The 67,340-nt window shown below is 54.0% G+C and overlaps 4 protein-coding genes and 1 long non-coding RNA gene across 11 annotated transcripts in view; 3 read left to right on the forward strand and 2 right to left on the reverse strand.

Annotated features, from left to right (window-relative positions):
* The window catches only part of MCM3 (minichromosome maintenance complex component 3), a 10,739-nt gene extending 3,401 nt beyond the window's left edge, over positions 1 to 7,338 (reverse strand). Inside the window, exons 1-13 of the mRNA XM_066995073.1 lie at positions 7,044 to 7,338; positions 6,737 to 6,849; positions 5,998 to 6,206; positions 5,518 to 5,648; positions 4,649 to 4,887; positions 4,176 to 4,284; positions 3,396 to 3,549; positions 3,181 to 3,312; positions 2,238 to 2,446; positions 1,647 to 1,821; positions 1,014 to 1,140; positions 548 to 698; positions 190 to 330 (exon numbers count right to left, since the gene is read on the reverse strand). Of these exons, the coding sequence (XP_066851174.1) occupies positions 190 to 330; positions 548 to 698; positions 1,014 to 1,140; positions 1,647 to 1,821; positions 2,238 to 2,446; positions 3,181 to 3,312; positions 3,396 to 3,549; positions 4,176 to 4,284; positions 4,649 to 4,887; positions 5,518 to 5,648; positions 5,998 to 6,206; positions 6,737 to 6,849; positions 7,044 to 7,124 (1,971 nt within the window). The 5' untranslated portion in view covers positions 7,125 to 7,338. The remainder of the gene's footprint in view (positions 1 to 189; positions 331 to 547; positions 699 to 1,013; positions 1,141 to 1,646; positions 1,822 to 2,237; positions 2,447 to 3,180; positions 3,313 to 3,395; positions 3,550 to 4,175; positions 4,285 to 4,648; positions 4,888 to 5,517; positions 5,649 to 5,997; positions 6,207 to 6,736; positions 6,850 to 7,043) is intronic.
* A 919-nt stretch (positions 7,339 to 8,257) lies between these two features.
* LOC106038142 (uncharacterized) lies at positions 8,258 to 10,822 on the forward strand. Of its 3 annotated transcripts, none has more exons than XR_010830692.1 (3): positions 8,258 to 9,044; positions 9,440 to 9,646; positions 10,493 to 10,822. It is a non-coding gene; the product is annotated as an uncharacterized lncRNA (long non-coding RNA). The 3 variants fall into 3 exon arrangements; XR_010830693.1 differs by lacking the exon at positions 10,493 to 10,822 and adding an exon at positions 9,923 to 10,084; XR_010830691.1 differs by lacking the exon at positions 10,493 to 10,822 and having other exon boundaries at positions 8,267 to 8,596; positions 8,718 to 9,044; positions 9,440 to 10,084.
* A 3,492-nt stretch (positions 10,823 to 14,314) lies between these two features.
* Positions 14,315 to 24,471, forward strand: PAQR8 (progestin and adipoQ receptor family member 8). Of its 4 annotated transcripts, none has more exons than XM_066995076.1 (3): positions 14,403 to 14,462; positions 21,188 to 21,682; positions 22,862 to 24,471. In XM_066995076.1, the coding sequence occupies exon 3, from the start codon at positions 22,939 to 22,941 to the stop codon at positions 23,995 to 23,997; it is 1,059 nt and encodes a 352-aa protein (XP_066851177.1). In that variant the 5' UTR covers positions 14,403 to 14,462; positions 21,188 to 21,682; positions 22,862 to 22,938; the 3' UTR covers positions 23,998 to 24,471. The 4 variants fall into 4 exon arrangements, with proteins under 4 accessions (XP_066851175.1, XP_066851177.1, XP_066851176.1 ...); XM_066995075.1 differs by lacking the exon at positions 21,188 to 21,682 and adding an exon at positions 14,989 to 15,085 and having other exon boundaries at positions 14,419 to 14,462; XM_066995074.1 differs by lacking the exon at positions 21,188 to 21,682 and having other exon boundaries at positions 14,315 to 14,462.
* An 8,242-nt stretch (positions 24,472 to 32,713) lies between these two features.
* Positions 32,714 to 52,497, forward strand: EFHC1 (EF-hand domain containing 1). Of its 2 annotated transcripts, XM_048079347.2 has the most exons (11): positions 32,714 to 32,860; positions 37,213 to 37,434; positions 38,933 to 39,220; positions 40,929 to 41,078; positions 42,207 to 42,399; positions 42,709 to 42,929; positions 43,735 to 43,875; positions 45,094 to 45,307; positions 45,919 to 46,066; positions 46,906 to 47,122; positions 49,146 to 52,497. In XM_048079347.2, exons 1-11 carry the CDS (start codon positions 32,753 to 32,755, stop codon positions 49,215 to 49,217), a joined length of 1,974 nt encoding a protein of 657 aa, XP_047935304.2. In that variant the 5' UTR covers positions 32,714 to 32,752; the 3' UTR covers positions 49,218 to 52,497. The 2 variants fall into 2 exon arrangements, with proteins under 2 accessions (XP_047935304.2, XP_047935305.2); XM_048079348.2 differs by lacking the exon at positions 37,213 to 37,434 and having other exon boundaries at positions 32,738 to 32,860.
* Positions 52,498 to 55,235: 2,738 nt separating this feature from the next.
* Positions 55,236 to 67,340, reverse strand: part of TRAM2 (translocation associated membrane protein 2) — a 13,502-nt gene continuing 1,397 nt past the window's right edge. Inside the window, exons 2-11 of the mRNA XM_066995078.1 lie at positions 62,589 to 62,652; positions 60,999 to 61,108; positions 60,652 to 60,768; positions 58,442 to 58,500; positions 57,892 to 57,976; positions 57,703 to 57,773; positions 57,261 to 57,365; positions 56,734 to 56,892; positions 55,731 to 55,903; positions 55,236 to 55,505 (exon numbers count right to left, since the gene is read on the reverse strand). Coding sequence (XP_066851179.1) covers positions 55,432 to 55,505; positions 55,731 to 55,903; positions 56,734 to 56,892; positions 57,261 to 57,365; positions 57,703 to 57,773; positions 57,892 to 57,976; positions 58,442 to 58,500; positions 60,652 to 60,768; positions 60,999 to 61,108; positions 62,589 to 62,652 — 1,017 coding nt within the window. The 3' untranslated portion in view covers positions 55,236 to 55,431. The remainder of the gene's footprint in view (positions 55,506 to 55,730; positions 55,904 to 56,733; positions 56,893 to 57,260; positions 57,366 to 57,702; positions 57,774 to 57,891; positions 57,977 to 58,441; positions 58,501 to 60,651; positions 60,769 to 60,998; positions 61,109 to 62,588; positions 62,653 to 67,340) is intronic.

The following is a 67,340-nucleotide window of genomic DNA, read 5'->3' on the forward strand; positions in this document are numbered from 1 at the left end:
GCCTCCTGGAGGTATTTTTGGGGTCTCTCAGCAGTGCATGCCAAGATGCATCCCTTCCAACCGGGCAGAAGGACACCAGACCCCACCAGCAGCCCCATTTGCTCAGCCTGCACTTGTTCACCACCCAAATCTGCCCCTTTTGATGACCCCTGCGGGATCCCACAGCCACTGAGGGACGCTTTCCCCCACCTTTTTGAAGTAGGCGAACTGCACCAGCTCCAGAGCTGCCTCCGCATCCTGCAGATCGACCGTCTTGTTCATCCTGGCCTTGGCGTGGGCCGTGGAGAGGCGGATCAGGGTCTCCAAGGTACGGGCCGTGACCGGGGAGGTCTGGGGTGAAAAAAGAGGCGGTGGTGAGACAGCAGAGCCCATGAGGCTGTGACCCCCTAACGCAGCATCTGGCTCACCCCTTTTACAACCCCAAAACGGTCGCATCCAGATGACCTTCACCAGCCTCTTCCAACCTCAACCACTCTGTGGTTCGAGGTGGAAAACACCCGTAAGGGGAGAGGTTTCCCTCCTCCCAGCACGAGTAGAAGGAGCTCACCCTGGCGATGTCCGAGCCCATCTGGTTCTGGCTGCGCAGGCGGGAGTACTCCTCCGCTATGTAGTTCGCCGACTCCTGGGTCAAGACGGGCTTAATCATCTTGGCTACATGGATGTACTTCCTCATGAACTCCATGCTGACGATCTTCTCCCTGCGGGACACACACACACACACCATGTTCTTCAGGGGAGCAGAGGGGACGAGCAAAGGGTGCCTGCAGAAGCAAGGCTGCACCCAAGGAGGGCACTGCCCTTCGTGGGCATCCAGGCACGTGGAGAATTCAGCTCCAGATGTTCCCCGTCACCCGCCTCACCATCATTCTGACCACACGCCTTGCTGTGGACCACCTCCAGCACCCCTGTCCCCAGCAGGGAGCCACCAGCCGGGTGCTCCAGCCAAACCCGCAGCGTTCTGGCATCAACTCGTCACCCCCAGAGAGCTACGGGGGCACGGGACAGGGACTCACTTGCGGCGATTGGGGCCATGCAGGAGGTCATCGTGCTTCTCGTACACTTGGAGCTCCTGTTCCTCCTCCTGCGCGAAGTCGGGGTCATCCGTAGCCAGGATCTCCACGGCGCTGCCCAGGGGCATGGCTGGAGAGGGGAGGGTTCCCAACAACAGGGTTTTAGCTTCCCGTAGCCAGAAGCCACCTAACTGGTAGCACTCAGCAAAACCACAGACACTGAACCCAAAGAGCTGCCAACAGGTGACAACGCAGAAAGGACAGATACAAGTCTGGGGAAGAAAAGTTCGCCAAGGACTTCCAGCAATGTGTGGCTGCTCTTCCGATCTCCACCTCAAGACAGACTCAACCCAACAGCTCTTCTGGTGATCCCACCCAGAGAAGCTTGGGTTGTGCCACAACACAAGGATTCCGACCATCTGCTCCCCCATCACCTGAGCCACACCGCCCAGGACAGAGATGGGCACCAGCTAGAGGAACGATGGACATTCTTTACCTCAAGGTCACAGCAAAGAAATGACCAACATCCCACTCAGAACAAGGGTCTGGTCTCTTGTCACCCCAAGCAAAAGAGAAGCAACCACAGGCAGAGAAACCCCCTAACTCCTGGGCTCGCAGACACCAAGGGTAACTCACCGTCCCCGTCCTGCTCGTTGGGGTTGCGGTAGCGGTGCATCCGCAGGACGTGGTCCGAGATCTCCCTGTCCTGCTCGGGGTCCATCTGGTCCAGCACGATGAAGAGCAGGTCAAAGCGGGAGAGCAAGGAGTCCTGCAGGCCGATGTTCTCCATGGGCGTCTTGTACTGGTCGTACTGCAGGAGGTTGAAATAAGGAGATGAAATAAGGAGATATGCGAGACTCTCACAATCCAGACAGTTGAACACTGAAGATATCACGCTAACCCCAGCCTGCTGCAGCACTAAGGCCGCTTTTCCCCATCCAGGAAGATGGGTGTAGCTCTCACTTGCAAGGAAATCCCCTATTTTTTGTGGTCCTAGGTCAAACACCAAGCCTGGAGGTGACGCACGACACCCAGGCAGTGCTAAGCTTCGGCGAGAAACCCCACAAGCCCCAGGAGATCCAAGCAAACAAGTTCTCTGCCCCAAGCATCCCAGTCCCACTCAGAACCACATCACCATTTCTGGGGGACCTTTGGGGTTTCACCAGCTGCCTCTTCCCCAAAGAGGGCCCCCAGCAGCCTTCCCCACGGCGGGGGCCCAGCACTCACCCGGCCGTAGACGGGGTTGGCTGCCGCCAGGACGCTGCAGCGGGAGTTGAGGCGAGCGTGCATGCCGGCCTTGGCGATGGTGACGCGGCCCTGCTCCATCACCTCGTGTATGGCCGTGCGGTCGATGTCGGACATCTTGTCGAACTCGTCGATGCACACCACGCCCCGGTCTGCCAGCACCATGGCCCCCGCTTCCAGGCGCCGCTCACCTTGGGGTGGGGGGAGAAAAAAGGGGTCAGGACGCCGCGGATGAGAAGCAAGCCCCCAAGGAAGAAGAAAAGCCCCAGGCTCCTGGCTGTCAGCCAGGCCCCGCAGGGGGTACACCTGGTAGAATGGGAGACCACCATCTATCAGTGGAGAAGACACCCCTAAAAACACCATTATCCTTGCCCTCAATCATCCGGACAAAGCAGGTCCTGCAAATGCCACCGCAGAGAGGACAAGTCTTACGAGGAGCGGCTGAGGGAGCTGGGGTTGTTCAGCCTGGAGAAGAGGAGGCTCAGGGGCGACCTTATCGCTCTCTACAGTTACCTTAAAGGAGGCTGTAGCGAGGTGGGGGTTGGTCTGTTCTCCTACGTGCCTGGTGACAGGACGAGGGGGAATGGGAGAAAGTTGCGCCAGGGGAGGTTTAGGTTGGATATTAGGAAGAACTTCTTTACTGAAAGGGTTGTTAGGCATTGGAATGGGCTGCCCAGGGAAGTGGTCGAGTCACCGTCCCTGGAGGTCTTTAAAAGCCGTTTAGATGTAGAGCTCAGTGATCTGGTTTAGTGGAGGACTGGTTAGTGTTAGGTCAGAGGTTGGACTCGGTGATCTTGGAGGTCTCTTCCAACCTAGATGATTCTGAGATTCTGTGAAACAGCAGGCCTGGACCTTGTAGAATCCCTCCCGGGTATTAACCAGCATCCCGCCACCAGTTCCCATTGGGAACCAGCCCGCTCCTCACCGGTTTCTTGGTCGGTGGTGATGGCAGCAGTCAGGCCAACGCCGGAGGAGCCCCTGCCGGTGGTGGCAATGGCGCGGGGCGCGGTGCTCAGCACGTAGCGCAGCAGCTGAGACTTGGCGACAGAAGGGTCTCCTGAAACGGAGAAGAAGATTTGTTAATAACCACCACCTCGATCCCATGAAACCAAGCTCAGCCTCTCCGCTGCCCAGCCAGACCTATCAGCAAGATGTTGATGTCCCCTCGGATGCGGCTCCCGTTCTCCAGGATTTTCTCCACCCCTCCCAGCAGCATGCAGAGGATGGCCTTCTTGATGAACTCGTGCCCATGGATGCTGGGCGCCAGGGACCTCGCCAGCTGGTCAAAGATATCCTACGGCAGAAGAGGCAAAGCACAGCCCGTAAGACAGACTGTAGCAAATAAAAACGAGGAGCAATTCTTCACAAGCGCATTTCAGCACAAAAAGAGGTATTATTCCTATCACAGAGCCACACCGAAAGAATATTCCAACATTATTCTGTTAAATAATGCTTATCAGTGCGGTTCTGAAGCCCTAGACCATCCAGCAAGCATCAGAAGCAGCAAACCCCATGAGAGTAAGGTTTTATCCTTTCCACACTATAAAGCAAAGAGCTAAACAGAGGACCAGGCTGGGGCTGACCCCCATTCCCTCCTTAGCCCAAGGACTGGAATTTTGCTGCGTTTCCTTTCAGATATCCATGTTGTCATCTCATTCTGTTCTTGGATTTAAGGAGGGAAGATGGAATTCTTCTTTAGGAGAACTTTTCTGGCAGCCAGCTAGCAGAGTCAGGGCGCACACAACACCGCCAGATCTCCATCTTGACAGCTACGCACAGCAGAGCTGCCAGCAAGCTCTGCTACCACATTGGAAGCAGCAACAAAAATCTAACAGGAATTGGCAAAAGTCTAAGCAGCAACGCAAAGAAAGCAAGTGGAAAATCCTAGAAGGCAGGCTCTGAAATAAGACAAATAAATACCTTGGATCGACTCTTGCTGAACCTCTTGATCTTGGCCACATCAGTAGCGGAGTAGAGAGGCCGAGCGTCTTTGCTCATCTGCTTCACGTGGCAGGCAATGAGGATAGTCCTGGGAAAGTGACACAGCCCTGATCACACACCTGCAAACCTCACCGAGCCCATGGGGGCCACAGCAATGACACAGCAGAAACTTGCGGGGGATCATCTTTGGCTCTAGGAAGTCACGGAGAGGGATGGGAAGCTCCAAGAGCCGTAATCCCTCTGTCTGACTGCACTGCTCCATCCGTGGAGCATCTTTAAGAGCACCCAGCCCACCCTGCGGGCAGCTGGAGCTCAAAACTCAACACTGATCCCAAGGAGCAAACCATTTCCAAGTGATTTCAACCAATATTTCACCCGGCTCTGGGGTGGCTGCCCGCCTGCCCTGGATCTCCTCCTCCAGAGGTGTGACCCTACTAAAAAGGGATGCTCACCTGAACGTCCCCGAGGTGTAACCGCCTTTCTTTCCCGGCAGGCAGCGGTACGTGCCGACCACCTGGATGCGGTCCCCAGGCTTCACCTTGTCCACCAGGTCATCGTCCAGAATGACATCCACCGAGCGTGGCAGCTGCCCGGCTGGTGCCTTCTCAGGCATCTCCTGGATGGTGATGGTCTGGTGGTCCTTGTAGACCGAGAGGCCAAACTCCGTCTCCAGGGGGTTATTCTCTTCATCCTTAAGGAGGAAGTAAAAAGATTTGTGATGTTTTTTTTGGGAGCACAGGGAAAAGGGACTGCATCACTCAGCACACAGAAGACTACTGCAAGGGGCTGCTTTACCAGGACTGCCAGAGCCCGGGGTTCACCGGCTCCCCCGATCTAACGCTGCCAGCACTGCTGGTCCATTAAAAGTCCCTCCAAACCCTGTCCCTAGCGCAGGCGGTGGTAACACATCACCCGTGCAGAAGGTGTGGGCAACGCGGACAATACTCAGGTCATCCTTTTCCTTCCTCCATTCCCCCTCTGCCCGAGGGTCCGTGTACCCTCTCCAGGGCAGCACAGACATGCTCGCAGGTCCCAGAAGACACAAAACCGGCTGACACCCCACCGAGAAACCAGCTGAGCATCCTACAGCAGAACTAAGATCATAACTGACATTTGCGAGTGAGTCCGGTGACCAACGAAAACCTTTGTCATCTGTTCCTAGGAGTTTTCTCAGACCACCACACTTCACGTGCGATGTGTCCTCTCTGTACTCCGAGGCCACGTTAGATGAAGAAGCCCAAAGGCATCTGAGACCCTCGGCTCAGAGCAGGCATGTTCTCCCCAGAGGAACCTGCTGACACCTCCCACGAGGCCACCTCACCTTTGTAGGGTAGACAGAGCTGGACGGGAAAGCATCCAGGGACGTCAGGTCTGTGTACCGGCGCTCGATGGTCTTCTTGGTCGCGGGGCAATAGTGGACGCTGCGGACGACCTTGGGACGGACCAGAGAGCCTGGGTTGGGAAGGAAGAAGAGTTGGGGGCAGGAAAATCCCAATCCACCTGGTTGTCAGCAGGCAATGCCCGACGGGGTTGCCACCGCTTGGGACACGACCTCTGGCAACCAGGGTCTGTTTTGTGACAGGATTTGCCGAGTTCCTTCCACAAAGACCACCCCAACATCCAGATCTTCTGCAAATTCCCTGTCCCCCTTGCTCAGGTTGTCCACCACTGGTGGATTCCCCATGGACAACCCTCCCAAACCTGATGGTAGAACCCCTCCAAGCCCCTCCACAGCAAACACCTTGACCTCCTCAGCCTGCACAGCTACACCACGTGCACCCGGACAAGTCCCCCCGCTCACATTTCGTCACGATGCCCTCCACGCAGACAATGCAGCTCAGGAAGCAGGCGGTCAGCGTCCGCGGCGAGACGTGCTTGGAGCCGAAGCTGCCCTCCAGCCCGATGTAGAAGTCCTCGTACTGCTTGGCATAGGTGGCGTCGACGGAGGCCACGAAATCCTTCAGAGCACGCTGGAAGGCGACGAGCTCCTCAAAGGCGTTGTTCAAAAGCCTGCAACAGAGGGAAGGGATGAATGACCGGGAGCTGCAGGTATGCTGGCAGCCCCTTTCTGCCCTCCTCCACAAGCAGCTCTGGCAAAGCATTCAAAGCTCTTCCAGGTGCCTCAATGCACTCAAAGTTTACCGAGAATGTGAGGCAAAAATAATCTAAGTTCCTAGTCACCAACAGCCAAGAGCTGAAAATGAATCAATCCTATCTGAAAGACTTCTGAAAAAGTATCAGTCGTATCCGAAAGACTTCACGTGTACTTAAACAGACCTACAAGCTCACTCAAGAACGCCCCAAAGTTGTAGAAACAGGACGATTGGCATCACGCAACTGCTGCTCACTGCAAACACTCAAAGTCTTTCTGCCAAATGAACAAGCAGCAAGCTTGGAAGGGATAGATGTGACGGGGAAGGAGAAGGCCCTTCCAAATTTCCAGGGGCCCCCAGCTGCCCGTGGAGCACGGGACGGGGTCTGGCCCTTCTTGGCCAAACCTCAGGGACCCGCAAAGCGGCGGTGTGCCCGGCCCCACGCACCGGCTGGCTCTCTTCTCGTTCTTCCGCCGCAGGTCGTTGATGCTGACCAGGAGGCGGTACTGGTTGTCGCTGATCATGTCGCGCACCTTGCTGTGGTAAACCCCTTGATCCTCCTGCGGGAGAAAAAAAAAAAAAAAACACCAAACCCCCCCCAAAATACAGGTTTGCATCAGCTGTGCTGAGCAGAAGATGCGGGGGGGGGGGGGTGGAGGGGGGGGGGAAAGGAGGGGAAGGGGGTAATCCCCACCACCGGGACGAAAGGATGCACCACCCCTTCCCCCCCATCCCAAAGCACCCCGCTCCTCACCTCATCGTCCAAAAAATCGAGGTAATCGCGCTGCGCCTCCCGCAGCTCCGCGTCCTCCAGCCCTCCCGCCGGCGCCGCCATGCTGCTGCTGCTGCTGCTGCTGGGAAAGGCCGGGCGGGCGCCGGGGCCCCCGCCTCCGGTGTCGCAAAGGGAAGAAGAAGCCGGGGAAACCGGTAAAAATGGGGAGAAATCGGTAAAAAGCGGGGGGCACCGGCTAGGACCCGGCCCGGACCCAAAGCGCAGCGCAGCCTCCGCGCTCCCCGCTTGGCGCCAAAGCCGGGAGGTTTCCCGCCAGCTGCCGGGCGCCAGCCAATGGGAGCGCAGAGGGAGGGCGCGGGAGATGACGCGCCAAAGCGCCAGCCAATCGGCGGCGAGCAGGGGGCGCGGGCGGGGGCGCGCTTTGGGCTGCTGGCGGGGGCTGCGGGGACCGGGATCGGGGATGGGGGGGCCGGGATCTGGGACTGGGGATTTGGGATCAGGGATCCAGGATCCGGCCCTGGGGTCCCGTCCCACACAAATTCATATTTTGGGGGGAAAATACCGATTTCTTTTTTTATTACTTTATTTTTTAGGTTTGTTTCTCCGGAAAGCCCCGTTTCCGGGTTTTTTCGCCCCAAAAGGTGCCGGCTGGGCGCATCTATCCCCTAATTTTAGTTGTAGGTGACGTTTTCCTGGGATGGCTGCGTCTTTTGGGAAGTGTCAGAGGCAGGGAGAAACACCGAGACCTCTCCGTGCGCAGGAACACACTGACACCCCTTCAAAAGGAACATATTACATATAAGATATATATTACCCTCTAAGATACACTATAATATCACCCCTTAAAAATAATTAGTCCAAACCGTGATCAAAAAATAAGAAAAAAAAATGGAAAAGCTGGGAAATGTCAGCAGGTCACAACAGGCGCCCCACATGGGCTGTGTCCCCAGGTGGTGTTTTAGCCAGAACCAGCTTTTGGGGGTCTGCTGATAAATACTGACCTGGGACAGAGGCGTTCTCCGCAATTCTGTGACCTGCAGGAGATGCTGGAAACGGTTACTCCCCCGTTTCTCCTTTTCCTTTCACTTATCTGCACCAGATCCCTCTGAAATGACTGGAACTATTATTACTAACTGATGTGGCTGGTTTAGGACACGCATAGCACAAGTCCTCCTGGAGATGTGTCCTGCTTTTGCAAGATTTTTTTTTTTTTTCATGTTGTTTTGCATCGGAGTGGAAGCTCAGATTTTCCTTCGCAAGTTTTTGGGCCCTCCTCTGGAGTAACTTGACGGAGTGTTATTGCATTTGGCAGGGTGGCAGGAATGAAGGATCTCGTGCTCTGTTGCTGTTTTCTCTATTTTTTTCTCCACTCTCTCTCGCTGTTCTAGCTCCAGAGTTGCTCTCCGCAGCAGGAGCAGCCTCCCTGCCGCCTCTCCTCAAAGCCAGCCCTTCCCATGATTTTCCGGAGATTTCTCCTTTGCATTGCAGGTGACGTGAGACAGGGCAGCAGGAGAGGAGTGACAGCGACCAGAGAAAGCCTTCGGTGTGCCCCTGTGTTAGCAAGGAAAGTCAAAGTACGTAAACTGGGGAGGAATCAGTCCCAGTGTAATTCCCAAAAGGAAGCATAATGCATCCTACAGATGTCAGAACCCTGCATGAAATTGCAGCTCTGAGATGTTTTCTCTCTCCCTGCAGTAGGTGATGCATTAAATCCAGCAATGGGTGCAGCCTGCTGGCTTTGCTGCAGCTAAGAGCTGGACGGAGGGGCAGAAACCTTGCTCGGAGGGCAGTTCCTCGTGCCCCTCTGGCCACAAAACACCCGAGGAGTTCAGCTGCCAGCCAGCGCGTTCCAAGCCAGAGCAACCAGGGTCGGATTCAGACCCGTAGGTCTACATCACAAATAAATCTCACCCACGTTTTGGTTCCTTGCTCTCCAAACAAGTCCCGGCCCGAAGATGCCGAGCAGGTGGAGAAGGGAAGAGCGGAGGGGAGCTGCCAGGAACTGTCGCTCCTGGCTGCAAGGTAATGAGAATTAGGGCTAAAAATAGCTGCCCGTTGTTATTCATGACCGTGCCCTATAGCAACTGCTGCGGTGTGTGGCTCTTGTGTGAATAATTAATTGCGACAGGGCGAAGACAATGGGATGGAGAGGTGGAGGTGGCTGCAGGCGGGTTGGGACCTGGGCGCAGCCACAGAACCACGGTGGGCGGGGAGGGATCGCATATTCGAAGCCCTTGTCAGGCAGGAGCCAGGCAGGACCTCGCAATTCTGATTTAACTGTACCTGCGGTTACCAAGAAGTTCCAGGTTTACGATGAAAAATATTAAAAATAAGCATTCTGAGGGGAAGAATTAAAATAACAAAACTGAGTGCAGAAATAACAAAACTTGTGCACACCTCTGCCTTTCGGGGTTCAGCTGGGTTCTGTCCCACATCTCCAGGGAATCACCGCCCCGATGTCGTGCCGCATCTCAGCTGGTTCTGAGCAGACGCAGCAGACTCACAGAGATATTTAGGCTCCTCGCACCCACTGAAAAATAAACAGGAATTAGGCACCTGAATGCGTGGAGAGCCTGGGCTGCAGAGCTCGCAGAGAAATCAGTGAAAGCCCCAAAGAATCCCAGGTGAGTATAGGAATAATTTCCAGGGGTGCGTTGCACCCAAGGGGTGCTGAGCAGAATACCCCAGCTATGCCTGTTTACAGGATGCATTTTCCTTACATCTCTGCACGTGCACAAGGTTTCTGAGATCCCTTTATGGGCTCTCCATGGTCCCTCCCATGCTTTGTTTTTCCCTTGGTTTAACTAAAAATCAGTTCCCACACCAGAAGTCGCTTTTCAAGTTGCCACCTATTAGCTTTCCCTCATGCTGAGCAATGTTATCTCCCCTATTGGGGAGAGGCTTGTGGTTCATTCACAGCTCCAAAAACGAGGAGTCAGCACCCCAAATCCAGCGGAGTGTCACCTCATCACCAAGCAACGCTTTGGAGTGGAGATTTTTAATATATTTGTAATAAAGCACAAGTGTAGTGACGTGGAATGAAAGGGAAAAAATGCTTTTTATAATTGTAACAGTATGGGAAAATTAAAACTACCTGTGACATGGTTGTGTCGGTGTAAATTTTAAGTTTTCCAGGGGATGTAAGGGGTTTGTCCGCTCTGGCTGCCCTCCAGCTGCGCTTGCAGCAGCTGAACCCAAATCAGGGAATTTGCCCTTGCAAGAGGAGAGCCATCGTGACTCTCTCCCCTGCAGGACCGAATGTGGAAGACTTAACTCGGTGCTGGAGGAATCCTTCTTAATCCTCTGATCTGACCTTCCACATAACACAGGTCGAGGAATTTCACCCGCTCGCATCTGCACCGAGGCATTTCCAACGTCATTTTCTTGAAGTATTTGCTATTCCCACGCGCTCTGGTAAATCTTTAAACTGATCTGCCTCTTTTTTTTTTTTTTCCCTGATGTCTGGGCAGAAAAACACTGAAAACAACTATCGGTGTAGCTGAATGGGATATCTTTACTTAAACACACCGGGAACTCCTCGTATCTCCCCAGGAGAGCACAGCAAGTAGGTAAAAAGCTAAGGCTCTGACCTTCAGCATATTGGCACGCATCATGGCCACCTCCTTGCTTCCAGGAGCAGGAAGCCTGGCGTGCCCAGCTCTGCTTTCCCTGCTGGGAGCAGCTAGCACAGTGTCAGCACAGCCTGCGAAATCTCGTGGTCCTGCGTCCGATGCTCAGCTACCCCAGCGCCTCCCGGATCCCGTGGGTGAATCGCTCTCTCCTGTTGTGCAGGAGGGAAATACAGCAATTAAATAAAAATGAATAATAAATAAATAAGTTTTTTTAAAAAAAGCTATGCCTCTAGGCATGATGGAAAATGAATCCCCGGGGAAACAAAGCCGGAGGAGAGGCTGAAGCAGCGGCCAGGAGAGCGTCTGCAGAATGTGGCAACCCCGCCGCCTTTCCAGGGAAGTCCGGGTGGCCCAAATATAGATCCCCGCAGGTTGTGCCTTGCTATTTCTGTCCGCTCATCTGCTGTCATGAGTTCTGCCCGTTCCTACAGACAGTGACAGCTGGCTCTTTTTATTCCTCATTTTCTTTCCTCCCCCCCAAGCCTGGAATTCACTGATCTGTATGGAAAGCCACAAAGCAAGGATGCTCCCATTTATTGCTGGGGATCTCAGGACCCGTTTCTGGCCACGAGGCAGGATCCAGGGGTCACCTCTCCAAGTGATGCCCGGTTCTGGGAGACAGGGAGCTGCAGCAGCACATGCGGCAATGGGGTTAGACCCCGTTAGCAATCCTCATCTGACTGTCACGACTTATGCTCAGCCCCATCAGGCAGAAACGGCCTGACCCCGCTGGTTGTGCAATGAGGTCTGTGGCGGGGGGAACGAGGGAAGGGGGCAAAATGAACCGTACTCAGTGCTTCCCTCTGACTGCGTGGGCTGGGTTTGGTAACCCGGGGCTTTTAGGGCTGTTTTTCTGAATTATTAGTTACAGAAAGCACGGAAACAGGATTCAAAACTATTGCGAAGGATTCATGTAGCGCAGCACCCTGAGACTTGCACATGTTCGTACAGGGGAAGAAGAAAAAGAAAAAGAAAACCCTCTGTAAGTTATGGACTCCTATATCCACAAAGAAATTTCCTTCCTGAGACCCATAAACTGGAGGTTTTTTTTTGAATCAAAATTTATAGCCTTTCCAAAATTGTCATTTTTTGCCATCTTTAATAATATCCATCTTGCCTAAATCCTGCCAAACGACGAGCAAAAATTCTGTGCAGAGGAAAGGCGTTTGACAAAGCAAAGCCTGGTGTGTAGAAGTCTCTTTTACCCAGTTATGATTCCACACCTTGATATTATTCATTACAACCTCATACAGGGAAAAGGTGGCTCCTTCTGCTTTCTGCATCCCATTTGGGGTGAAGATCTCAGTTGTCTCCTGTGCAAAGTTGCGGCGTTCTCCCTGATCAGCACAGTGCGGACACAGGGGGTTTGGATGCATTCTGGCGAAAAGCCCTCCCTAAAATATAAGAGGAGGGGTTCACACCCATTTTACTCAGGGTTTACACCCTGGAGAGATGGCTGGTGCAGTTCTACGTGCTCTGGGGCATTGCTGCTGTGCCATCAGGTCCTAGCTTTGGGGGGATAATTCACAGCAGCCAAAATAATGGCAGGACCGCTTTGCACCCTGCAAAAATAGGGTTCGTATTGCACGGCAGTGAGGGTGTATGTATGTTGGGGCAGGGAACGGAGGTGTACAGGGGCTGTTTGAGGGCACCGAGCCTGCTTGGATCGTATCAGACGAGTGCCAAGGACAGGGAGAGCGCACGCTGGCACAGCTCAGTCTAAACCTGCTGGGAACAGTCTGCTGGGCAAACACAGCCACACCTGGGCTTTGCCTTGGAGTGAACCGGGTGATTCATTGCAGGGTGTGAGATACCAAAAGCAGGGGGAGCGCTGAGCAGCACCGCTGGGCAGGTCCCTGCCGCCTGGGAGCAGGTCACGCGGCAAGCAAATAAAATGCCCTGAAAGGTCTCTCTGCAAGCACCTGCCAAGCCTGGAAGATAAGTGGGGGAGAAGTCTGTTGTCGGAGCACAAACCTGGCAGCGTCGCAATGCAGGCGCTGCAGCAGGGATGTCCTGTCCTGCTGCCCGCTTCACCCTGCCCTGCTTGGTCCTGACCACCATCTCTACCTGGACTTGCGCGAGGCATTTGGCACTGTCCCACGCGACATCCTGGTCTCTAAATTGGAGAGACACGGATTTAACAGGTGGGTAAGGCATTGTCCGGATGGTTGCACTCAAAGAGTTGTGGGCAATGGCTCAATGTCCAGGTGGAGATCAGTGATGAGTGGTGTTCCTCAGGGGTCGGTATTGGGACCGACGCTGTTTAATGTCTTTTTCAGTGACGTGGGCAGTGGGATTGAGTGCACCCTCAGCGTATTTGCCAACGACACCATGCTGTGTGATGTGGTCGTCACACTGGAGGGACGGGATGTGATCCAGAGGGACCTCGGCAGGCCTGCGAGGTGGGCCTCTGTAACCTCATGAGGTTCCACAAGGCCAAGGGCAAGGTCCTGCGTCTGGGCTGGGGCGATCCCAGGCACAAACACGGGCTGGGTGGAGAATGGATGGAGAGCAGCCTTGAGGAGAAGGACCTGGGGGTGCTGGTTGATGAGGGACGGGATTCTCCCCCTCTGCTCCGCTCTCGTGAGACCCCCCCTGCAGCCCTGCGCTCAGCTCCGGGCCCGGCACCAGGAGGACGTGGAGCTGCTGGAGCGGGCCCAGAGGAGGCCCCGAGGATGAGCAGAGGCTGGAGCCCCTCTGCTCTGGAGCCAGGCTGAGGGAGCTGGGGGTGTTGGGCCTGGGGAGGAGAAGGCTCCGGGGAGACCTCCCAGCGGCCTGCCCGGGCCTGAGGGGCTGCAGGAGGGCTGGGGAGGGACTCTGTGTCAGGGGTAGGGACAGGGCAAGGGGGGCGGCTTTAAACTCAAAGAGGAGAGGGTTAGATCAGACATTAAGGAGAAATTTGTCACGATAAGGGCGGCGAGGCCCTGGCGCAGGCTGCCCCGAGGAGCTGTGGGTGCCCCATCCCTGGCAGTGCCCAAGGCCAGGCTGGATGGGGCTGGGGGCAGCCTGGGCTGGGGGCAGGGGTCGTGCCTATGGCAGGGGCTGGAACCAGGCGGGCTTTAAGGTCCCTGCCAGCCCAAACCGTCCTGTGATCGTATGGTTCTGTGCGGCAAATGTAAAAATGGGTGAAAGAGGAAGAGCAGTGCCGTGACCACCACCTCCCACCCTGCTGCTTTAAAGAACAGACGGAGAGGAAGGAAGCAGCAGTAGGGGCTTTACAGTGGGAGATGTCTTAAAAAAGACAGAAAACAAGCACGAGGCGTCACCAAAGAAGCCAGGAGCCGCCGATCACATCCCAGGCACACCACCGAGCGAGGTGACGAGGACAGGAGGCCACCTGCCCCGCTCCTTCCCCCCACCCGCACGCCCACAGGTCCCTGCCGATGGAGCAGAGCCGCCCAGCCCCGAGCGCTGTTATCAGAGCCGGGAAGCCCCATTCCGGGGCTGCCTCCCTGCCATCCTCTCCCCATCTCCTCAGCAGAACAACCGCTCCCCCCCCCCCCCCCCCCATGGCCGTCAGGACCCGCGGGGAGGTGCGGAGAGGCCGGAGCCGGGCTCTGCTCGGCGGTGCCCAGGGCCGGGCCCAGAGGCCCCGGGCCCAGCCTGGAGCCCCGGCGGCTCCCCCTGCCCCGTCCCCACCCGGGGACCCCCGGCCCTCTCGCTGTCCCCCCCCCCCGAGCCGTGTCCCCTCCTCCCCTCGCTGTCCCCGCCCGCTGGGGACACCCCGGGGCGGAGCCGGACGCAGGCGCTCGGGGCCCGGCGGTGGCCGCGGTGGCCCCGGGGACGCGGAGCCGGAGGTGGCGGCGCGGTGAGTGCGGGCGGTGGCACCGCGGGGACACCTCGGGGACACCTCGGGGACAGCCCGGGGACAGCCCGGGGCTCGCAGGGGTGGGGACGGGGAGCGGGGTTTTGCCCCGGTCCGGGCTCGCCGAGGGGCCGGGGCGCTGAGCATCCCCCCCGCGGGTCACCCGCTGAGGGCGGGGGGGGGGGGGGGATTCGCCGCCGGGTCCCCCCAGGTTCGTCTGGTCCGAAAGGGCGCTGAGAGCCGGTGCTGCTGCTCCGCCGGCGGCTTCGGAGAGCCGCGGGTGGGTTTTGCGCGTCGGGGCTTCGGGACACCGAGTCCCGCGGGGACAGCCAGCTTTAGGCTTGTCGCCAAGCTGCCACCCACCCGTTTCCACCGAAATGCCCCCAAAAGTGCCAGCGAAGGGCTTGCTCCCTTCTCACACTCCCCAGCGCTCTCCTGGCCTCATCGGTCACCTTCCTTTTATTGCACACCTGGATTTTTTTCCCCGGAGGAAAACACCGAGAGCATCTCGCCTCCTTTTTTTTTGCAGACCCCTTTCCCCTGCCCCTTTGGAGACCCCGCTTTGTGGGACTGCAGTTCCCAAATCCCTTGATCCAGCGAAATTCCCCTCCGTGCTACGGCTGCAGGTAGTGGGGGGAGTGCTGACCCCGGGGGGGGGGTGAGGATGAGAATGTGGGCGCCGCCGCCCCGGCAGCGGTAGTTGAAAACGAGTGAAATCAGGAAAAGGTCACGAAAAAGGGTGAAGGACGCAGGCGATGCTCAGCGGGAGCGAAAACCAAGCTGCTGGGTCTGGTTTTGCTCCCTTCCAGGGCAGGGAGGGGACGCTGAGCTGTGAATCGCTGCAGCACCCGCTCCCATCCCGAATCGGAGGGGGGACCGTGCACCGCAAGCAGTTCCTAGAAAGGCGCAGCCTGGCCAGGCCAAACCGCACGCTGCTGCGCGTTTCCTCCCGCGAAGGCGTCGTTCAGCACCCGCAGGAACCTCCTTTCTGCTTTGCTCGGCTTTATTTCCCTTCAAGCTGTGCCTGGAGGGGGGCTGCATCCCTCTGGCAGGGGGAGATGGGCGACCACGGGCTGAGCGAGCAGCCCCGAGCGCAAAACGGGACAGCGGCTGAGGACCCCTCACCTGCTTGTGCTCGCAGCTATTTATCCGCCTTCACTGACTCATGCGCCGGCTTAATATTTAGCTGCCGATGTACTTCATACGCTCTGCTCCAAGGGTCGGCCCGGTATTTAATCGCGGTGCTGTAAGAAAGTCCCCGAAGCAGTAAATTGCCCCAGGAGGCTGCGGTTTGCGGGGCTGCGAGCTGTGCGTGTGTGGCCATGCCGTACGTCCCCTGCCCTGCAGGCACAACGGCGCTTTGATTTTTTCCCTGTAAGCCTTTGGGACCGAGCGGGGATTTAAGCATGCGGATGCCACTCAGCATCCCGCATTTACGGGGTGAAATCCGCCCTCTGATCCTTGCTTGCCATCGCTGGGGGCTTTGTACCCCACCCTGAGGGGCAGCGCTGCTCGTCCTGAGGCTCGCTCGGCCAAACAGGAGGATGGGGACAAGGACAAGGACGAGAGCTCGCAGCTCCAGGGGGCTGGCATGGAGCTGCAGGCTCTCCCCGGCAGCCCGCATGATTTATATACATTTTTTTCTCGTGACCGAAGCTCTAAAACGCGCAGCCTTCAAAATGTGTGCGGGCAGCAGGCATTGGTGGATGACAGCGTGTTTGCAGCAAAGCCAGGCAGCCTCAGCCCGGAGGCTTTGGGACATCCCGGCAATGCTCCGGATCCCCAAAAATGCACAGTCGGTTTGGTTTGGGTTTCTCTGCCTCCAGGCAGAGTGGTTGCGGGGTTGTCCCACGAGCAGATGGATCTGAGCGAGGAGGGATTTGGTGGCTTGTCGAGGTTGGCACTGAAAGGTTTGTCCCGTCACTGGTGCTGGGGCTGTTACCTGGGCTCCTGGGGCTTTAGGGATCAGGGCAGTGACCCCATATGCGGGCAAACTGGCCCCAGAGATGCTGTGTGCACAGAGCTGCGCAGGGATGGAAGGGAAGCGCCCCGTATCCCACGGACATCACAGGAGGAAATTCAGGATGTGAAAGCAGGATGCAGCTGAAACAAACCCAGGTCCCTTTTCAGTCCGCGGGGAGAGAAACGGGCGCTTCTGTGGCAGCATTCATCTCCTTCCAGCGCTGGCATCCGAAGCAGGGCAGGTCACTCACCCCGCTCCATCAGTGGTCCCGGCACGACCGAATGCGGCAGGCAGGGACGGATCTGGTGCTCACTGGCAGGGGACAGCTCGCAGCCGCATACCTAAACCATCTTTGCCCCAAAACAGGACGGATTTACCCCAATCCCATTCACAAAGCTGGACCAAAGCCATGCTGGGAGCGTGCTAACGCTTCGGCAACCCGACAGACCAGGTCCTTGATGGGGAATGTGCCCTGGTCTTCACAAAACCACAGAATTTTAGGGATTGGGAGGGACCTTGAAAGGTCATCTAGTCCAATCCCCCTGCTGGAGCAGTCTTGTTTGCCTGCCGATGATCACCAAGCCGGTAGGGCTGGGTGCTCCACCCGGCCGCGCGCCGCACCCCGGCATCGCACACCTACCCAGAAGCACCCAGCATCACTGGGCAGGCACTTCTCAGGGCCTGCGGTTGTTAATTGGGTATTAATACCAAATATTAACACTTTTAAATACCAAATATTAACACTTCTGCATCTACTGAGTGCCACAGTTGGGTTTCTTTCTCTTCTATTTTTTTTTTTACTCCACGCGTCGCATGCATCAGCTGCATTATCAACACAATCAATGCAATCCAATAATTATCAATACCAATGAAGCAGAGACTCGGTGCTGCAAAAATCAGAGCCCTGCACGCAATATCTGGCTCCGGGTTCAGTCCGCAGCCCCACAGCCTCTGCAGGTCTTTGCTTTCCTAACCGTGGGTGCCCAAAACGCCGCAGGACCTCGAGGTCCGTGGCAGGATGCTGCGCCCCCGTTGCCTTTGCTGCGGGGGCGCGGGTTTTTGCCCGCAGCTGTGGTTTTGCTCTGTTCCCTGCGAGCTCATGGTGCCGGCTCCGCTGCTCTCATCCCCTGGACGCAGCCCAACGCGCAGGCAACGCCGAGCTCATGTCAAGAGGCACCCGCGGCTCGGCTGGCGGCTGGCCCGGCCGCTTGCCTGGCCACAAATCGCGGGGGAATGGCCACCACCACGGCTTCAGCAGCACGGGGATCTGCCATCTCCTGGGGCTGGTGTCCTGGCCTCGTCAGGCGTTAATTTCCTGATTAACACACGCTCGGACAAAGCCTGCTCCAGCTCCATGCTGCGAGTGTGTATGGAGAGGTAGAATTGGGGCTGTGATTTGTTATTTGATAATTTTCACAAGGTTGCTTTGATCCTTAGCAGAATTGAGGTTATTGGTAGGCTTCCCCTTCAAGGACTTCAGCAAATCACATCCCTAAGGGACGTGGTTTGGTGATGGGACTCAGAAGGTCAGGTTGTGTAGGGTCTTGATGGTGGGGTTTTGTGAGACCCCCCCTGCATCCCTGCGCTCAGCTCCGGGCCCGGCACCAGGAGGACGTGGAGCTGCTGGAGAGGGCCCAGAGGAGGCCCCGAGGATGGGCAGAGGCTGGAGCCCCTCTGCTCTGGAGCCAGGCTGAGGGAGCTGGGGGTGTTGGGCCTGGGGAGGAGAAGGCTCCGGGGAGACCTCCCAGCGGCCTGCCCGGGCCTGAGGGGCTGCAGGAGGGCTGGGGAGGGACTCTGCGTCAGGGGTAGGGACAGGACAAGGGGGGCGGCTTTAAACTTGGAGTGGGGAGGTTTAGATCAGACATTAGGAAGGAATCCTTCCCTCAGAGGCTGCCCCGAGGAGCTGTGGGTGCCCCATCCCTGGCAGTGCCCAAGGCCAGGCTGGATGGGGCTGGGGGCAGCCTGGGCTGGGGGCAGGGGGCTGGAACCAGGTTCCCATTCTGTGGTGCTGTAATTCTTGACAGAACTTGCTGATTTTAAAGGTCTTTTCCAGCCTAGGTGGTGCTATGGTTCTACATCAGCTGTTTCCTTCCAGACCCGGGCAGTCCGTGTTGGGTGAGCGCTTGTAACACAACTGTTGGGCTGATGTAGGTGTAACGGGGCACACAAAGCATGTCAAGAAAAATGAAATATTCCGTGCCGTGTTCTGTTATGTAGTCCCAGCACTGCCTGGTGCATCAGAGCAGTGCGTTCAGAGCACAATATCTCGTTCTCATTAGGCAGGTGGAGATTTGTATCCTCATTTGATAGACTGGGAGGTGGAAGAGCAACTGAGAGGAGTCCCGAGCACCCGAGGGATTTCCACCTCTCCGAAGCTGGAGCATCGGTCAATTCTTCTTCTCCCTAGCACAAACCATCGGATGTCACCTCTCCCAGCGTGTGGCTGTGGTGACACCCGCCTAAATCCCAGTAACTCCCTCTGGGGATGGCATCAGGAGGAAGGTTAGCACGGGCAGATTTATTTGCCACGGAGGTAGGAAGCAGATAGCGCCAAGAGGACACAGGAATTACTGCTGCGAGCCAGTCTAGGGTCTCCTCTTTATGTCTTGTCTCTGCTGGAGCCTCTCTAAAACACCAGGGACTCAGCGTGGGACTGAGGATCTGGCATCCTGGTCCCAAACTGGTCTTCCAAGCAAGGGGGAGATGCCCCAAGTTGCTGGAGGAGATGTGGGTGCTCGGGGAGGACCAGGAGGGCTTCGGGGCTTGGACCTGGGCTGGGTGCAGTTTGCAGCCTCTCCCTGACCCCCTGCCAGCCCTGGGGAGGCGAGCAGAGCTGCTTTCTGCCGTCCTGCTGCTGTACAGGCTGCGATGCCAGACTTAATCCCGTGTAGGAAGTGGTCAGAAGAAAAGCCCGGGGTCCAAAATGACCCGTAGTCCTTCTGAGGAGCCTCTGCTCGGCTCCCAGAAGAAAGGAATTCAGGAATTAATCACGTGCAGCTCTCCAAACTGGCCTGTCGTCCGCTGCTGCGAGATCCCTGCGGTTATTTTCATGCCGTCCACAACCACTTTTCTTCTAAAATGTGTTGCATTTATTAAAGACTTCCCCGCAGCTAGGTTCCCCGGGCCCGCCTGCTTTGTTTACCAGGAGCTGCTGCCTTTCTGGAAGCAGATACCCGCCCGGTGCCTGCGTGCTATTCCGCAAGTAAATATTATCATCACGCTGCTACAGCCTCACTTGCAGAGAGTTAACGCTGGGGCCAGGCTGGTGGGAAAATCAGCTGTACCCCGCAGGAATACTTCTCATTCAAACCCTTCCATTAGCCTGTGACGAAAAGCAAAAGAGCTGGGAAAAGCTCGGGTTTCCAATTACTTCAGAAGAAAGGGAGAGAAAAAACTGGAAGGGGATCGTTCCTCCTCTGTGCCGCGGTTCTTATTGTGGCTGCGATGATACAGCCTGGCCACCGTCCACTCTCCTCCTTCCCTCCTGGCAGCTCCGGCCCCGAACAAACGATACTTGGTTGCTGTGAATTGGGAGCAGCCAAAAGAACTGAATCCCCCGGAGATGGGGGCGAGGACGGAATCGCAACGAGACGCCCCGGCGATGAATGTGGCTTTCAGCCGCTGCGACGCCCCCGCCAAAGGGAAAGAATAGGGGCTCTGTGAAAGCAAAACAGCCAGTCCCGACCTTGGGGGTTCTTTTTTTTTTTTTTTAATTTGTATTATTATTATTCCCCTTCTTTCTCCCTTCTCTAACGTTAAACGCTCGTCGCTTTGTGCATCACATGATTGCTGGAAACTGCCAGCTTGCTCCTTCGTGTCACAAGCTTGGTTTAAAATAAGCGGCCTGCTGGATTCCTGCTTTACTCGCTCTTTGAGTATCAGATGTGTTTTCGTGGGATTTCGGGCTGCTGTTTTGAAAATCTCTGCGCCTCCCTCCTCCTGTTAAAAACTGGCGTTTTCCAGCTCCGTGAGCCTGCCTGGAAGAATCCCTGCGGTGTCAGGGGGATGAGCAGCATCCAGCCTCGCTGAGCTTCAGGGCGATGCTCACTATATCTGAGAGGAGAGATTGGGGCAAAATCCTGGCGCGAGCAAAATCCTGGCTCTGTACGAGCCAGAGCCAGCCTGTGCCTGGTGCAGCCGTTGCCGTCCCTCCCGTGTGCTCATCAGCATGCAAAGCAGGCACGCCGCGGTGGTGGAAAACACGACGTGACCCCCGTGTCGGCACGCATCCCTGCGCCCAGCCTCCATCGCCGTCTTCTGGTTGCCCTTGCTCCTTGCAGCAGCTTGCAGGAGGTGAATGCCGTGACCCTGCTCCGTTGCACTTCACTTGTTTCATCTGTGCAACATCTGAGCTGTTTTTCTGGTTCCTGGTGTCCCGGGGTCAGCACTAGCGAAGCTGGGGGGGCTTGGGGAGCCCTTTTCCCTCGTGCCTTGTCACCGTGAGCCCCATCACCAGCTCTGGTGGAGCTTAGGACACCCAAAGCACCGCAGGCTCCATGCTCACACCTTTCCACGGGGCATCCGGACCAGGAAGCCAAGCATCATCTCAGTAGAGGCACAGCCGTAAAACCTCCCTGCAGTTCCCACCGCATCGTGCTCAGCCTCAAGCCAAGTTCTGGCCACATCATCCGAAGGAGACACGGGGCAGCAGAGAGGGGATACCACGGTGCTGCATAGCCAGGGCTGGTCCTGCCTGGACTTTGCCTTATCCTGAGGCTGAAGTCGAGAATAAGGTGGATGAATGAGGTTTTTCTTTCTCCTTCAGGTATAAGGAGCCAGAGCAGACTGCCTCAGGTGAACATACCTACATTAGAAGTGGAGAGAGGGAACGTTGTCCCTTTTTGACGCCATCCCCTCGCAGGAGTGCTTCAGAGCCCACATTTTCCTTCCCAGATGTTGTCGTGTAACCCCATGGGGACACACCAGCCGCTGAACGAAGCGTGTGCCCTGTCACGGATCCAGGTCTGCAGACGCTTAGGAGATAAACTAACATCCTTGTGACTGTGCAGCATCAAACCCCAGCAAGGGCCCTGCCCTTGAAACTAAACTACCACGTGCGGGCACCACCTTCCCTCCCACCTCCTGCAGCCAAGGCGGCTCCGCTCGAGTCAGCAGCCAGCTTCCGCGGTGGAAGAGAAGGAAAAAAAAAAAAAACAGTCCTGAGAGGTGCTAACGGAGAAAGCCTGGAAAGCAGAAAGAGAGAATTGGCTGGAAAACGCTGTCGCCGTCAGTTACAGCTCCCATCTGCTAGAAGGAGGAAGTAACGTGAAAACAGTTTGTGTGTTATCGGAGGGTTGCGAGGGGAAGTGGGACTTGCGAGGCGGCGCGTGGCCTGCTCTGACTTTGCTCTTTGTGCTCTCTCGCCCCGGGACTGTTTGACGGGTCCCGTCTCTCTGCTTTCACTTCCTCTCGGTGGGTGACACCGGCCTCCATGTCGCCCGTCGCCGGCCTGCTCTGGGTCTCCCGTCGCGCACCCGCTCTCTCTTCCTCTGCCTCGCCTCTTGCAGCGGATGCTACGGAAGAAAAATAAGACGTTTCCCGCGCTCGGGCAAAATACTCATTGCCGTTTACTTATTTCGGGCCAGCTCCATGCACTGCAGGTCTGTAAGGGTGTATGTAAGCGTAGGAGCCAGGCCCCGGTCCTACAAACACGCCTGTGGTGTCTGGGGAGGAGAACAGAGCCCGGTGGGGCTCCAGCAGCATCCAGTTCAGTTGAAGTGTGGTCGTGGGTGATGAGTTATTTTTTTTTAGCGTGGTGTAAATGCCAGCAGGGAAGGGAAGCATCTCGGGTGGAAGAGGAACAGAGGGTATTAGGAGTGAACTCAACACCGTGAGGTTATCTCCAGACATCAGGGATCCTGGCTGTGGATGCTGTCCCCAAACTGCAGTCGGCTCTGGGGGCAGCCCCTTGTTCCTCCACCGCCTCCCAGTCCTGCTGCCTCTTACACGTGGAGGGATGAGGGCTGTGGCTTTGGGACCGTGGACTTCTCCCTCTGCCCCCCATGTGTAAATTGTGCAGCAGGGAAGCCAGGCTTGTGTGCAGCCTCCATGATTCGGTTGCAAATCCCTGTTTACTCGGTTGCAGAAGGGCAAGTTGTCCTGTAGAGGAATCACTACACCCTGATTTCATCCCCGAGTGCTTTGTTCAGGGGAAAGGGGTGACAAATCCCCTCCACGGGTGCTTTCTTGACATCTAACTGCTTCTTGAAACCCTGTATTTGCAGCTACTGCCTACTCCTAGACATGCTACGAGGTGGAGAAGGGACACGGCAGTGCCATCTTCCTCCACGCTGAATTTAGGTCTGCCAAGTCAGAAGAAGCCCCTTGCCTCAGAGGGCAGGGCCAACATCTCCACATCCCCGCGGTTTATCCCCCTGAGGATAAAGCCCCCACGCTTTGCTCCTGATGTTAACGTTTCCTCCGTCTCCTCTCCCCTCAGGGCACGGAGACGACGTCCCGCAGGGCACGAGGACGACGTCCCCCAGAGCCGGGCTGCCGGGGGCCTCACGCCGCGAGATGACGGCCATCCTGGAGCGCCTCAGCACGCTGTCCCTCAGCGGGCAGCAGCTCAGCCGCCTCCCCCGGCTGCTGGAGGACGGCCTCCCCAAAATGCCCTCCACCGTCCAAGAGGCCGAGGTGCCGCAGCTCTTTCGGGAGCCGTACATCCACGCCGGGTACCGTCCCACCGGCCAGGACTGGCGGTACTACTTCCTCAGCCTCTTCCAGAAGCACAACGAGGTGGTCAACGTGTGGACTCACCTCCTGGCGGCGCTGGCCGTGCTGCTGAGGTTCAAGACGTTCGTGGAGGTGGAGCAGCTGCCCGTGGACGCGTGGTCCTTGCCCTTGTTCGTCTTTGTCCTCTCCTCCGTCACCTACCTGACCTGCAGCCTCTTGGCCCACCTGCTGCAGTCCAAATCGGAGCTGTCCCACTACACCTTCTACTTCGTGGACTACGTTGGAGTCAGCATCTACCAGTACGGTAGTGCCCTGGCCCATTTCTACTACAGCTCCGACCAAGCCTGGTACGACAAGTTCTGGCTTTTCTTCCTCCCGGCGGCTGCTTTCTGCGGCTGGCTGTCCTGCGCCGGCTGCTGCTACGCCAAATACCGCTACCGACGGCCCTACCCCATCATGAGGAAGATGTGCCAGGTGATCCCAGCCGGGCTGGCCTTCGTCTTGGACATCAGCCCCGTGGCTCACCGGGTGGTCGTGTGTCACCTGGGGGGCTGTGAGGAAGACGCCGCTTGGTACCACACCTACCAGATACTGTTTTTCCTTATCAGCGCGTATTTCTTCTCCTGCCCGGTCCCCGAGAAGTACTTCCCCGGCTCCTGCGATATCGTCGGCCATGCCCACCAGATATTCCACACCTTCCTGGCCATCTGCACCCTCTCCCAGCTGGAGGCCATTTGCTTGGATTACAAGAACAGGCAGGAGATTTTCCTAAAGAGACACGGGCCTTTCTCCATCTATCTCTCCTGCGTCTCTTTTGTCGGCCTGGTGGCTTGCAGCGCCCTCACAGCCTACGTCCTGCGATGCAGGATCAAGGCCAGCCTGGCGAAAAAGGACTCCTGAGGGTCGTGGAGGCGATGGGCACGACACCGCCGGGGTGGTGCAAACCAAGAAAAGGGGCATAGCGTATTAGAGGCGTAACTGGCTTATTTGCCTAACACACTGTGACTAACCTGGACCTTGGACTTGGGTGGAGGGCTGGATACTTCGTGCTGGATGCGTTCTCACAGCAGGGGCTGCCTTCTGCCCTGCGCGGGGACGGGGCGGGGGTTAAGCCAGAACAAGTCATTTAACCAAGGATGCTGGAATAGGCAGAGGTTTCTTGTTCACTCTGGCAAACCTAGGGGAGTTATCTGGCTGAACGTCAGGGAAGGCAGCCTGAGGGCTGTGAGGCCGTAGCGGGGTCTCCCAGGGCTCACGAGGAGGTGGAGAACCCGCCATGAGGCCCAGAGGTGCGCTTGGTGACCTCTTTGGGTTTTGCCGTCTCTGCTGTCTCTGAGGAGACCTGTTAGCATCAAAGGCAGTAGCAAGGTTTCAAGGGGGTTAGTTGCAAAGGGTGTGGTACAGTGGCTGCGATAATCCTTCTCCGAGCTGGGCTAAGCCAGGTTCTCTCTACGACCTCCTTCTCTAGTATCTCAGTGCCAGGTTGCTGAGGTGGCATCAGCAAAGCATCTAGACCTGGACTTGACCTTCTTTAGGATGAACTGGGTCTGAACTTGCGTGTCTGCCAGGCACTGGCGTGGGTCCAGCCACCCCTGGCCCCGGTGGGGAGGTCAGCTCATCTGCATCTTCTCCGTCTGCATGATTACACCATCTGCAGCGGAGCTGTCAGGCTGTCCCAAGTCTTCGAAGGCTCCTCCCTTCCATTTTAACGGCTTACTTGCCTTTGAGGAGCTGCCCGTGGCTCAGGTTGGAGCTGGTTTTCGCAGCCTTCCTCAGGAGCAGAGGTAGAGGCTGAGCTCCCCGGCGGCCACCAGCGTTCAGGGTACGGGCGCTGGGAGGGGAAACGCATTCGATGCTCAGCGCCTCATTTTAGAACCGCAGAGCGGCGGGTAGGGACCTTAAAGATCATCTGGTCCCAACCCCCTGCCATCTTGGCTGCCCGTGTGTGACATGTTCGTGCATTCCTGCGTAGACTGACCCCATATCATCTGCCACAGGAGTCTGGCTGACTTCCAACGCTGCCCACATGGTGTAGAAGTAACTTGGGTGTGATCGGTCTGATAGGGGAAGGGCTCCGCGCCCTGGGCCTCCAGCAGCTCTAGGATGGTCGTGGCTGACAGGGGATGAAAGTGAAGTGGATGTGAAGCCTTTGTTCCCCTCTTAATGGTTCTTTTCGGGATGCCAAGCAATCCTTGGTGGGCCTTGAAGCTGACCGTGAAGCTTCAAGGTTGCTCTTCTCTGACCCATAGGGCTACGGATCGGGCACATTTTTATCAGCACTAGATGAAGGTAGAGTGGCGAAAGGCAGGAGCAGGTTGACAGAATTAAGGTTCTTTGTAATCCCGGGGTGGGTTTGTCCTTGGAACATGGTGATTCTTGTGTGGGGTAGCAAAGACAGCGGTCAGGGATACTCGATGTCCATGGCTCACTCCAGTCCAAGGTGTAGGAAGGGTTGGTTTATGGTGTCCACAAGTGGATGAGTCTCTTCTGGGTTTGCGGAGGGGAATATCAGGTATGGAGCCACATATCTGCGCTGGAGTCGGTAGCGCTTACAGGACCGATGCTGAGAGGCCTCGCAGAGACCTGTTCCATTCAGACCGGACACCTCCTGTCTGACCCACTGCTCACTTTCCACACTAAGCTCTGGGTCCTCCCAGCTGTACGCTACGCAAGACCTGAAGCCTCAAATGCCTCGACATCTCCAGGAGGTACAGATCTTTGCTGAAAGCCAGGGAGGCACGGGATCTACTCCAGCCAGGGATCTCTCTCACTGAATCCAAGGGCAGGCAAACGAATTGTGGTTGCTGGTACTGAGCAGGCAGGGTTTAGGGTTGGGGATATGATTTATCATGACAAGCACTGATTTCTGCACTTGATCCATTTTTTTTTTTACTATTGAGATGTGTTTATGTATGTGTGTGCGTGCCTGGTTTAATATCCAGGGAGGTTTTGCCTTTGGCTTTTTTTGTCTACAGAGCTTCCTAGTCGTTTCAAGATTAGTTTGAAGGAAATACCACCACGCTGCTGGAGGAGCACGGTGGGCCAGACAACAGCATCTCTGAAAGCTCAGCTATTAATGGGTGCTTTGCTGCAACCTGCGTTTTGTGGACAAACCTGGAAATCTGGCCTCCTTGACAACCTGGACACAAAGGAGGAGGGGAGAAATTTTTGATGACAGGAGAAGAAACCGTAGGGGAGACTTCAAGAGGTCTTCTAGTCCACCCTTTCTCATCACTCTAGGCTTCCAGTTCCAGCAACGGCAGCGGGTTGCTCAGGGAGTACGGCCACACCGATGGACTTCTCCCTCTGTGGTCTTTGCAGCATTACGTGTGGGTCTCTGGCTTCTGTGCAGGAAGGGGGAAAAAAACCAGGGTGGTGCCCAGCTCCTTTCTGGGCTAAAACAGAGGGAGCGGGCACCGCTAGCAGCCAGCTGCGCTCTGCTCTTACCTGGTTATACCGGTACCGAAAGACGGGGATCACGCAGGCATTTCCTTCTCTAAGGCTTTGAAAATAGATGAGATGTTCAGCCCCTGGCTAGGGAGGATGACTACTGCAACGCCACCCACTTCACAGCGGGGTAGGAGGTGCCCCATGACTCTCCCGAGGTACTTCTGGCCGTATGTCATCTCCTGCCTGGTCCAGCAGAAGTGAAACTTCTCCTTGTGGAGCAACCGTTGTGTGACGGCGGTGGTGTTTCTACATCCTCCCACGTTAGCCCTCAGCTGAGGCCACTCCTGTGCCCGTGGGGCCCTGCGCTCGGACCTGGAGCTGACCTCCTGGTCACTATGACGGGTTAATTTAGCAGGGAGCCACCACACGGGTCGCTGCTGCTGTGAGGATGCACCCTTGGTGTCACAGGGGGCTTGCCTCCACTGGAGCTTCCTCCATCCCCGTCTCCATCCTCCTCCTCTTCCTCCAACGAGCGTATCTCTTTCAGGACTTCATCCTTGTGCCTTACACACCCGGTTAGCTACCTGCGCGGGCTCCACACGCCGAGCAGTCTGCAGCACCTCAGCGGGGCCGGGAAGTGGCTGCAGACCCTCCTGGAAGCCGTGCCATTGATCTAGGGGAGAGCAGGGCTGTGTTTTGAGGGAGTAAAAGTGCCGCTGTGCTGAACGTTCAGCCCACCTGAGGGCCTGTCGGCGTCTTCTCCTTGGGCTCGCTGCTTGGAGCACGCCTTCCTCCGTCCTGGTGCTCCTAAGGAGGCGCGGCTGGGAAGGGCGAACCGGTGGCAGGGGCTTGGTGAAGACGAGGCCATCAAAGGCTGATCACGAAGGGACCCAAGTCCTAACCCTCACCCCCAGGAATCTCCACTCCTGAGATAGTATTTTAGCAGATCTCGCAGCCTGGATCTGTACAGGTCAACTGAGAAGTCATCCCGACGTGCCTTACGCGGTCACCTCCTGGGTTTTCTGCTCTCTGCTGGTCCATGGCTGCTTTTACCGGGGACTGGCTTTGCCTGGTGTACGGGGCAGAAGAGGAGGATGGAGAAAGGTGCCTTAAACTTGCCTTAAACTTGCAGTTTTGCCTAGTGATTTGTGTAGCAGGGCAAGGACAGGTTCCTCATGTGCCTTGCAATTTACAGCTTTTACTGACGAGATTATTTTTAAGCACTGTTTGTTACTAAACAGAAGTACGGAAGAGTTTGTATTTTTTTTTTCCCCTGGGAAACAGGGAAGGATATGGGTGTTAGATACTAACCGTCCCCTTCCCACCTCCCATCTGCTGACTTTGTATTGTTGAAAATATTGACAATATTTTAAGCTTTGTACTGTACTGATCACTATTTAAAAACCTTAGTTAAAAAAAAAAAACTGTGAAAGTAAAACGATTGGTGTGGTGTGAAATTCCCAAATGCACAAGTACAGAAGGTTGTGAGTCACGAGGGAGAAACTTTGGCCTTACAGGAAGAGTGGGCAATAATTATAACAATAATTAACACCGGGGTGTAATTTTATCTGTGTATTTCAAACCACCTTCCAGGTTTCGTAGTAATTCTGTGATAATTATGCCCTGACACTGATTAGAGGGATTAAGTTCATCATCCACAAGAGTATTTGGGTGCCCAAGTTTTCCTTGATTTCTGCCAGAGGCGAGTATCTGAAGTGCCGTGGTGGCCTGGCCCAAAGCAGTGCAGCTCCTGTGGCCGAGCTGTGAATACAGGAGCCTGTTCAAGCAAGCGATGTAAGTGTGTGCTTAAAATTAAGCCAAAGAGATGCAGCCATCGATGGCCAGAAGGACATCCTCTTGCAGAATTGCTGACTGGTTGAGGTTGGCGGGGACCTCTGGAGGCCGTCTGGTTCAATCCCTGCTCAGACAAGGCCACCCACAGCAGGGTGCCCAGGACCATGTCCAGGCAGCTTTTGAAGATGTCCTCCGGCACCCACATAAAAAGAAAATGGCTCCGGCCTCTCCGCACCTCCCTGCCGGTCCTGACGGCCATGGGGGAGCTCCCCCGGAGCCTCCTCTGCTCCAGGCCGAGCAGCCCCAGCTCTCGCAGCCTCTCCTCACAGCACGGGGGCTCCGGGCCCGGCAGCACCCTGGGGGCCCCGGGCTGGGCTCTCCCCGCTGGGCCCAGGTCTGTGTGCTGGGGGACCCAGGACTGGTCCCAGCACTCAGGGTGCAGCCTCACAAGGGCTGAGCAGAGGGGCAGGATCCCCTCCCTTGATCTGCAGGCAATGCTTTACTTAATGCAGTCCTTTTTTTGCCCAAGGGTCCATCACTGGCTCACATTCACCTCAGTGCCCCCCCCTCAGTGCCCCCCAGGCCCCCAGGTCTGTTTCTGCAGAGCCGCTTTCCAGCTGGGTGCCCCCAGCCTGTCCTGGTGCTGAGCCTGTTCCTCCCCAGGGGCAGGACTTTGGGCTTCTCCTCGTCGAGCTGCAGGTTTGTGTCAGCCCCCCTCTCCTGCCTGCCCAGGTCCCTCGGGATGCCAGCACGACCCTCTGGCATATCCACCGCTCCCCCCAGCTGTGTGTCATCTGCAGCCTTGCTGCGGGAGCGCTGTGCCCCATCATCCAGGCTATTAATAAAGGTGTTAAACAGACCTGCACCACCAGCAGCATCCATGCAGCAACAGGCTCCCATTTTCCCTAGCCTTCCTTTTGTCACTGTTGCACTTACAGAAGCCCATCCCATAGCCTCTGACATCCCTGTCCGGATTCAATTCCACCTGGGCTTTGGCTTTCCTAACTTCATCCCTGGGTGCTCAATCATATTCCCGTGTTCATCGCAGGAATACAGGAACCTGTCCCTGCTTTCACCCTCCGTGTGCTTCCCTTTCGTGTCAGAGCTTTGTGTTGAGGTTTTGGGGATTTCTCCACACTACTGCACTTCCTCGCTTCTATGCAAATGCTGCGGGTGCCCCCGCTTAAACTTTGTTTCGTTGATTTTAATATCCGTTTCTGGCATAGGTCTCCAAGCTATTTGCTTATCAACCCCGTGCATCGCTCCCTTGCAGGGGCTGGTAACTCTCCCTCACCTGTTATTCCTAGTCCCAAGCCCTCCTTACCAGTAGGACCATGTGCAATCACATACATAGTTCATCCCTAGGATATACACTCAGTGTGAATTTCAGTCCCATAAAAAAAAAAATGCATTTTTTTCCTTTTTATTAGCACCATGCGAATAATTTTAGTCATTATTTAAGATGATGTGCAGGGCAAGGCTTCCGTACAATTATGTTTTCACCCAGCAGAGGGCGAGATGTCTTAGTCTGTAGCCCAAAGAGGCCTCCAGTGCCACGAAAGCAGAGCCTTCAGGGCTCTGCTTCAGCTCTCCAGACAAGCTTAGGAAAAAATGCTGCCCTTCAAGCGGGCGGGCAGCCAGCCCTGCGAGGAGATGCATTTCTTTCTGAGCGAGGGATGTGCTTCGCTAACGTCTCGCCCTCTGCGTAAGCGACAGGGATTTTGCCAAGTGAGTTCGGGCAAAGTTTTACGTTTCCATGAAGCAAAAACTGAAGAGGAACGGGACAAAATACCAAAACAGGGCTGTTAACCTTTTTGACAAGAAGCAAAAATAGAGACTTTTGGTATGCTGAGAAATTGCTTGGCAATACTGTTTTAGGGAACGTGTTTACTACATGCCCTTTACTCTTTGATTTTACATATACAAATCCTTAAGGCGTGAAAAGCTAGATATGGTTATCAGCGAGAGTGAACTGGCTTATCCCAAGCAGATGAAGAAGTCAAATGCAAAAAATAAAAGAGCTTCCGAGTCAGAGGAGCAAAGTATTTTAATCTGGTTATTTCCTGTGTCACCGGCCACAGAGGGGAGAATGTGAGGGAAGGTATGATTTTTACTTGAAGCCCCAGATGTTGCAGCAGATATTCTGAGTTGCCTCAGAAGAGGTTCTGTTACCCACAGGCAATCTTTGCCTGGTCTTATCCTTGCAGCTGTCTGGAAACAATGGGCTAAGAGGCAGAGCGTTGGCGAACAGCTCTAAGTGAGATGTTTCCTCCCTTGTTCCGTTAAGCTGCTGTTGAAGATGGTCTCAGCAACTAGGTCAGGGGAAGAATACTTCCCAGTGTTGACTGCTTCTCCTGTTGACTCCAGAACAGAAAAGTAGAGCCTTAACAGCCTGAAAATCAGGATTGAACATACCTGAAATAAAGCATTAAGCTACCAGCTGGGCCTTAAACTTTGCAGCTGTCCCCAGTGATCTCTTTTTCTTTATCCTGTAGTTCTTTGTTTTCTTCTGGTTGAAGGTAAGACCTACTCTCAATCAAAAACAGTTCCTTCAGATATGAAAAGCACTAACCTCATTCTTTAGCAGTATCCTAACATACCTCTATCAAATACTTGCCTATTGAGGGCCAATAGATGAGGTGGAAGAAAGGAAAAAAAATCCAAGCTTGCATTGCTTCAAGGTGTCAGTTGGACAAAGGCTGGGCATGACGACAAAGCAGTGTAGGAAGCGGTGAGGGAGAACAGACTGATTTCTGAATCCCTGATTTTGGATACTCGACTATCAGATTTCAGCCTGCTGCCAACAAGCCTGTGCTTCCAAGTGTTTTTTAACAGACCCATTGGAAGCAGTCCTCAAATCTATCGGACCACAGATGGGGTGTGCTGAAACATTGTCCGCTCTTAGCATGGGATTCACAGGGCAGACTTTTTGTTACCATACATGACAGGGGTGTAAGTACATGTAACAGCACAGCCTTTGCCCCAAAATATACGAGCTTTAAGTAGATAAGAGCTAGGAAATCTTGATATAGGAAACACTGATCCTTCTCCTTTTTAGGAGTAGGGCTGTAGAGATGTAGGAAGCTAAAGAGGCTCGCCTTAACCTTTGCAAGTCTGACTCGCCTGTAACAGAAGCAGATGGGTGTCAAAGATGCAGCTGGATCAAGATGTTCTGAGTTCAATTCTTTATTCCCCATTTCTCCCCTCTCCTGCTTTATGGTATTTCTAACAAAGTATTAACTTCTGCCATGGCTTTGCTTAATTGTCATTTCTTCATTCCCATCTCCCCAGAAACACTCAGGGGGAATATATTCAGGGAGACTAAAGTGTTCTGATCCTCTCCTTGCTCATGTCTAGAGCCTAAAATCCCCCTTTGTGATGGCCTCTCTTTGCTTTAGTCCCCCTCTCATGCAAAGTGGGGGACAGCAGCTCTCCTGCCCCATTGCTCAAAGAGCACACTGCCACACAGCCTTGTGAAAAAGCTGCTGTCTCTTGCTTAGAGGACGGTAAGAGGATAGCAGGCAAGTTTCCTTCTCTGAGGAAGGTTCTGGCCCTTGCTGAGTTCAAGACGCCTGCTAAATGGTGCTTGAATACACCAGGAGAAATCAGAGAGGCGCTTGGGTCTCAGTACCCGCATCCGAGTCCACAGCCACGCTAGCTGCTTGCTGTCTCTCAGACCCATCTCTTTCAGCCCTGCTTGGCCTTCAGTCTGTTATTTTCCTTTCTAGGCTCATCAGAGCCATTCTTTATCTCTCACTGCCTGGTTTTCTTCTCTCTCCCACAGCATGCTTAGAGAGAGTGTGTTTCTCTCCGCCTGACTTCTGCTTACAAAACTCCCAGATCCCGCTGCCTGCCCTTGAATCGCAGCCTGGTCTGTCTTGAACGCCGATGATAAAGACACCAAGGGAAAGAAATACAGAAAACTTTTTTACTGTGGCGATTACTTGGCTTTCTTTTTATCTGTTACGCTTAACGGCGACTTTTGCCCAGCAGCTTTCTTCTTGGTGACCCTCCTGCTTTTTTTGCTGCTTCCTTCTGGAGTGAAAAAATCGTGCAGAGAAGAGGGGAATGATGTCAGTGTTACAACCCGCTGCTAATATACACACTATATACATAATAAATCAGCACAGTCACTTCTGTGGAAGTATTTTGAGCACTCGGGGTACGGATTTGTCCCCCTAAACTCCTTCTCTCCCTGGGCACCCCACAGTGCACAACTCCCAGAGGAGAAGGCTGGGCTCCCGCCCCCCGTTGGGGACATTTTAACACGGGGGGGGGGGGCACAGCCCCAGCTGTGACCTGAGGGCTCCCAGAATGAAACACCCGAGGGCCCTGAGGCCTCCCAGGGCCTCAGCCGAGGCCGCGGGCCCGCCCGTTGCCATGGCAACCGCTCCGGGTCGCCCGGCGCGCACGCGCGTCCCGAGGGCGGGCGCATGCGCACCGAACGCGGGGGGGGGGGCGGGCGGTTGCCATGGAGACGGCGTCGCCCCCCCGGGGCAGGAGCGCGGCCGCCGCCATGAGCTCGGAGCGGGGCCCGGCGCTGCCCTTCCTGCCGGGCTGCGCCTTCAGGGACCCCACGGTGAGCCCAGCCGCCCGGCAGCACGCTATCCCGGGGCCCCCGGCGTCCGTGCTTCTGGTCCCGTCCTCTTGGGACGCCTCCCCCCGCAATAGCGGGCTGGCTTAGGGGATAAACACCCCCCCCCCCCCCCCCGGGCACCCCCTCAGGGACCCCCTCAGGGACCCCCTCAGGGACCCCCAGCGCTCCCTCAGACCCTCCCCTGGCTCCCTGGCAGCGCTGCTGTCCCCACATCCGCCTGCTGTCCCTCCAGGGGACGTGTTGTCCCTCCCTGAGCCCAGCCCCAGGGAGCCCGCTGGTCCCGCAGACCGCCCGCTGATTCCCCCGAGGGTTGTGGTAGCTCCCCAGTTCACCGGCGTCCTGTCAACCCATGCCTGGCGAGCTGGGAAGTCCGCAAACGCACTGGGCACCCTTTTGGGGTACCCACCGAGGTGACACCCGCTGAGGTGACGCCCACCGAGGTGGCACCCAAGGGACCTGGTGCCCTCTAAGCTCACCTCGTGCTCCCCAAGGGACCGAATACCCACCGATCCTCTGTGTCCGGGTGTTTCCCAAAGCCAACAGGTACCCGCCGATCTCACTCCTTGGGACCTGAACGCTCTGACCCCGCCTGGTACCCCTGAGGTCGCCCACAGGAGACCTGGTGTTCCCTGAGTGCCCCCAGTGTGATTTCAAGCCTGTTCACAAGGAACTGGGTATCCCTGAGCACACCCTACAGGGGATTTGGTACTCTTAAACTCATCCCCGAGGAACCCATTGCATCTTGCATCGATCTGATAGCCCCTGCGATTGTCCTGGTAGCTTTGCAGAGTTAGGTTTCCCCTCCCAATTCATGTGATACCCCAAAGGAAGGGGTACCCTCAAAGTCACTTTATAAACTTGAACCCCCCCCAGGAAAACTACAGCTTCTCTGCCCCATCTCAGGACCTGATACTCACTCTGATACTGCCCTGAACCAAACCCCATGCAGGCACCCGGTAACTTCCACAAATGCCTTCTCTGTATGCCCTGGAGAACTTAATCAGACCACAGGGATGCTCAGGAACCTGAGAATCCAATATTCTGTTAGACAACTGGGATCCCTGCGCAGAGCTGATGCCGTCACAGCCCCCAGGATCTTCCCAAAGAAGCAAGACCCACTCAGCTGTGCCCAGGCTCCTTGGAAGAAGCAGCCTCTTCCTCATCCTCTGCACTTTGAATGAACACCTAGGCAAAGAAGCAACCTTTCCTCTTCCCCATTCCCAACGGTCCACGCGCTGAGGTTCTGATAACCCCAAACCACCCCGGTAACCTCTTGTGAAAGCAGCAGCACAGAAGAAAATTGATACTCCCTGGGCTCCTTCCAGTGCTGTTTTGGAGCAGCTTCCTTCTCCCCAGGGAACTAACATCTCGAGTCTTGATGCCATTACTCGTCTTCTGATGAGAATCCAATATCCTTGAATTTTCTGGAGTGCCTCCCTCAGAAGCAACGCTCCCAAACTTCAGCGGGGAGCAGATATACCAGGGCATGCCTGACGTTCCCCTGGAGCTTAATATCCCTGAGGATAGCCTTAATATCCCATTTCCAGAGAGCTCAGTACTCAAGTGAGGCCTGTTTGTCCCCTTGTTCGTCCCCTGCTCCCTCCCAATGCATTCGAATTCCCTGGCAGGGCCCCAGCATGCTCTGGTATTGCAGGATAAAGGAACCTCATGCACGGGGACCTTTGTCATGGGACGTGCTCCACTGAAAAATAATGAAAAAGAAAGGAGAGAGATGCCTGGAGGTGGTACTCCTGGTCCTCGATGCTCCTGTTGAACACCGACCCTCCCAGACTCGGCACTTCCACAGCTTCTGGCGCTTCCCTAGGTCGCCTCCCCTCCATCCCCTGCCACCACAACGTTATTTCTGGAGGAGGCTGCAGTGTTTCCCAGGTGCCCTCACGACAGAAGCTTCTACAACTCTTAACTGCTCCTCGGGAGTGGGGAGGAAGCTCTCTTTTCTTTCTTCTGCTTGTGTGTGGGTTAGCCCGGGACGCGTCGTTGGTGCTGTGCGGTCTCAGTGGTGCCCTCCGGCACAGCCGAAGTGGTTTCTAAGTCAGGGATGAGGTCTTCAGCAGTAAGCGGAGTCAGTTGCTCGTAACAAACACCCTCGATCGGGCAGCTATAGGGGTTATCTCAGCGCTATTCTCACTGTTGGGTTGGAATTTTACAATGCAAATCTCTGCTCCTAGCAAAATATGATTTCCTCTATCGGTAAAATGCTGCCCGCTTTAGTCACGTGAAGGGCTGTACTGACATCAGCGTGCAAGAAACACCCACAGGACTTAACAGAGGAGATAGTTCAACAGTTCTGGTTACCCTAAAATAACAACTGGTAACGTTTTAAGGGGATCCAGGCTCCGGAAATGGCTTTGCACTGCTCCTCAGGACGAGCCTGAGCGAGTGAAATCACCTCACTTTGCCAGCCTATAAAATGAGCGTCGTGTTAGTGGTTTTCCAAGTGAATTTTGAGACGTGCAGAAGAAAATCTCTGTGTTTGAGTGAGACCGTGGTTAGTTATTGCTTTGTGTGTGTGCAGAGACACTGGCAGGGGAAGCAGCATTTGTGCGAGGCTTTATAGACTTAGCCAAGGACTTAATTCAGCGGATTTTCTCAGATAGGGACCGGCAGCGACTGATATTAGGAGTTTACATTCTGGGCTTTCCCTTTCAAAGCGACATTAGTTACCTGATACCGCGAGATGCGGGCTGGCCTGGCGACGTGGGAGCCTTGTTCATTCATGAGGTGTTTTCTTTAGGCAGCTGTGGCCCTTAAAAGCCCGTCTGCCTCTGACAAACACCGCTGTTGCCCAATTTAAGGCCAAACTTCTTGGTTTCCCCTTGAACGTTTTCCCCACGGCTTTCCCTGTATAAAGGCACTTGGTTACCGGGAGGAAATGGCAATCCTGTGGCAGGGCTAATGTTTATAAAACGCTCGGTTAACAACGCGTCTTCAGTAAATTCTCTTGTTTTCACCTGAACCTCTTTTCCTAACTGCTCTGCCCTCAGCATTGCGAGACGCACAGCACCAGTTCGGAGAGAAAACAGGCAGCTACTTGAAATCCGAGTGGGGCCTTGAAGGTATGAATGAGATTAGAGGTTTAACCATGGGGGGCAGAGAGGGGGAGGAGGAGAAGCGGTTCACATGCCTGGGGTTGGACCGATCGCACGTCTAGGTCTGGAAAAGGAGCTGAAGAAAATCTGGAAATGCCTACAGTTCTCTTTTATTTGGCAAAACTCAAGGTAAAGTCAGAGGCTTTATTATCAGGGACTCGCAGTTTCTCCTGTTTTCCCTGGAACACTGAGTGCTGAAGGCCTGGTGGGTGCAGCCGGCCCTGTGCTGTTTCAGTTGGTTTTGGGACTGCAGGTGAGGTACCAGATGTGGTGGTCTGTGAGGGGACCCACGTCCGATCTTCATCTTCAGCAGTGACGAACACGACTGGGCAGGCAGAGATCCCATCCTGTTTTCAGCTCTGATATTCTCTTGTTGTGCGTCTGTAAGCAAAGCAGGGACCTTCCCGTGCCATCTGGATAATGATTTAGCTTCAAGAACGGCTCAGGAGCTGGCGTGAAGCAGGGAGCAAAGAGAGGTGAAGGGCTCTAAGAAGGTCAAAACCAAGAAGAAACCATCAAAGCAAACAATATCAGGTGATTCCTACAGACAACGTTATTCAGTGCTCACAAGGACAGAATTCTCTTTGTCTTATCAGGCCTCACAAATCTGCTACAGGGCCTTACGCTGTGCTTGTGGCTTTTTTCGTGTGTGGACCTTCGCACAGGCCGTGGGGAGACGTGGTGGGCCTGCGGCTGTGCTTTGGCGTGTTTCGTGACTGCAGTTCCGTGCGCACGACACGCCTTGACTCAACGCAGCAAGGAAACTCCTCTGAATATCATCCCCAGGAGAGGTTTGACGAAATATCAACAGAAGACGCAGCAGGTGCACAACCATCCTTGTGCGATAGCCAAGGGAGCTCCATGAGGCGTAACAGTGAGGTCCCTCGGTGCTTTGTACTGCGGGAACACAGAGAAAGGAGCAAAGAGTTAGTGAGACAAACACTAGGGCAGATGGAGTGCTGTCACCCCATTCTGGACACCGAGACTTGTGGTAAGTCTGCGCCAGAGCTAGATTTGAGATCACTCTGCTGCTTTGTTCCTCCGGTCACTGTTTTTTTCAGCCTTTTTGACCTAAGCATAAAATTTGCTTGTAATTCACTGCTGGTTATAATAAAACGCCGTGGAGGCATTCTGCGTGTCCGACTCTTACTGTTTTTCTGTGCTTTCAGTAGCCGTCTCTGCTGAGTGCGTGTAGTATTTTAACATCTGGTTTTTCTTCCCCAGAAAACATCCTTTCATCGCTCTCAGACCCTGGGCTACAAAAATGGCTTTGCCTTTTGTCGGCTGCCAACAGTGGGGATCGGCGGGGAGCGACTGTACGTGAATCAGCTTTCTCAGGCTGAATTAGATGAATTATCCAACACGAGACCCACGCTGACCTACAGGCAAGCCAGGCAGGCTCCTCCTTCAGGCTTCATTCCAGCACACGTGGCTTTTGACAAAAAGGTATAAAGAAGCTTATTCCAGGAATATCAGCTGGCCAAGCTCGGAGACATAAACAGTCAGCTCCAGGGTTCACGGGACAGCGTACAGCAGTTTTCAGATGCCATTGCCCTTAGTCAGAGACAGCTGAACCCCAGTCTGAAAGAGGCTTTCTTTGCTCAGGAGGAGGATTATAATACGTAAACGATGTAAGACATTCCCCACGAGTTATGCCGGAGCGTTTCCAGCAGGAGTTTGAAAAGAAGTTTGATTAACTCTGAAAAGCTTCAGTTTATAACTGCTGCTCTGTAAAAGCCAGCCTGCCCTTCTGCATTTCCAGGGCTATATTGAGGTTGTAACCGAGCTTAGACTGTAAAAGTCACTCTGCAATGGAGTGCTCGCATACTGTCTGGCTGTGGTCTATCTATTTATGCTCGTGCTTGTCACCGCAGCGTGTTAGAGCCTGCACTGCCCCGTTAGTACTTCCTGCATTACATCTTGGTGATCTTATCGGTCTAGGAGGTGGCTGTGTGTCTGCCTGGAGCAGTCCCGAGCTGACCCTTGATTTTCAATGTTGCACAGGCTCCACGAGGGCGTGTGCAGCCCCAGGCGGAGCAGTCCCTGCAGAGTGTGCAGGGCTCAGCAGCCCTGAGCACACAGCAGGAGCTGCACGCTGCCAGGCAGGCCTGCAAAGGCAGCCTGCAGCCAACCCTCAGCCCGTCTGTGAGACAGCCTGGGGAACAGATGTGCTGTGTTAATTACTGCTTCAGAGGCCGTTCTTTCAGAGTCACGTCGATGTTGCCGTTTAATCTGTCAGACACTTCTCAGCCCCTTCATTCAGGCCAGAGGAGCAGCCGCTTGCTTACCTAGCTCTGTGGGCTGACAGAGGCTGGGCGTGCAAGGCTCGGTTAGCCACCTACGTCCTCTTAGGGGCAGTGAATGTTCTTGGAGGGAATACTCATGCTTCTTTCACGCACGGGAACTGTGAGCGACTGGCTTTTGGCAGGGTGTGCAGCATGCGTTTTCTCTGGGCCCTGATTTCTCTCCTTGTTTCTCCAGCACACACTGGCTCTTCCTTTCAGTACTGCATGGATATGAGTTCCTGAGCCATGCAGGTCTTAAGGTCCACAGATGTGGTGGAACTCAGCTGAAATCACCAGGTAGCTTTGTAGACCCTGGTTTAAGGAGGCTGACTATTAAAGAAAGTCACGAGATTACTGGCAGCAACTGAGCACCTGGCAGGAGGTAAAATAGCAGGTGATCAAAGGAAGAGGGAAAGGACTACATTTATTACAAGTGTCTCATGCCTACCAAACTAATAAAAGGCAAATGCTGATAAAAGCCCTCATGATGCCTCCACCATTAGTCACAGATTAGGCTACAGCAGGCTTTGATGATTCTATAGATTACAATCCAGTAATTTTGCACTGTCAAAACACCTTACAAATAAACTATTCGGACTAATCATGATGTTCAAATTGTTTCTTTCTCTCTCCCTTTGGGATGTTGTCCCAAACAACAGATTTTGAAGTTCGATGCCTATTTCCAGGAAGATGTTCCTCTCTCTACAGAAGAGCATTACCGTGTTCGCCAAGTGGGTATTTACTACTATCTGGAAGACGACAGCATATGTGTCATAGAGCCTGTTGTGAAGAACTCTGGTCTCCCTCAAGGCAAACTTATCAGACGCCATCGCGTGCCCAAGAACGACCGTGGGGAGCATTACCACTGGAAGGACCTGAATCGGGGCATGGACATCACCATGTATGGCAGGACGTACCGCATAGTCGACTGTGACCCGTTCACCCAGGTGTGTTGCTTGTACAGAGAATACTGACACGAAGAACCCCAGGAGTTACAGGTGGCAAGAGCTGCTAGAGTCCCAGTAGCCTGTACCTGCAGCTTTCACACTGAGGTTGCTTGAGATCTTTCGTTTTGTGTTCTGTGGAGACTTCTTTCCTTAGATCAATAGGTAGTTCAGGGTATGATACTTGCTGAGGGCACAATAACTGCTCAGTATTTTTGCCCCAGGGCTGCTTTGACTCTGTTCTCTGTCCTCAAGGTTCGGTACAACAAAAACTCGAAGCTCATTTCTGTGTTAAGAAAATTGGTCTAGGTTCATTTCTATGTGTACAACAGTTTAACTGCGTGGAGTCCTAATGAACCATTGTGCATATATGAAAGAGAAATTACTGATCTTATCTTAGCTCTTTTCCAGCTTAATACTCCTTTGGTAAGAACAGGGTAAGGGAATGCTGTCAGTAACTCTGCATTTATCTACAGCCAGCCCAGAAGAGCACTCATGGTCAGTGGGTTGAGAATCGTGGTACAAACTGACCTAAGAGCGCTTACTCATTGCTTACTTTTCTATTTCTGGCTATTTCTGTACCAGTAAATTAAATAATAACAATGCATTAACAAAAATAACAAATACCAATGTACTAGTATACTCTTAGTTTGTCCCCAGTGTAATCTGGGCCCTGGCTAACCACTATTCTTCCAAGCGCTTCCCAGGAACAATCCAGGAGTTAGAATGCTCCAGGGACCATTCTCAATAGATGAATTGCATGCAGCCAGCTCATCCTGGAGGCCGAGAGAGTTTAGATAAGGGTTATTCCTTGCCAGTTGGCCTCAGTGCCCAGGAATGTTCCCAATCGTGTGTAATATATTAATACATATCCGTCAAGAGTGTGTGGGGCCTACTCTGCTGGAACTGGATGGCCGTTAAAGTCAGTTGACATCAGATGAAGAGCTGGTTCACCTGTTAATCTTGGTTGCTTGATGGAAAACATGAAATGAGCTACGTGGGTCTACATCTCAAGGTCTCCGGTCAATTTTATCATTAACTGGCATCCTCTAGACCGGAAGAGTCTGAAAACGTGAACCTGCCTTGTGAGTTTTCAGGGTGATCTCACAAGTCTGCTGGAGATGTTTGCACAGGTGCTTTCTGGGTTGAATATTTTCATGGGCCACTTCCCAAAGCCAAACAGGGAAGAAGTCCATTGACTTCAGAGGTTGTTTTAAGTGACAGAGTGCACAAGCAATACCCTAGAGTTTGTTTATGCATCCAAGGTAAGCCAAAAATTCCCTTTATAAACAAACAGATTGTTCTCCTTCTGTGGGAAAAGTGCTCCTCCTGGAAGAGGAGCTAAAGCTGTAACTCTGGACACACATCCTTCTGGCCAGAGGGGTCTCAGCGGGCCTGGAATGGGTCACACTAACTTCCATTGTATGATGGAATGGAGAACCCTGTGTCTCTTGCAAATTTAGACTGACTACATCCATGGTTATGCATTTACTTAATCTTTTTGGTTTACATAAAATAGATCAACCCAACTGTTATCCTCCATTTAAAGTCCCTAAGGTCAAGGAAGATGGTGCTTAAGTAAAATCTGACTTAGGACACTGAGGGCAGGACTGCCCTGAGCAATGAAAAGGCAGACAAAGTCACCTATCTCTAGTCACCTCTTATCTTTAGAACTCATGGCAGCAACTAATACCTCAGGTGACTTTCCTAGGTGTTCCTGGAGAGCCAAGGAATTGAACTGAACCCTCCAGAGAAAATGGTTTTTGATCCTTACACAGAAATGCGTCAGATGCCCATGCGCATGTACATCACACCATCAGATTTCGACCAACTGAAGCAGTTTCTGACTTACGACAAGCAGGTGAGTGAGCTGGCAGCAATCACCCACGTTATAGTCTATATGTGTCATAGAAACCTGGGTCTTATGAGTGCCTGCAACTCTAATCATTCTAAAAAACTCCAGTCCACTGCACAGACTCCAAATTTGCTTCTTTCTTGGTGTTAGTGAGAAACAAAATCATTTTTTTGCTCAACTTTGTGCCTTGTGAACAGTTTCTCTTTGGACTGCAGAGCCCGTTCTCCAGATCCTTCATCTCTTTCTTGCTTTCTTTTGGGATGCTGTAGGCCACCTGCCTTGGAAAGTTAGCAGATAGGAGCGGATGCAGTTCTAATATGAGTGGGGATGATGCAGTCACGCCTGGGCCAGCTCTGCCTGTGACAGCTATTGGGTTGTGTGTTTAGGAGCTGCACCTTGGGGAACGTTTGAGCTGGTCCACTGAGTGCAGCACTCCCAAAGCAGTGCCTGCCACTTGAATTTGTTAGATTGCCAGTAGGTCAACGTGATCCCACAAAGCTAAGCAGGCATTGCACCAGTAAGCGATGGACTTGGAAGCACTGCAATATGAGGTGTTTGACTTCTGTGGCATTAAAACATATTTCCAATAGTAAGAAATAAGATGGGGTTTATAGTGAATGCAGTCTCCTTAGGACAGCTCCATACATTCCCCTCTGCCCTCCTCATCATGAGAGTACTAAAGAATGGGCCATGAAACCTCAAAGAGGTTTAAAAGTCAAAACTATATTCTGTCCTACTTTGTTAAGTTTCATTAGAAAAATCACCTCCATTAAGAGGACTTCCCTACTCACCTTGGGTAAGTATTTTCTGCTAGTTTTTAATCACTTTTCCCCCCATTTTTCCTCACACTTCCTGAACTAAATTTCTTGCCTTAGCACATATTGTTCTCTCTCGTGGCTGCAGTCAAGATAAGCCAGGCCTGTTCAGCTCTCCAGGCCCTTCCCTCTGCTGCCTCAGCAGCCCATGCATCCCAGTGCCCACAGTATAACAAGGGCTTGGTTCTTCTGCTCCTGGCAGAGAAGAGTGCTGAGTTGTCTCCAGTCACCTCACCCATTTCAATCAACTTCATTTGGACAAAGTGTTAGTAATTCTAATCCATGTTTGTTTTCTGTGCCTGTTTTTTATCCACCCCAGGTCCTTCGCTTCTATGCCATGTGGGATGACACCACCAGCATGTTTGGTGAGAATCGGCCTTACATCATACATTACTACTTGGCAGATGACACGGTGGAGGTTCGGGAGGTCCACAAGCACAACGATGGCAGAGACCCATTCCCTGTACTGATAAAACGCCAACGTTTGCCCAAAACCTTTGTGGAGAAGAAAAGTAAGTTTAGACCAGCCAGCACATCTGCTTGTGCTAAAGTGCCTCAGTGGGTGGGTGTAGATGTGGAAGCTGTGTCAGGGATACATCAAGTCTGGAGCATCTGTGATGAGAACACTGCAAGCATCATCAGCTTTTGGCCAAAGAAAAGTTCTTTCAGTGATCACTAAAGTCTTTATCTTTTGGGAAGCAGAGCAATACCAACAGCTCCGTGGAGATTTTTATACAACTTGCTTTTGTACTCCTTTTTGCAATGAAATATTAACATCTACCTGATTGATTTATTTTTCTTTTTGCTCCCTTGTGCTTTAGAGACCTTCCCAAGCTGTGTGCTGGAAATCTCTGATCAGGAGGTACTTGAGTGGTACACAGCTAAAGATTTTGCTGTTGGCAAATCCACCACCCTCCTTGGACGCACTTTCTTCATCTACGATTGTGATGAGTTCACACAAAACTTCTATCGTGACAAATTTGGCATCACAGACTTCCAACCAGTGGAGATAAAGGAGAAACCACCTGAGGAAGTGCCGCAGGTACTGTAAACAATTTCCCAAAGGAAGGGAGAGAAAGCTGCAGACTCTCTAAGCTCTGGTTGTAAAGTATAGGTTCAGCTTAGCAAGAGGTTGTAAAGAGGTTCAGCATAAAGAAAAGCTGTAAGCAAGTACCTTGAGGAAGACAAGGCAAGGATGGTTATAAGTCATATAACAGGGAAAACCCTCTGAAACTGTCAATTGTGAATAGCATAAAGGACAGAGCACTTGCTAATGGTGATAGAAAGCACTCTGGTTATGTCTATACTAGAAAATGAAATAATGTCAGGGTTTGTTTTCTGACTGGGAAACTAACTGGCACAGTCTGGCTGTACTCATACCACTAAGCTCTCCCTCATTCTCCAAAAAAGGGTTGCTAAGTCCAAAGTGCTTGCTGGGGATAGTCATTGCCCATGTTATCTCCCAGACTGAGCCCAGGAATAGTGCAGAGTGTTAGCTGGCCTAGCCCACAGACGTGATGGGGCTTTGGTTAGCAGTGTAACCATTTAGATGACTGAGTTCCTCTGCACAGGAAGGGTTAAGTTATTAGCATACCATTAGTCTCTTTATTCAAAGAAATTACCTGGCTTACAGACTAAAATTTTCTTAGCTCTCTTAAGTTTCTCTGAATAACGGGTCCAACACATGATTGGGCTAGTAGCATCTTTACTGAGCAGGGTGGCACAGCTGTTGCCACCTGGTGACAGAAGAGTTCTTTCCAAACAGATGATTTCTGATAAGCTGTCTTGCAAACATTGTCTTGTTCTTAGTTTCAGCTGTTTCTGCTTGGTATCTCCCCTGGCTGCAGGTAATTCCTCCCTATAATGGTTACGGCTTCCTTGAAGACTCTCTTCAGAACTGCTTTTCTCTGTTTCCAAAGCCTCCCCGGAAAGATATAATTAAGATGCTAGAGAACGACCACAAAGTGCTGCGATACCAGGTGGCCCTGGTAAGAGTTTTCCTTGGTGATATAGCGCTTACATCAGTTCATGTTGTAGAGTCAGAAGGATGGGAAAAACAGGCTGCTCAGACAAGGCTGCTAGCAAATTTTCTTCTGTGCTGGTGGGACAAGAGATTTCCCTGAGCACAGGCTCATGACTCTTAGGGGATGCCCCTGGGTTACTGCGTACTTGCTGTGACAATTAGTAGCACGCAAAGGTAGGAAAAAAAACAAGGCCAGGCAGCGCAAAATAGACGTGCTACAAAACCACAGCCATTTATGGAAAAACTCCCACTGACATCAGCACGTGACAGATGGCCCTCATTGAAACTGCATTGCAACTGGGCACCGTGCCTCTGCCTGCCTCCAACTGCTGCCAGAAGCGTGAGCTTGCTGGCTCTCTGCTGCTGGCTCTCAGCACCTGTCCTTCCCCAGGCCAGTCCCAGCTGCAGCAGCCAGCAAGGGGCTGTGCTGGCAGAGCAGCAAAGTGCCGGTGCAGAAGCTGGGGACAGACCACGGGGACGGCGCTTTCCACCCGCAGCGTTCAGGCCCTCGCCTTTGTGCCAGCTTTGCAGCTGGTTTATGCAAGGAACCTCTGGCACGTCCAGCAGCAGCATTGGCATTTCCTGTGCTGCCTGGTGCCTGCCCTCTCCAAACACTCAGGGTGAACAAGGGCTGATTTCTTTTCTCTTTTGTGCAGGAGTTCCTAAAGGTCACAGCTGACGAGTTAAGATCAACTTAATTTTAAGCTAAGCAAGTAAACCCACTGGTGTGTGAGGGGAGTGTCTTCCTGTGAGTAAGAGCACCAAGCAGCACCGGCCCCTCTCAGGCAACCATTAGAATGAAAAATATAAGTTTAATGGTAAACTTTACAGCTGGAATTCCTCTGGATGAATCATTCCATATAGGATATTCCTTTCTCTTGGATTACGCAGTCTGGAAACACTGAATGCATTTGGTCACTGCATCCCAAATTCTGCTTGTTAGCCCAACAGGAACAAGTAACCTTTGAAATTCAGGTATTTAATGCTGTCTAGGGCTTTGTTACCTGGTGTCAGTGTATCTGCAGCTTTTGCCTATATCAACTGCCTTGTTTAGTCAGCTAGAAAAAAAGCTATGAACTCTGGGCGCTTATTATTAGCAGGTTACATTGTAGTCCTGAGCTCCTCGGGAAAAAAAGAAACCTGGTTCAAATGTTCTTTCCCAAAGCTACTACCTTTCTTCTAGGAGTCACCAAACCCCGAGGACAGTAAGCGTCGTTTCATCCTCTCTTATTTCCTCTCCAATGACATGATCAGCATCTACGAACCCCCAGTCCGTAACTCCGGCATCATTGGGGGCAAGTACTTAGGAAAGACCAGGGTCGCCAAACCAGGCTCTACTACAGACAATGCCACGTACTACGGGCCCTCTGACTTCATCATAGGTTCTACGATTGAAGGTAAGATCCAGCCTGGCTTAGGAATGCTCTGAGCATTGGGTTTCCAGTGCCTGACCTGTCCTCTGTGGCACAGACAGTGCACAAGTCTTCCTGCATTTGAGAGATCTGCTCCTTCTGGATCTGGTTGCATTGAGTTACCAGGTCACCAGCTGGTGTGAATGGATATAACTCTCCTACTGTCAGCGTTCGGACCTTAGACATAATTAGGAAAAGGGAGATGTTCTTCATTGTAGGTGTTCACATTTTGGGAGCTGCCCGGATTCACAGGGTTAAAGCTCTGCCAGTAACTTTGTTACTATGGCCAGTAACAAAGGCCATTAACCTATCCTGTATGGAAAATAAATGTAATACTGAAATGTTCGAAACACACCAGTGCTAATGGGGGAGTCATTTTAAGCCCAAGCATGGTGTCTTTGCTTTCAGCAGCTGCTCTTGCGACAAAATTCCCTTTGTGTGAGTGAAACCCTTCGCACTATAAGGATTGCAACAAATAGCCCAGTCAGCTCTGACCCTAACCACAGGGGAGAAAACATGCTCCCTCCTAGGTGATGAAGTGACTTAACCACGCTGAAAGGCAGGTAGCACTGCTTGCTTTAATGCCTCTTCCACAGTGTTTGGCCACAGGTTTGTTATCACTGATGCTGATGAATACGTGCTTAATTACATGGAGAGCAATGCAGAGAGCTTCCCTGCAGCAACACTGCAGTCCCTGAGGGATCATTTTCGCCCACGGCAGGTGGTGGAGGAGGCTGCCAAAAGGTAGGCTTCAAAGGATGGTGTTGTGGAGCTAAATGAGACTCAGGGCTGACGACGAAGGGGATTTCCAGCAGCCTCCATGGGCTCCAGCCTGCTGTCTAATGGCTGCTCAGCTATAATTCAGCTCCAAGATCCTGTGTCTGAACACATACAGGGGGTATGAGGTGTGTACAATATAATGTCACGGCTGCCACTGACCCCAAAACCCTGTGGGACAGCTCTGGCTCAGCAGAAGAGACACTTTCAGCTAAATGGATGCAGTCATCTTTTTTTCCAAAAGAGAGCAGTGAACTGTAATAGGTGCTGCTAACGCTGTCTGCATGAGCCACCACCTGGCTGCGGGCTCAGAGGAGGGTCGGTGGAGTCTTTTTCTTGTTTGCTCTGGCCTGTCAGAGCCTAGACCACATACCCTTTCTAGGTGTCTGTCTGGAGCCATTTTAGGTGTCCTAGTAACAATCCTGTAACCTCACAAAGAGTCAGCTCATAGCATGGTACTTCAGAGGGTCTGGTTGAAACTGGAGTTGCACTGCAGTTCCTCAGACTGTATGAAGCATACAAGAAAATCCTCCTTGTCCCAAAGTAATTGTAGGCAAAGGGTGCACAAAGCAAATGTCATGCAGATGGAAAAAACTGTTTACCTAATGTCCAAGATGAAGATTAAGCTTCATCTCTAAGTCCAAGCTGAGATGAGTTTGCCATATGAACCAAGCGCCCCGGAAGCCTGCTCTGTATTCAGAAACACAGTCTGGCCAGCCATGGTGGGCAGCCAGCACAGAAGCATCACAGTAGGGCTGCCAGAAATAGCTTCTACATGAAATCCTCTTCTCTCTTTCCTTCTACAGTGATGTCCCTGCACTAGGGACCAGCCAGCAGGAACTGGATGAATTAATCGCGCGGGTTCGGGAAGAGCTGAAGCTCCATAATTACTTGAACAACAGCAGCATTCGGGAGGCGTTTCTTCGGTGTGACAAGGACGACTCTGGTGTCCTCGACAAAGCAAAATTTTTCTCTCTTTGCAACAGCTTAAGCGTGCCGACCAATGCCGTGCTGGTTAACAAGGTTAGAGGGAAGGGGTGCTGTGCATGTTGAATTCCCCTCCTGTGGGTGTTCCAAAAGAGCTCTTCTACAAACCAGCCCGAGCCAGGCTAGGCCAACAGCTCTTCTGTCCTACAAAGGGGAACAGCTTCAAGAAAGGGGTGAGATTCAGAAAGGCCTCTGAGCTGTTGGACTGAGCCTTTCTTCTCTTAAAGGATGAGGTAATGATTCATGTGTGCTAAGCGAAGGGAAGAAATGTAACCCAGGTTGCCCCCAACATGAGCAGCCTAGTTTTCAGCTGCACTGTTACGTGAAGCTGAAAGTGCCTGCTGGGTCAGGTCTCAGATAGAAGCAGACGAGGAGGTTGTAAATCATGATGGAGATGAGGAACAGGCTACTGCAGAGCTACCGAGTGTCTGTCGTGACTTAGGCACGCCTGGGCCTGAGGGGAGTTGACACTGAGGTGCTTGGGGGATCAACCTTAGGAAAGCACGGACACATTGTGAATTTAACAGCAACTGAATCCAAGATTTGAGAACTAAGCATAGTCCAAAAATATAGTAATAATCATATCCATTACTAATCCTTTCCACATTCAGCTGGCAGCCTGACCCCTCTGTGAGAAGTCAGCCTGTGATCCTTCTTTCTTCAGGTTATAATGTTTGTGCCCATTTGTCACTGAAGTTCAGCAAGCCCACAGCTCACAAGGCAACCCAGCTTCCTCTGCTGCCCATAGCTCGGGCCGCCTGTGGCCTCTTGGTTAACCCAACTGAAACAGACTTGCTGGGCACAATGAGCAAAAAACAGGAAAGAAACTAAAGAGAAAAATTCTTGCAGAGGGGAGGGAGAACGCTTCCAGGAACATGACTGGCAAGGATCCTTGCTTAGCATAAGGAGATATACAATAGATTAGGCGCCAGGAAAGGCAGACTCATGCTTTAAGGAAGCCTAGAAACCAGAGAGATTATTTCCCTTGCTAAAAAAACATGTTTTAACCCACAGATGTGAGCATCACAACCGTGCTTAGAAAGGTGCACAGGCGGGGTAGTTAATTCTCTGAATGTGCACTGAGTAAAGGCCTTTAACCTTTTTAAATTTAAAGTACAAGGTGGTGACCACCCTTCTCCCACTCCAAGACTGGGAGGTGAAGCGGCTTGCCCGAGAACACGCAGGGAGCCTGCGACAACTGAGGCTCAAACCTTGTGTCTGAATCCCCACCTAGGACCTGAACACTAAAAGCATTCCTCTTCGCTCCTGAAATCTTAATAAGACCATGCCCACAGCCCTGGGGACCGTGACGGCGCTATAAATTAAGCATACGGCAGATAGTTAACTACTGTCTGGCCCGGAGAGGAGCACAGTTGTCAGTCACACAAGAACAACACTAGTAAATCTGTCTCCAGGCGACAAGGGGAAGAAGAATCCTTTCAAGGAACTGTGATATTAGACCTTTTCCATCTCCCTGGGTGTCAGAAGGAGATTAGTTATGCAATTAAAGAAACAAAAGCCCTCTTTCTTCCCCGTAAGCATACAAAGGCTATAGCTCTGTAACACAATGCAGGGTCAGGCATGGATAGCAGAACTGGCTCATTAGCAGGGCTGTCACTGAGCTCAATTATCTGTGTCTCCACTTTATGCCATGTGCACACAGCAAGCGACACCACTGAACAGTGACCGTTCAGATATGCTGCCTCCATCACACTTTTGGCAGGGATTTCTACGGGGTTTCTGAAGGATTTGCTGTGACCTGTGTCAGTCTGTGGTCACACTTCATTTTCTGTGGCTCCGTTGTCACTGTGGTGACACTTAGAGGGCAATCAGGAGTAAATACACACTTTAAACTCTAGTCTTTGCATAGGTTACTGTCACCCATAAGCACTCGAGGTTACCTGTGATGCAGGTCTACTGAGGTAGTAGGCTCTTCCACACGAGGGAACAAGATCTTCTGCTCTGTCACATAAGGCGTACCTCTGGATACCTTTCCCTAAAAAAAATACGTTTGCAGCTTCTTCCAACTCTTTATGGTGTTGCTTTTTTTTTTCCCCAGCTGATTGACCTATGTTCTTGTGGAGATGACAAGATAAACTACCGTGACTTCCTCAGAGCCTTCCCCTCGTGAAGCTGAAGCACAAGACCAGCAGTAATATCCTTAGCTGAGTTGACTGGAAGACATCATACTTCAAAAAGGATGCTCTAGTTTTCACCTTTGCTTCACTTACTCTTCCCCTTCCCTCCTTACTAATTTCACCCTGGCTTGGTTAACTTTTTTCTTTCCCAGCCTCTCCCTGCCCTTTTTGCTACCACCAAACTCAACCTCAAAACTGCTGGATATTGAAGTGAAACTCACAGGAAAAAAGTTTTGGAGAACCAAAAGCCAGGTTCTTCAGTTGGCCTCTCAACTTTTCCATGCTTGTACTAGCAAGCAAGGCTTGCTAGAGCAAAAGATCTCTAAAGCCTGGAGTGATGAGCACTCTGGATTTCTCTTACAGAGTTGAAAGGTGCCTCTCACCTTCAAGCAGTGACAACTGCCAGTTTAATTTTTTATTTGCATTGCAAGAAGACCTAAGAGCCCTGCCATGGGTCACAATAAACTCATGCTTGCTAGTCTGAATGTAAGCAAGTCATGTATGGCTGCTATAGCGTTAACAAGTCCCCTTAAAATAAATGTACCTCTGTGCCTCGAGTAGCTAAGGATTAAAATGAAAAAAAAAAATACCACCACAAAAACAATTCTGATTCTGGATTTACTTGAAATGGAGTAGTGGTTTAGCTCTCACATATCTCATGGAAATTGCAGGGTTTGTACGCAGATCTGCTGACAGCAGCTTTGCATTTTTTAACAAAGGTTGGGAGGATGGCTTTCGAACCGAGATGCCGTCTAAACCCATCTCAGGCAATCTGTCATCTTACAGGAGAGGTCCAATGAAAAGGAAAAACTAACAGTTGGCATAGCAATAGAGCTCTGACACTTCCGCTCAGATTGCTCATCTCTTCGTGAAGGTAAATGGGGCAGGAGCCTTCTCAGCCCAGATGACACCTGCCAGGTATCGCCATTGAGCACAGATGAAGGGCAGCTATCACGCACGCAGCAGAGAACAAAGCTCTTTGGAACGAAATGCTTATTTAAATCAGCTTTTGTGCTGTGGATTCCCATTTCCCCTCAGCCAGCTGAGTCTCCGCACAACAGCTCCCTCCTGCCTCCCCTTGTTCAAAAAGGTCACCGCTCTTCCATTCTGGGCCCGTTTTGTGCTGCTCTTCACGCCGACCGAGAGTCGCTCGAGCTATCTTGGGTCCACCTCTGATTTCAAAGCATGGCTTGGCGTTGCATGAGGTGCCTCCCAAGCAGCTGCTGACAAAGGCTAACTTCTAAAGGGCACCCTAATCAGCTTTTCCAGAGGCCAAAAACTTACAGATGAAATTACTGGAGCTGTAGGCTGTAGAAAAGAAAGTCGGAATTTGTTTTCTGCACATGCTACGAAATGGTAACCTAATGCTCAACCAAATCATGTAGCGTGCCCAGGGCCAGCTGCGGGAAGTATACAATTTAGCTCACCAGAAAGCATGCACCAAAGCCACATCAAATAAATCATATCCTCCAACTGCCCTTATCCTCCACTCCCAGCAAGCGAGGCAGCCACAGATAACTAACTCAGAAGCAGCTGCCTATGACACGGAAAATTCAGGAATGGGACCCATAGCTGTGGGGAATATGAGGACAATAGATGCCACAGCAAAGGGAACAGACTCATCTAGCATGGCAGGAGGAGGAGAGGTACAACCCAGCCCAGCCTGCTCTGTAAAACCGTACAACTCAGCACCACGATAAAACATCGGTGAACAGCAGCAATGGAGGAATCTATGCCTTTTATTTATTTATTTCAGAAAATACTTTTGTTGAGTTTATCACAAAAGTCATTTAACAACAAACGTCAACAACCAAACAAAAAAAAAACGTACAAAAAAATTGAAGTGACAGGAAGGATGAAACAAATGAGATAAAATATCGGAGGCTGTTACTTCCCCCACACCCCCTCCAAAATCATGAACTTTGCACTAAATATGGAAGAACAGAATTTTTCCTTGGGTTCCTTTGCTGAAGTTTGGTCCACGGAGCCCAATGTATCCAAGGAAAAGCTTTGTGCCTCCGCCTGGCTTTTACAACAACTGTTCCCAGTGCCAGCAACCACCCCCCCAGCCCCGAGGCTAAGTAACATACTTCACAGTTTGAGTGTAAAGCCTGCCAAACCGTCTACTACATGCTCCTAAAGCTTACAGGAAGGCTGTAAATCAGACCCCAGAATCTCCACCTACTGCTGATGCACGTCGGGGTCCATCTACCAAGAGTTCATCCGAGGCAAGAGGCAGGTGCTGCTGTAAATCCCCACGCACTGCAACAGAGCCGGGGCATCTACAGGCTTCTGAGTAACTTGGGGTCGGGGGAGGCATCCTAGAGCAGTCCTTCTCCCCTCCAGCAGGGAAGCCTACCAAAAATACATCTTAAAACAGTGAGTTAAGGGTAAGGGGACCTACGGGGAAACTGGAACTTGTCTTCTTTACCGCTAAACCAAAAATGAGTAAGAAGAAAGAATCCTAAACAAAAAAAACATAACCGTAATGCCCCATAACGTAAGAGTCACTCAGACATTGTAAGTGAAATGCTACATCTGTTCTTCCTCAACCCCCTTCTCTTCCCAAGCCCATTCCCCAACTATCTAAGACAAAAAGAGAGAACTACTGTCGGTTTTTCAAAGCTTTCCTAGGATAGGGGAGGAAAACACTATGCTTCACACCAAACATCACGGACTACTCAGTCCCCGACCTTAGGTCTGACACAGACTACAAAAGCAGTCCCATGCCCGCAGGAAGGGTGCAGAGCAAGCAAGTGTTACACCAGAAGTAGGAACTTGCAGTTTTGCACGGTCTCTACCACTTTCTGCACTGTGGCAGACAAGAGCTCCTGTCTGGGGTTGGGTTTGCTGTTTTTTTTTTTTTTTGCAGAAGACACGGGGCTGGACTGGATGGGGTGCAAGAAGAGCATCCACTCAGTGAAAGGGGGCTCTCAGCATCTTTGTAACGCAAAGCAGTCAAGGACTGCTAAGGGCTTGCAATGGAAATTCCCCATCTGGGGGAAGAAGCGGTTCTTTGGGCTGAGAAGAAGGCTTGGTCTGCTGAGAAATGCCGTGGACACAGAGGAGTTACTGCAGGCTCGCAGCCCGGGGATGGCGTTTGCACTACAAGACGGAGACAGAAGCAGACAGACTGGAAACCTCTGGGACGAGGGTGAGTGTTGCCTTACAGCAAAGGCTCGGCACAGAAAAACAACAGGGTCGCGCCACGCTCAGGCACAACAAGAGGAGATTTCAGAAGGCTAAAGACAGGAGGGGAAAAAAAAAAAACAACCAACCAACAACAAACATCAGCTATAGGTTTAAAAAAACAAACCAACCCAAAAAACAACACGGAAGCGTTTCCAAACCAAACCGTCCCTTTTACTGGTAGCTCTATCAAAAACAAAAACAAAAAAAAAAGAAAGAAAAAAAAGACAACACAAAAAAACAACAAACAAACAAAAACACATGGATGTGGCATATGCTGTACATACGCTGTAGAGAGGGAAGGCTTTCAGGTGCAGCTACAGCACACAGACCTAGCACACGAGGCTACCTGGCAACCTAAGGCACTTGGGATACAACGCGCAATTAGCGACTTCATGAAGACGCAGGGTTGTGCAAGTGGGAAAGCTGCCTGAAGCGAAGCAGGCAGGAGGAGGAATCGTTCGGCAGCCAGTTCCTGGGGGGTTGTACGTGTCATCTGTTAACGGAGCCAGTGCCCCAGCTGCCGCGAGGCACCGGCTTCGCAGAAAGGGACCGCCAAGGCTCCCGAGACGCCGACCACCGGGTGCTCCTGGGGGGCACGTGGCAGCGGGTGGCTGGGGAAGGAGGAGGCAGAGGAAAGGAAAGGAGAAGGCACCAGACCTTTTCGCCATCTTCCCTCACATCAAGCTCTTTCTCTGCCCTCTCATCATGTTGCGCTGCAGGTGCTGCCTCTGTTTGAGCCAAACGGTGAATTATCTGCCCAGCAAGGACTATGAGGAGCGACTGCATGGGGCCAGTAAGGGCTCTGCTCCAAGGTCTCCCTCCTCAGTTCTCTTGAAAAAGGAGGAATCCTTCCCCCTAGAATTCTGCTGGCATCTCACTTGACGCTCAGAAGTCGTGGGGATGGAGGAACAAGTGGAATTTGACCGACTGTACTCATGTCCCTACGCATTTTCTCCCTCCGGTGCCCAGCATTAGCTGAGGCGCAACACGGAGAGGAGGAGGAAAGGAAAAAAAGACACCTACAAAAAGAGGAGGGAATAAAAAAACAACTCAAAGAGTGGCAGAGAATCAACTGTCTCCCATTCCCCAAAACAGGTATGGAATAAAAAAGGTACGAAAGACGACTGTGCCAGCCTCACCGCAAGAGAGCCCTGGCTGGAATCGCTCTCGGATTCAGCTCAGCCGCCCGCGGGGCTGAGCGAGGGACACGCCACGAGACCACGCGTCCCCCCTGCCCACGAGGAAGGTGGGCTTCGATCCCGGCTTGCACATCGAAGGCTTGCCGGGCTCTCCCCGATCCCGCGTGCCGCTCGCCTGCTCCTGCCGTAGCGATGCAGAGCGAAGCCTACAGCCGGCCTTGCTGCACAAAAGGCACCAACAGCAAAGCCCGGCTACAGAAGCATCCCTGGAGGAGAGCTACGGGGTGAGAGGTGCCCCTCCAGCGCCTGTCCAGTGCCCATCTGCCAAATCCAGGCTGGTGCACGGCACCCAAAGAAGCCCACTGACCGCTGAAACCCCGGGCAGAAGATGCTGCCCACCAGCAAAGAGGCAGCAGGGGACCGAGGCGGTGGGATTTGGGCTTCTCCCGCCAACACGTACGGGTGGCAGCGGGCAGGAGCAAGAGGGAAGAGTGGTCTGCAGCAACAGATGGCCTCTGAGGTAGGTTTGAGACAACTCCATCTGCCAACAGCTGTGCGTCACAGGTCAGGCCTTTCCTAATGTACGAGCTGCTCCTTGCAGCCCCGGCTTCCTTCCCCTTCCATGTCACCTCATTCACAGCTCAGAAAGGGATGAAGGGGCTAGGTTTTTTGGAAGAAACCCTGCATTTGATAGCACCTTGGGCGGATACAGGCTGTGTATCCTTTGGAAACAAAGAGAAGCTGGTGGCTGCAGATGGCACGGCTGGACCGGTACGGTAGGGACGAGGAAGGCTACGGCGACAGCACGAGGGGCACAATCCCATAAACGCAAAACCCTTTGCAGCAGCCAGTTTGCTCATCTGGACATGGTTACGAGCCATGAGAACACCAGGTCCATGAGGCACACGAGGCTGACGAGAGCCAGGGCAGGGCTCAGAGCGGGGCAGGACTCCAGGCTTCACCCGGACCCGAGGATGCCACTGCCCCACGACAAGGCACGACGAGCTGCGGCGCCCCGAGCCCAGCTCTCGCTGCTGGGAGGTCCAAACAACTATGGGGCAGTCAAGAGGATAAAAGGGACCCAGCTGTACCAGAAGAGCTAGGGCAAGCAAAGGCTAGGATGCGGGTCCTATAGGAAGAAGGATCTTCTCTCCCTTCTCTGCTGCCCAGATCTCCAAAATTAGCTCAAAACCAGGAGCTGGAGGAACCCTACTCAACCAGAAGTCCATCGTGAGGCAGGACACAGCTGAGGTTCCTCCCTCAGACCCTGGTCCCTATTTGCAGCATCGACATCCTGCAGCACGTGCCAAGTGCTGGCCAGATGTGCCCCAGGAGAGGCAAACCTCAGCCGAGAGCACCCCTGAGCCTCAGGGTCACAGAGCCCCAACGCTTTTCCCCAGGAGCCTGTTCCCGTAAGAGACAAGCGGAGCCTTCACACTGCCATGGCCCTGACCCAGGGGCTCAGGGAAGCAGCACAGAGGGAGGGGAGAAACATGCTGTAGAAAAAAAAAATAATGTTCGGAACCATCTACAATGCATTTGTAACAAAAAAAAAAATAATTGAACAACAAAATAACCAAATACTAAAATAGAAAAAAAAAAATTGCACGCTTATTTATGATGAAAACGAGGAAGGCAAAACCAGGAGCCTTGGAAAAGGCTCCTACAAGGGGGAGGGAGCAGGGGAAAGGGACCTTTTTGGTTTTATTGCAAACGGTTCGAGAGAGCAAGAAAGGAAGGGAGGAGAGCGAGAGACACCTTGGGAAAATGACCTGTGTGCCGGCCGCTCAAGGTGACGCTTGTGAAGCCCGGGAAGCCGGGCTGGTCCTTAGTCCTGGTATCTCGCCCTCCTCCCCAGGAGCCAAGCCCTCGCTCCTTACGGCGACTTCAGCTTCTTGGTTCGCGGTGAGGTGCCGTTCTCCGCCTTCACCACTCCGTTTTCGTGGTAACCTGGGGACGGAGAGGGAAAACTTCATCCCGCCTCGCCCTGCACGGCCCCGAACCTCAACCCTCTCGGGGCTGACCCACAGACAGAGCCCCGCGGCGGCCCTTGGGACATCGCCCCGCGCTCAGCAAGAGGCAGCACCGCAGCATCACCTCCACGGGCAGCAGCTGCCAAGTCACAGATACCAAACAGATGCACACGGTGCCACTCCAGGGCACGTCCATGCTCACCCGAGTCCCTCTTGAGAGGCTTGGCTTGCTGCTTGGCGCCGGCGGCGGCCGCGGCGGCTCGCTTCCGACTGCTCTGCTCGTTCCAGTACTCCCGCCAGCGCCGCAGCTGGAAGTGGATGAAGCGCCACATCACCGAGGCCTGGAAGAGGCACACCAACAGCAGCACACTCATTCTGGCAAGGGCGGAGAAGAGGCAGGCTGAGAAAAAAGGAGCAGGGACGCAACAAACCCGGCCTTTGACCTGTAGCGGTGGTCAAGGTCCTCCAAGGAGCGGGTGGGTAGGTTCACCTCGACCAGCACTGTCCAACCCATCTTTGCCGGGGGAAGCCAACCCCAGCTGCCCTGCACGACTGCACTGCCTTTAGTGCATCGTTAATTAAAAGCTGGATATGGTTGGAAGGGAGCTTGGGGAGTCCCCCAAATCCTTAGCCATGACAGTAGCCCATGGCTCGAAAAAGCTTGGGAACGGCTGGGTGGACACCAGGCACCAGTCCTAGCAACTTCGGAAGTGAAGCTGCAGCTGCTGCATGGGTGAGAAGGGCTCCCAGCCTCGGTGGGCAGGTGGCAAGGCACAGGGAACCCACCCCATCCTCTGCTCCCCACGTCAACAGGCACCAAAGACACCCAAGCAGATGGAAAAACTCTTTTCCATTGACCGCACCCACACGAGCGCAGTTACGGGTGCAGAAGGGAGAACCTGCGAGTCCTTCCCTACGGTGCCTGCTTCCACTCATCCTTTGCAACTGGTTACTTCCCTCAACGAACAACTTAATTTCATTGCTGCCGTGGCTCAGGAGCCTTCACCCCTGCTGGCTGCCTGCACACCTTCCCTGCTCACCAGGACTTTCCCCTGAGGGAGTTTCAGATCCCCTCTGGGGTTTCCAAACTCAGCTTTTTTCACCCACGCTGGGAGAACAACCAAGGAACGCACGGGGGAGGTTTTCACATGACAGTATCCATGTGAAACGATGCAAAGAGGGAAACAGGTATGGGACATCCCTACCTGAAGAGGATGTTGTTGAAGAGAAAGCTGAAGAGATTCCCCTTCTCTGGCTCGAGGGCCTGGTTCTCCACCCGCGGCAGCCCGAAGCCGATGACCAAGATGTACAGGGTGAGGGTGAAGAGCCTGGTGACCACGAAGACAACGGCCCAGACGTTAAACCTGGTTGGGGAGGCAAGCAGAGGTGTCGGCAGGAGCAGCCTCCATGCCCCGCGGCCACGTTCTCAGCAGGTCACTCCATCGGCACAGCCCCTCGACGGCAGCACAACGACACAACACGCTGCAGAAGCATTTTGTAGACCTCTCTCCTAGCACATCCCACCTCCCAGCCAAGCACAGCCAGCTCAACAGCCCCTTCCTCCTCCGGACTCTCCCCATCCCACCCCTAACCCAACCTCTGCTGGAAAATGAGATGAAAATGAGCGTGCTGCCCTCCCGGTGCCCCCCATGCTGAGCTGGATGGTGACAGCGAGCCCCCCGGCTCTCCTGGGCACTGGAGGTGGGACGCCAGGGCCAGCTCGCCCGCTTACAGCTTCTCGTTGTTCTCGTCGGTGAAGTAGACCAGCCGGGCCATGTGGAAGAAGAATTCGGCTAAATACTGCAGCAGCAAGAGGATCAGCCCCAGGCGGGTTAAGCTAGAAGGAGGCAGAGAAGAAGTGAGTATCACTGAGCTGGTCAACTTTGATCCTTCACATCTGCCATCCCTTAGCTGCAGCAAGCACCAGCCCAAAGCTGGACACCTCCCCAAAATCCCTGTCCCGAAAACATCAAAGCAACAAGGAGATGAAGCAGCCCAAACCGGTAGCTTTACCACCCGTAAAGACATCTTGTCTACCATTCCACAGCTGGGAGCTCAGCTTCAGCAAGCCACCTTTCCTCCCTTTGACCCCCATCCCCGGCTGAAGCTTTTGGGGCAAAAAAACCAACAATTCTGCACAGTCCCAAGCGCGGGGTATGGAGGCAGGGACTCACTTGAGGAGGTACGCGCCGGCGATGTGCGCCAGGTAGAGCGCGATGCACTGCAGCTGGCGGGGGACGTCCTCCTGGCAGGGGCAGAAAGCAGAATTAATCCCTTCGCCCTTCTCCATCCCCTCCTCTCCCAAATCCCGCTGGCCCTAAAACCGGAGGGCGAAGAGCCTTGGGTCCCGATCCGGCTCTCACCTTGCGGACTTTTTGGAAGTAGAGCTCCGGCAGCGCGTGCAGCCAGTAGGCCAGCTGGCACAGGTAGAAGAACTTCACCTGGAACCTGAAAGGCACGGGGTGAGCTGTAGGGGCACGGTGGGATCCCCGGCCGCGCCGCACCAGGCAATGCCCCTTTCAGAGGCATCATTTCTGGGCTGAAATCATCCATTTGGCCGAGTCTGGGCTTTATCCAGATGTTTGCGCCCACGCTCTCAGCAAACCACGCTCTTGCAAAAACCCCAGAAGGGAGAATTATCCCCCTACTTGGTTTCTACCACAAAAAAAACAAAGAGCAAAGCAACCTGCCCAAGGTGCTGCGGCAGCCAGGACGAATAACCAAGCCGAGAAGACCTTCTTCACAGAGGCAGCCCTCCGGGAACACCCTCCCACGGCCACAAAGGAGATGTCCACCCCCGGGATGCGTGCGAAGGGCGCTGCGCCGTCAGCACCCCGCTCCCAGCCGCAGGGAAAACCGTAAAGAGGAAGGAAGCGGTCAGCCCGAGAACAAAATGCCCTTGTGAGTGCTTACGGAAGATAAACATGCGGGTAGTTTTCCCACAAACTCCGGGGGTTTGATATGTATCCTTCCTGAAAAAGAGAAGAGACGCGAGCCTTCAGCAAGAGAAATTAGGCAGCGCGTGGGTACGATGGGGTGGGTTAATGCTAGAGTGAAAATAGGAACTGGGGATGGCCCAGAGGAGGCCCCGAGGATGGGCAGAGGCTGGAGCCCCTCTGCTCTGGAGCCAGGCTGAGGGAGCTGGGGGTGTTGGGCCTGGGGAGGAGAAGGCTCCGGGGAGACCTCCCAGCGGCCTGCCCGGGCCTGAGGGGCTGCAGGAGGGCTGGGGAGGGACTCTGTGTCAGGGGTAGGGACAGGACAAGGGGGGCGGCTTTAAACTCAGAGAGGAGAGGGTTAGATCAGACATTAGGGAGCAATTTGTCACTCAGAGGGCGGCGAGGCCCTGGCGCAGGCTGCCCCGAGGAGCTGTGGATGCCCCATCCCTGGCAGTGCCCAAGGCCAGGCTGGATGGGGCTGGGGGCAGCCTGGGCTGGGGGCAGGGGTCGTGCCCATGGCAGGGGGTTCAAACTTGATGATCTTTAAGTTCCCTGCCAACCCAAACCATTCTCTGATTCTCTGAGTCTATGCCCGAGTCCTTTTAGCATGCAGTAAAAACTGCGTCCCTGGAACAAGCCAAGACTGAGCTCTCCAAAGCTCAGCCACGTTCACAGGTCTCTCGTTTCATGAGGCCCCCATGTTTGGGCATTGAAAGCTGCTTGCTCGGTCGCACAAAAGGCCCTGAGCTGAGGACAGGACATTTTGGGGTTTGGGAAGGGAATGCTCTGCAGGTGTGGGAGCAAGATACCGGCAGCAGAGCTACCAGGAACTGTGTGCGTGGTCCAGGGGGCTTCCTCCCCACCAGCCTTTCTGACCCGAGCATAACTTAAGCAAAAAGGAGTGCTTCTGGGGAGAAAGAGGAACAGAAAACACCCGCAAAAATAATTAAATATGTATTGCATAGTTTAATTTTCCACCCGCCTGCGTTCCCCTTTCTTTGCAGAGCAGATTCCAGGGGCTCCCCTCTTGTTCCACACAAGCACAGCTCCTGCCACAGGGGTGCTGTGCTGGGCTTTGCCAAGAGGTCTTGGCATGGAAAATTCATCCTGCCCAAGGCCTGTTGTCACTGTCACCTGTGCCCTCACTTCCCTAAGTCCTTTTTGTGGCTGGCATGACTCCTGAAAGCCCAGGGAAGGTGCGTGTGCTGCATAGGATGTCCTGTTCCGTGCAGCGTGGGGTAGAAACAGAGCCTGCAGATCCCCAAAAGGCCGGTCTGGAGGTGACAGAGGTCCTCCAAGGAGGGCTGGCAGGACCCCCGAGCAGCAGGAGAGGACCTTTCCCCGAGCATCCCCAAGCCAGGGACCACAGCTGGACCCCAACCGCTAGCAGAGCATCCTCATTGCTTCACGCTGCCAAAACAGCCCGATCCTCCCGATGCCGTCTGTTGTTTTTCCCTCCCTTTCTCCAAAAAAATATGAAACATTTCCACTCCAAGTTCTTCTCCCGTCTGTTTTGGGCTGAAACGTCCCCAAAACAGCCCGAGGCACTGCATGTTTTCCCTTCTTCTCTGCGTTCCCCCCATTGCCACCTCACCGAGGGAGGGATCACGGCCATCTGCCCGTTTGCCCCAAATCCCTTCAAAGGTCAGCGAACACAGAAGGACCCACAAACCGTGGCCACAGTAACTCATCCCACCCAGCCTCTCACAGGGCAGAGGTCAGCACATTTTTTTCCATGATTTTCTTGTGCTGGTCCCCACACCCCACGGGGACCCTCTGTCCCTGCTACTGTTCTGCCGTCCCGTTCAAACCTTGGTCCCGTCCACGTTCCCACTCCCCCATCGCACTGCTTAGGACCAAAACCAAGTGGTTTTTTACATCTGCAGGCGTGGAAAAGAGCTCTCGGCAGCACGAGGCTTCGTCGTTACGCTGCTTCTCCAGCCCTGCTGGCATCGGTGGGGTGAGCAGATCCATGAGCAGCATCACAGGAACCAAACCCCAGGTTAAGCCCATTCCTTCCCCTACTTCTCGCAGGGATCCTGGGTTAGCAGAGAGGCTTTTGCTAAAATGTGCCCATCTCAGCCCATGGGCTGATGTGGGATTCTTCACTCCCATGGGAGTTTTGTGCTCCAGGCACCCAAAATTCCACCCAGGGAACCCCAAGTCCAGCCGGCACCGCGCCCTTACCGTCACGACGACGTACAAGCACCAAATCAAGGAGGTGAGGTGGAAGGCGACGAGCTGCCCCGACTCATTGAACTTGCTGTGTTTGACCTTGGAGAGATGGAGACGCCTGTTGATTTTCTGGGATGGGCCCGAGGGAGAGAAAAAGAAAAAGAAAACGTGAGCCGTCGAGTCAACAACTCTCCTTCCTCCTCTTCCTCCCCGTCCCAAGCAGCCCCCAGAGATGAAGGCTCACACGTGGCCCCCCCAGCCCATGGATCACACCACAGCTACGTTTAACAGCAGCAGGACCACGTCCCCACCGTGATATTTGAGATATTCGATGAACCCAAGACACCAAACACACTCACGTCCAGGGCGTACTCCTGCACCACCGCGTGCAGGATGATGGCGATGAAGATGTAGAAGAGGATGGTGACCAGGTCCTTCAGCCCGTAGTGATACTGGACCAGCTCCCCGTCTGCAGAGAGACCAAACCTGGGGTCAAACCTCCCAACCCAACCCATATCCAAGGGCTTAAGTCTTCTGGGGTGGGGTTATTCCCGACACAGCTTGGCTGGGGCTGTCTGTTTTGGAGGCAGAGAGAGGTGAGGACTGTGCCAGGGGCTGCTGGGCTGGGAAAAAGGGCTCCAGCCTGGGTTAGGTCATCAGTGGAGGGGGGACAGCTTCTCCTCTAAGTGTCACACGTCCAAGCAAGGTGACACTCAGGAGCAGGACTCTGCTGCCTGAACGGAGGTGCCTTTAAGAGATCCAAGACAGCAGCAGGGGCTGGAGGACACGAAATAGCACCCATGGGAGGCCCTGCTCTTCCAGAGCAAGAGCACCCAAAATACCCCCAGCGTCTGCATTCAGGCAACCATTTGCAGCCTCGCAGCTTACGGGCAAGAAGCAGATTTGGGAAAAAGCTGCCGTTCCTCGTGGCATGCTGCAGAAACCTCTGCAACGTGAAGCTGAGCCCCCACCAAGCTGCTGCTTCCCCTGATCCTGCCTACCTGATCCGTCTGTCACCAACCCTGTTCATACACAAAGCTTCAGGCCAGATTTTTTTTAAGATTTGAACCTGCATAAGGTCGGAATAGGGTTTTTGAAGACACCTGGAATGAAGCTGTGCATTACCCAGTCCCTGAGAGCCCCCCTGCTGGGTGCTGCGCAAAACCAGAGGTAAAAACATCGCCTCTGTCGGAGCTTATAGCCCCAGTATAAACTCATACGGCAAGGCTAATGAAAATAACATTACGCACGTCTGCAACTGCTCTGCCTCCTCTCCTCTCCGGGGTGGAGATGAGAGCGAGCTCTTGGTATCTCCAGGGGAAGGGAGGTAAAAGCCCTGCAAAAAGGCAGGTGAGCAGCCACCCTTCCTGCAAGGCAGCTCGCTGCACTCAGGGCTCTCTCCCCGCGGCCTCAGCCAGCCCATCATCGCCCACGGAGAGCTCAGCACCTGGGCCTGGCGAGGTGATTACAGAGCCCCTGGGACTCCTGGCAGCAGGGAGGAATAAAATCACCCGGCGCACGGGCGGCGGAAACCGTCTGGACCGAGCTCTGGGGGAGCGCAGACCACAATTTAATCTGGAAGCAGGCTGAGTTCCTCAACCCTGACATTCGGAGACTTGCAGGGCAGACCTTCCGTCTTCCCTCGTCTTATTTTCATTAATCCCAGCCGCCCTGATCTTCGGCCGGATGATTTCTTGGCCTTAGGGGCAGCTTTCTGCTGCCACGCCAGGCTTTGTGCCCCAAATCTTTGGCCCACGCCGGTGCCCAAATCACTGCCAGGCTGGGAGGCGGCGGCCAAAATACAAGCAGGGACCGAGCCCTGCTTCCCCCTGTTTCTGATTTTACAAGCCTCCTGCGCCACCAGGCAAGACCCGAGCAGCGTGCGTTGGTGGAAGCCGAGCCGGCAGCGAGGATTTGGGGCAATCGCACGGGGCAGCAGCACCTCTTACCTGCTGTAGGCACGCTAACGTTGTACTGAGGTAAGATGAACAGGAAGGCAGTCTTGGCTGTGACCTGTCAAAAACACACGGGGAGGGGGGGGGAAGCAAATTAATTGTTAAATTAATTCATTAACTCCTCTGCCAGCCTTTATTCCCCTTTCCTACTGTGCTGGGAAAGGGGATGCGAGCAGGGCAGAAGGGAGATGTGCAGGCATCGGGTGATGGGAGAGGGGATTTGGGAAGGAGAAAGAGGTGGATAAAGGAGGGAGAGAGCTGGAGAAGCCAGCAAAGCCTGACGGGGGATATCCTGCTTCCTATTGAGGACGAGCATCCCTCCAGCAGCACCCATCCTCGTGTGACCCTTGCCGTGGCCTCACCGAGCTCTGCGTGCCCCCATCCCTCGTTCCCACCTGCTCTCGCCCCCCGGATAAAATAAAACGAAATAAAACCCTTGGGATGAGACATCAGGTCCTCTGCAAAGCAGGGCTGCACTGCTCGCTCTTCATTTATCGCTTTTAATTGAAGGCAGCGATCCCCCAGCAGAGAAGCAGGAGGATTCACGGCAATGGGGCAGAGCCGAGCATCCCATCCCGGTGCCCCGAAGGAGTATCCCCAAGACCAGCACATCCCAAAGCCGAAGCCAGATCAAAACCCTGTGCGATGCAGACATCCCACGCCAGCCTCTGACTGTGCCCTCATCCTGCCTGGCCAGGACACCGTCGATTTTTCCTTTTCTCCAACAAAAGGGCTCCGCCTCGCACACAACCGCCCCCCAAAATCCCACAGCTGACAAAGAGGAGAGCTGCGCTTCCCCCAGACGTAGCTGCAACTGCTCAAGAGCTGCAGGCTATTAAAAACCCAGCTGGAAATATTGCTTCATGTCTTGCAGGACGTAGCTGGAGGGGGAGCCGGGGGGGGGAGAAAAACAATCCGGGGGCTTTGCCAAGTGCTCCCGTCCCACCCCCAGGAGCATTGAGCAAGGGGCTGGTGCTGGCTGGAGCTCGGCCGCCCCGGCACCAAAACGCTCGCGGAGAAACAAGAAGCAAAGTGCCCGAGGAGAGGGAGACCGCGGGCAGGATTCGGGGTGGTAACGGAAAAATTGCGTCGCGTGGCTGGCTTAAGGAGACGCTCCTGGCTCCTGCAAGCCTTGCTGGCGAGGGAAGCGAGGTTACTTCACCCCGGAGCAGCACGGCACGGCCGGGACCGTGCAGCCAAACCCCACGGCGAGCTGGTGCAGGGCACGAAGTGAATGCATGGGTTCAGCGGTGGCCACGATGCGGCAGGGACGGGTGGCTGCCTCGCAGATGTGCCCACGGCAGCAGGCGCTGGGGGTTTCGCCTCCGTCCGGCTGCCACCCAGAGGTGGAAGCGGCTGGAAATGAGGCAGCGTCCCCGGGGATGAAGCCTCCTGGCCAGCCAGAGGGGCTGTAACCAGCCCCGTGGGTGCCGGCGGGCATCACGGGAGCCTCGTTTGCAGTTTTCGGAGGCGGTCCCGGGGCTTTCTGAGGGCTCAGAGCATCCTTTCCACCCCTTCGACTTGAAGAGCACCTCCAGAAAGGGCACCTCCAGCTCCCCCGCAAGGCAGAGCCGAGGTTTTCTCGGCCCGGGAAGCAGCGATGAGCGCCAGGGCTGGCGGCGCTTTCTGAGCTCACGGCGAGCTCTTGGCCAGAGAAAGGAGAAGTTGGTAACGGGAAGAGCAAAGCGAGCATTATTCAGAGGCACAAGACCCGCAGCGGTGTTTGTCCTGAAATGAGAGCCCAACGAGGGAGTTTTTCAAAGGTGGGAGCGGGATTTGTCTGGCCAAGCCACGTGGGGACCATATGGGAAATGCTCTACGTTCCTTGCTCGGTGCTTGCTCTAGGCTAAGGGCACCCCTGTGCAACCCAACCCGAGGCCAATGGGGTGAGGAAGATGCTCCTCACCCTGCCTGTGCTTAAATCAGCTGGGTTTGGGAAGGTGGGATGCTCAGAGAGGCCCAGGGATGCTCCTCACGGGGCGATGCAGCCGTGCATCGAAGCCGCACATCGCTTGGGTTTGGTCTCTGATACAAAGCACCAAAGCTTCCCTGGCCCTTTTTCGATGTTTTTTTTTCCCCACGAGACAAGACTCCAACCAAAATCCCAAATTCACTTGTACAAGCACGCGAGCTGCTTTTAATAAAGGCCCCTGAGCACGTGAATCCAAGCACCTACCCCAAAATCCCAGAATCGTGGCATGGCTGGGGCTTGGGGACATCCCTGGGTGCCCCCGTAGGGTGCCCAGCCCCACATCCTGGCGGCTTGGGGAGCTCTCCAAGGAGTCCCCCCAGGTCCGTTTCTGCAGAGCCGCTTTCCAGCTGGGTGCCCCCAGCCTGTCCTGGTGCTGGGCCTGTTCCTCCCCAGGGGCAGGACTTTGGGCTTCTCCTCGTCGAGCTGCAGGTTTGTGTCAGCCCCCCTCTCCTGCCTGCCCAGGTCCCTCGGGATGCCAGCACGACCCTCTGGGGTCAATCGACCACGAGCATCCTTCCCTGGGGAAGCACCGGGTCGCTCTCCAAAACCCGTCCCCGCCGCCCGCACCCCAAAACCTCACCCCGGTGGGACCTGCGGGGTCCCAGCCGTGCTCCCGTTCGGGTTCCAGCTCCTCCCGAGGAAGGAAGCGGCTCCAAAGCTCCGGCGGGGGAGGCCGGGGGAGCTGCTGCAGCCCAAGCTGGGAAAAATATTTCCCGGGCTTGAAAAACAACTTCTAATTACAGATAAAACGCCGTCAGGAGATTTTTCTCCGTTTTCTTCCCCTCCGCCGGCCGGAGCGCTTGCTGAAAGAAAACCACATTAGTCCCCAAGTCGGGATGGCTCGACACGGGCCCTGTACGTACACTGAAGACCAAACTTTGGACCAGAGCCCCGGAAGGTAAACAGCAGCCTTCACAGCCCCCCTGGGCGGGCAGCAGAGCACAAACACCCTCGTCCCGCAGCGCGGCACCGCCAGCGGCACCCCCTCCTCCCTCCTGCTTATTCCCTTTCCGAACGGGACCTAAACGGGACCTAAATTCCCCTTCGTTTCTTAATTCCCCGTCCTCTAAGCCTTCCCCCTCCAGCGGGAAGGCCGTATTTTCAAAGCCCTTTCCACACACGTGGGGAGGGGAAGAGTTCATTTAGCAGGGCGCCTGGAAATAGCGCCCGGTTCGTCAGCTGGTGCTGGAGTGTCGCAGCCCGGGACGCCGTGGGTCACCAGCACGGGGAAAAGTCACTTCTGCACGAAATCCCGGCCTGTGCCCCTATTCCAGGCAGCCTCGAGCCTTTCCAGCTGCGATATTAAACCCCAAATACCCTTAGCACACATCGAGCCCTGTCCCCACAGGCCCCCAGCGGCCGGTTCTGGGTGGGAAGGAGCGAGAAGACCGTGCCTCAGTTTCCCCATCGTGCGCAGACCGTGGCATCTGACAGAGAAATCCCCCAAAACAGCAAGATCTCCCCCAAATTCAACCCGTGAGGATGCTGCCCGGCCCCGCACCGTGCGCCCTGATGCGAGCTGGACAGCTGCGGGCTCAGCCGAGCCCGGCTTCGGTTTCATTTTTCTGCCAAAAAGGGTGGAAAAAAAAAAAAAAAGATATGCAAAGCGAAGACGGAGAGCAGCTGTTTCGCGTTTCCAAACTTAAAATGGTTTGGGAGGAAAAAAAAAAAAAACAACTACAACAAAAACCACGGAAACTTTTCACGCCGGGTTTCAGCACTGCCCTCCTGAGCATCCCCGGGAGGCGCACGGCACCCCAATAACCGGCGCCGCGTCCCCAAATCAGCCGGGGCGGCACCCCGAAAATTGAACGGGCTCCTTGTGCCATCGATCCGCCGGGAATGGGAAGAGGTTGCGAGCCGAAGAGGACGCTGGAGGTGGATTTTCACGCCGTGCCGCGAGGCGGGGAGACGCTCGGCGAGCCTTCGAGCATCCCCTCCACCCCGCCCGGCGCGGGGCCGCCTGGGAAAAGGTTAAAAATCCCGTTTGCGCGCCCCGCGAGCCCTCCCCTCTGCAGGAAACGGCCCCATTGTGAGCAGGACTCGGCTGTTTCCGCCCGTCGGGAAGGTGGGAACCCAGCGGGACGAGGGGGAGAACAACGAGGAGGAAGGGCCGGGGATGTCACCGGGAGGTGACACGGCCGAGCTGACACCGAACCTCACCGCGGGGGCGGCGCGAAGAACCCCAGAGGGGCGGCTCGGGGGGCTGGGGGGGCCGGGGAAGAGCAGAGCAGGATTTCTCCTCCGGGGGGAAGACAAAGCAGGAGGAAATCAGAATATAACATAACAGTAACGGCAGTGATAATAACGATAATAACACAAGAGCCCCACGGGGGGGGGGGTCACCGCTCGCATCGGGGAGGTTTTTGTGTTTCGGAAAAACAGCCCTAGGAGCATCACGGCCCCTGAAATCCCCCAAAAGCGGCGGCACCCCGAAAGCAGCAGCTGTGGGGAGAGGAAACCTCGTGGGCGACGCAACCCCGATGATTTTTCTTTCTTTTTTTTTTTTTTTTTTTTTTGCTGAAGTACGACTCCGAAACTCGCAGCCCAACTTCGGAGCATTTGCATGCGGTTTCGGAGCGGCGCCGGCCCTCCCGCTGGAGCTTTAGAAGCTGTCCCTTACATAAATCCACGCCACGCACTCAGCGCGAGGGTTTCGCTCGCTCATTCAACGCCTTTGCAGAAAAAAAAAAAAAAAAAGAAGTAAGGAAAAGGAAAAAAAAAAAAAAAAAGGAAAAGAAAAGGGGGGGGGGGGGGGGGCTGCCAAGGAAATG

This window comes from Anser cygnoides, chromosome 3 (genome assembly GCF_040182565.1).
Source record: "Anser cygnoides isolate HZ-2024a breed goose chromosome 3, Taihu_goose_T2T_genome, whole genome shotgun sequence".
NCBI classification, from domain to species: Eukaryota; Metazoa; Chordata; class Aves; order Anseriformes; family Anatidae; genus Anser; species Anser cygnoides.

Bases quoted from the DNA above. Each gene is read 5' to 3' on its own strand.
- EFHC1 (XM_048079347.2), top strand. From the start codon at position 32,753: ATGGAGACGGCGTCGCCCCCCCGGGGCAGGAGCGCGGCCGCCGCCATG. The intron at 41,079-42,206 runs GTGAGTGAGCTG...TATCCACCCCAG, and splicing joins TTCTGACTTACGACAAGCAG to GTCCTTCGCTTCTATGCCAT. The intron at 42,400-42,708 runs GTAAGTTTAGAC...CTTGTGCTTTAG, and splicing joins AACCTTTGTGGAGAAGAAAA to AGACCTTCCCAAGCTGTGTG.
- PAQR8 (XM_066995074.1), top strand. From the start codon at position 22,939: ATGACGGCCATCCTGGAGCGCCTCAGCACGCTGTCCCTCAGCGGGCAG.